Here is a 70,719-nt window from a genome sequence, read left to right as displayed (position 1 = left end):
AGGGCCATGTGAAATCAAGAATGATAATGACAGGGATATCTTAATTGATACAATAAGTATTCAATAGCAATAATAAACTAATTAGGCTAAAATTAAGGGATCTTAATTATGAGGTCTTCTATTTATGCTGAGGACTCAACTACTAATATAATATTTTGTGTGCATTCATTTTACCTATCAATAACTATATTATATCAATCCACAATGACATATTTTTTCTTCAATATTTTAGGTTTTAGTGATTTAATATATTGTTTATGAGACGTCTATTTGTGGGTTGGTAGGGTGCGAATCCATCCTTAATATCCAATGCACAATAGAATATTAGGGGAAAAAAATAGTTCGATACACATAACATTCTGCAAAAATGTGTAATATAGATTGTCTACTCTAATACAAGTATTAATGATTATTTATACGGCTTGAACCTGTGACGTTATAAATAAGTATAATGTGGAAAAATGTGATATAAACCGTTTATCCTAATACACATATTAATGATTGTTTTCACAGCTCAAGCCGGTAACCTGTAAATCTCAAAAACATAACTATATTGGAAAAAAGTGTTTGGACCACAATTTGCTTGTTACTATAATTAATTTGTTTAGTGGTGTGGGCATTGTTTCAGATGTGAATTACTACCAACCATCCTCAAAACCAGACTTAATTAACTAATATCTACTTTTGACTACTATTAATATTTTTAGTATATGGACATCAAGCTTTTCTTTTTTGTTCTTAAACTTTCCTTAAATTAAATGGATTTAGATCCACCTCTAGGCTCTAGCCTACTACCTAGTTTGATCTTCGATCAACATGTGAACTTTATAAGTTCGACTTTTATAAATTTAAATACTAAAATATATGTGTTTAAAGTGATTAAATAGAGTTGTTCTTCTTTACGATCAACTCAAAACATCGAAGAGTTGCCTGATAATTTTGACGATCAAATACATCACAAGAATATTCAAACCATCCACGTTCAAGAAATACTCTATTAACAATACTCAAATCAGTAAAAAAAATTAACAAAAAAGAATATGGTATTTTATATTTTTTATTTAGAAAAGAATAAACATAATTAGGGGGGAAAAGGCTATTTCTACTTCTTTTTCTTGTGGATGGATGGAATAATACCACGTCATAGAAGATTACCCATGGCCACGAGGAACAATAAGTCTAAAGATTCTTATAATAAAATTAAAAATCATCTACTTATTTTGAACCACTCCTTTTTATTATATTGCGCATCTATTATATGATTTAATTTAATTTAACCAACATTTATTAATTTCTCACATGTTGCAACAAAAATTCCTTTCTCGTGATCAAGAAAATGTTGTCATTTTGTTTACCTATTCTTTAATTATCTTTAATTTTTTGTTTCCATATTATTTGGATATAATAATTCCTTTTTATTTTATTTTATTTTAAGAAAAGAATAAAAAGAAATTGGAAATTTCTCGAAAAATACACCGCCTCTACCTTTTGAGTGTGCACTGGATAAACCCATTCATGTGCCGACTAAGAAAAGGACCAAGTGAAGGCAATAACGATCCAAGATTTTTAATATGGGTTGGGTTCGAAAAATAAAAATGTAGTGTTTTGAATTTGGAATTTAAGGTGAATTTTGAACCTCCTCATTCACTAACCATACATCTAATTTTATGTTCAGGAGGTTCAAAATTTATACATTCACATACAAAATTCAAAAAATATCTTACATATACCATGTATTTTTTATTGAGAATCCTCTAGATCCGCCCCGATCCTTTTTGGAATACCACATTCGCTTGCCAATCAAATTCAGTTGCTTCTGTATAATAGCTCACAAAATTACATAAGAGATATAAACCTCACAAGACAAATCAATGTCTAATCATATAAATAATTATCTTTTACATTGTCAAATATATATGAGTTGTGTGAGATTTTTTTTTATTTTGTTTTTCAACAAAATTTAAATCCACAAAACAAAAATAAATCTCACATAATTCATGTTGCACCATACTGAAAATAGCTGGAGAGCACTTTATAAGAATTAAAATGTGAAGAGACATTTATAACCTTTCGTGTTATGAGAAGTTATTGGTGAAACTCAATTAACTTTTATATAGTATGACAAGATTGATGATCATCAACCTTACTCTATTTCTAAAAATAGAAAAATATATCATGCATTAGCTAATTCTAATTTATCACTAAAAAATAAACGATTTGAATTGTTTGGCTACAATTAAATCAAAGACTAAAAACTTATGGTGGAGATTAAATTTCTAAAGATAACAATGTAGATAGTAGTTATTGATATGTTTTCGTCTAAAAACAATTAAATGTTAGTTATATGAATCTTTATCATTCGTCAGGATAGAGACGAAAGATAAGCTAGAGTCGGTTAAAGGTGGATTTAAAATTTTAAAATTTGAAATTTTAACAAATTTCTGAACTCCATAATTAATCGGTTTATTTGTACATCTTTTGAATTTTATTAGCGTTTTATAGAGTTGTTCTGTATTTTAGTTAGTTGTATTTTTATCCAAAACATTTTGTGTGTCAAAAAATAGTTAAATATTAATAACTTTTGAAATAGTATGACTAATAATATTTAATATGATGTGTTAGAAGTGATTATATAACCACCCTTTGGTTATTGGTTCTAAAAGGAGAAGTACTCCATTGAGTTTCAATTTATTTATTGTGAATAATTAAATGAATGTCGGGTGTGATTTAATTTTGGAATTTAGCTCAACTAGTAAGGATATATTGATCAAGTTATATAAAGAGTCCAAAGATCTTATTAATTTTCGATGTGGGATTCCATTTATAATCTCAACACGCCTAGATTTTGTCCGATGTTGAATGCGTAGACAATGTTATTTGGGATATAATATTGGGGCTTAACTTTGATATAATCTTATACTAAATGCGTGAATAATTCATTTGATAATTGACTCTGGCATTATAATAAATGGATCTTGGATTAAAATCATCTTAAAATAACTCAAAAGATATAAATTGTTCAAGTCATATAAAGAGCCCAAGAATCTTATTATTTGATGTTCAGTGCCTACAATTTAGGACACTGATTAATTTAGATATTTGTTTGGTAAAAATCATTAAAGAAAATACAAATAATAACAGAAATAGAAAAATAAAAACTATAATAGAGTAATAGTATCTACTAGTTTAGAAGGATAAGCGTTAGTCGTGACCACACTTAACTACCTATTAACTAACCACCTTAATTAATTTGTATCTTCTATAACCTTATATCTATATTTATATCCTCAATAAATAGAAACTGTGTTTTATCTTGCCTAATCACCTCTCTTCAGTACTTCTTCGACGTACTTCTATCTTTTTTGGAACTATCCAAAACCAACCTTTTACATTTTCACTATAAAACATATGTGCATTTCCTGTTTAAATGTTAAATCATCTCATGAATTTCACTTTTTCATTAATATCACTTTCATTTTATCTCGAACATCCTTTCCACACAAAGAAAGATCTTATATATCGAACGATAATTGAGGTGTGATTTACCAAATAATTGAATTGTAGTTAATGCATCAAAAAAGGACATAGTGGAGAATCAATAGACTCCATAGGAGATGTGTCCAATAAGCTAAATGCAAAGTAGGCTTTACCCATACAGGCAACTGGCCCTACCTTTAAATACATTTTTAACATAACCGACAATAGGATAAAATCAAAAAGTTTTTCATCGAATCATCAGAGTTTATATCGATGTTTGATTAAATTTAAATTTTTATTAAAAAAAATTATATTAGAAATGCAATATCAAATCATAAGACTAGCTATTCTTAGATTGTTATCCTACGTTGAGTATGAGACACTTCATTTTATATTGTTTGTTTATATTATTAAAAATATATTTTTCCAGGGCTAAAAGACCTCGTAAGTTGCTGACTGAAAGTTGTGGTTTGGTACCAACTTACTATAAAAGCCCTAAACTTGAAAAGTAATGCAAAGAAAAGTATGTTCCACAAACAGAAAGAAGGAAACTTAATTAACTAAGTGACCACGATTAGATTCACGAAAAGGTCAAAAATATTTTAAAACCATATATTATACTATTGATGTAAAATATCCCTTCGTTGTTAGTATCCTTCATCATGGCAAAACCACTCACTTGGCCTAACAGAGCATGTCGCGTAATTACAATGCTTCATATTAATTGCTTTTTAAGAAGAAAAGAAATCAAAGCAAAAAATGTGCATATATATTATCTCTTTTCAATATATTATTTCTCTCTGCACAACGATTTAAAAAAATGTAGCAAAAGATATATTAAGCTCTTGTTATGTATATGAGGTTTGAGAAAAGATCGAATCACAAGATTCTATTGTACACAATTCTTTTCACAGCTTTAACTAGTGACATTCTAATCACATGACATCAACCTTATCAATTATGATAAAGACAAATCGATAAATATGAATAAGGAGTAAAGAGGAAGAAAAGAAAAAAAAAGGGAAAGATAATTTCACATAATGCACTAATTAGCTCTCACTATGTGCGGGGTTTCAACTAGGATCAAACCATAAGACTTTATTGTCTAAGACTATTTTCACATCTCGAACTAGTGACATCTTTGGGTCACACTAAAGTAACTATACCAGTTACGTCAAGGGCAAATTGGTCAATTGAAAAGAAAAGGGAGAGAGAATTCCATATCTCACATATAAGAGATGAAGCGCGTGGAAAGATATGAATTTTATAATAACTTAAATATCAGCCTCTCCCAAAGTACTCCTATTTAGAAGTTGACGCCCATTTTTCTAACTTATCTTTTTTTTTTTCTATACTATTTTTCTCAGTGTCTTCTCACCAATTGCCATTGACACGACAAAGCTTTCAAATCCCCAAAAATGTTCCTAATTAAATATTCCAAACTCTTTACGCGTTTATCTTCTCCTTCTCCATAAACCCTAGCTTTAATTTTCTCTCTCCGCGTTAAATTCACTCTGTAACTATGGATGAAAACGATAAGCAGGTTGATAATGATCCATTACCTAGTGGTACTACTGGTGGTGCTGCTGCAGCGGTGTTCACCGGCGCCGCTTCTGAATCAAGCTGGTCACTCGGTGGTGGTGATGATGAATCGGACAATGTTTACTTCTTCGGTACTAGTAGTACTGATAGAGAGAGCAGTATATTAACTGAATTCGGCTGGAATTTTCAGCCGGACGGAAATAGAGATGTTCGCGTCGGTGGTGACGGTAGTCGATTTCATCGGATCGATGAGGATTTGGCGGGAAATAGTACTACTACTGCTTCTGTTACTGAACCGACGGTGACGGAGAAAATCACCGATGAACCTGTTTCATCTAGCTGTTCTGATGATCCGCCGGAGAAATCTACAGCTTCCGGTAGCTCCTCCGCCTCTCGACCGCCATCCGATACAGCGTGAGTCATGTGTTTATCATCGAACTTCTCTGTGTGTCTAAATTCATAATTAACTGCGATTTCAATGGTAAATAAGGAGTAAAAACGCCATTAACGTGTCCGTACGTAGGCGTAGAAAAAATGTCACACGCAAGTTGAGGGAAGAGAAAGAGAGGTATTATCGTAATTTTAATCATCAAACATGGGCTTTTCGGTATTTGCTCACTTTTCTGTGGCTTCAAAACAGCCGTTGTTGCGGCGGGAATGGCGTGGATGAATTTTTTCCTCTAAAATTAAATATCCTAATAATAATTAAAATTAACTGTTAAAGAAAAGTATTTTTTTTTTATATAAAAAAGTAACTTGCGATAACTCTTCCTAATCTCTTACAGAATTAGTTTCTTCTGCTTCATTATTTCGTGGTCCATTGCTTCGTACATTAGTATTTAAAGAAAGAAAAAGGAATGGTACAATCTGGAAACTTTTAATTGATGAAGCAATAATAAAGTTATTTTCGTGTGATATGTGTGTTAAAATTGTAAAATTAATCATCAATATAGCCTTTAGTCAGTTTCTATGTGAATACAAAATACTTCATGAATTTTTGGTTTGTGTGAACTCTCAAGGTCCATTGCATGCATTTCTCTATGTTATGGTCTACATTATACTTGTAGTGCAACCTAATTATACAAGCCCAAGTGAAGTTTTGTTTTTTGTTTTAAAAAAATTATTCTTTCGTTAATAATAAATTGAACTATAAGGTAGAGTTACTTAAAGCAAACAAACATGAAGAGAATTTGGATACGTTTTTATAAGTAGTAGTAATAAGTATTAGTAAGTGGTATTACTATTTTGATGTTGTTTAGTAGTATTACGCTGCCCGGGTTTCTAACTTTAAATTCGTGTGTTACATGTTTGTCATTGATACAATAAGTCAACCACTAATACATATAAATTTCAACTAAGTTGGAGTCAACTAGATAAACTTAACTTGTTACTTATCAATATATAAAAAGAATATAACACTGGGTGATTTCTTCCTATCTGTTAAAGTTTTGGTGGTCAAAGTTACTTGGTACCTGTTGTTGATGGGAGGTGATAAATATCGTGTGAAATTAATCGAAGTGTTTGATACCCCAAAATATAAAACCAATTTAGGTGACAAATATTCGTCATGTCTACAACTTCATTAAAAGAATGAGTACCCATTCTTTTTCAATTGAAAGATATTTTGTTTATTACAATGATTTACTAATTGGAAACTAGATTGGTTCATATTAAATGATGCATTGAGTTTCTTAGTTATAAAGAAAATGCAAGTGTACTTGGAATTATATATAATTCTTTTTAATATTTTCTAGTACTATAGTATATATTATGTAATATATGATGAAGGAATCACACTCCTAATGTTACTTTAGGTTGAATATTCCACAGAAGCAAGGTTAAAAAGAAGGGTCAGAAACGAATCAGGCAGCCCCGCTTTGCATTTATGACCAAAAGTGAAGTTGATCATCTTGAAGATGGCTATAGATGGAGGAAATATGGCCAAAAAGCTGTTAAAAATAGTCCATTTCCAAGGTACGTTGAGACGAATTTAAATTTTATGAGTTTTTAATGATTATTTGAAGTATACTTACTAGGTTCAAGATTTAATATTGAGAAAATTGTTTAATAAAACTAACCATAAGATGTACATGTACTTGACTATTTTACTTCTACTCCTACCTTATATACACGAGTAATCATTTGTTATATGCCTTTTTGGAATAGTATGGAGGTTGTTTTCAAGAAAAAAGATTATCTTCTTGGGGTTTTTTGAAGTGACTGATTAAATATTTGGACCAAACTTGTTTGACTAAAGTGATAGTATAAGTAATAAAAAGGACAGACAGTAGTATTTTAAGTATTACATTTTGTTGGAAGGTATTATATCTAATCCTAATTCATGTCCTTATATCCTAATGGAATCATATACATGTATCTTAACGAGTGATCATTTATTTATAATTGTGGTGTTCCGGTGAGGTATGCATATCTTGATTGGTTTTATAGAGTAATACTTTGTTACAATCACTAACATATAGGTATCAGATAACTATATTCGTAAAGATTTGAATAGATAAAATCATATATTCCTTTCATTTCAATTTATATGATGTAGGTTGACTCGAACACATTGCATACTTACTTTTGATGAAGTCAGAATTTTGGAGTTTATAAATAATTACTCATGATGAATATGTATGACTTGTCAGGAGTTACTATCGTTGTACAAATACAAAGTGTACAGTAAAGAAAAGAGTGGAGAGATCCTCTCAAGATTCCTCAATTGTAATCACAACATATGAAGGACAACATTGTCACCATACAGTTGGATTTCCTAGAGGTGGACTTATCAATCACGAAGCATTTACATCTCAATTAACACCTTTACCCTCACAATTCTTTCATCCATCCGGTGTTCAATACCCTCATGAATTAGTTCCTATGAGTAGTCCTGCTGCACCAGAATCACATACAATGCCTGGTGAAACCGGACCCGAACCTATTAGACTGCCAGAAACAAGTCAACCAGATGCTACACAACAACCAACTGATGAAGGATTGCTTGGAGATATTGTACCTCCTGGGATGCGAAGCAGATAATATAAAGGGTAATATAATCCCTTTCCTAATTTTCATTAGTTTATCATATATTTTTTTAAATTTCATCAATGACATATATACTATTTGGGGGATCGTTACACGAGTGCGCCTACACACGTGTAAGAGTATGTGTTTTTTTTATAAGAAATTTCTGTCAAGCCTTTGTTTGTGATTCACACTCAATGTTTGCTGCTTATTAAAGGGGAAAATGCTCTCTATCTGAATTTTTCCACTTCTGAAGTTCATATTTAGGACCTTTTAGTTAAGAGAGAAGAATTCTAACTAAGCCACATTATCATTTATTTAAGGGTTCTATATATATATATTGTTGAATTGTTTGACCATTCTAAGAGTTTAAACTTTAAAGAACATACTTTTAATTATTTTTATGGGTAAAAATTGCATGCAGACTTTTTGTTTTTGCTTTTTGGAAAGCTTTTAATATGATCTCTTACTTTACTTTGTTAAATCGTATATAATTGTTTAAAGTTTCGCATGAGGTAAGTGATTATACAATTCAATACATATTAACAATCGATTACTAAAGATTCCAAGTAGTTTATAAATCTAATCTATAAATATAAATTAAATTAGGTGATGTTTTCTTATCTGTCTAACTCTGATATTAGATAGAGTTATCCAATATTTGTTGTAGGTGGGAGATGATAGATAGAAAATGAGGATGAATTCAGATCAATCTATAAGTTAATTCTATATAGATATCTTTTACTATTTCATTAAACTTAAGTAATAATAGGACATAGGAGTTGTCAATAATTTTATGTCCGGTCAAATCGAACAAGATCCCAAGCGATGGAAATCTAAAGTTGATAAAGTTTAAAACATATAAAAGTCTCTTTCCCATAGATTGCTTTCCCACCGCAACCTTTTTTCTGTGCTCGTTGCTTTGTCTCTTTAAAAAGTACTAATATATCTTTCAATATAATATAGTAATAATATTGCATTGTTTGGTCCCCCACTGGTTTTAAGCAACAATCTATGGTCTTGATGCATGAACTAGCTAGAAGTAATTGATGATTGATGCTTTTCATCCACATTGTTTTTTGTTAAAGAATGACAAAGGTCCCACATCGGTGGTTAATGAGATGGGTGGACTCCTTATAAGGCTTGGACAATCCTCCTCCCTTTGAGCTAGCTTTTGGGGTGTGAGTTAGGCCCAAAATCTAAGTTAACATGGTATCAGAGCAGGACCCGTCTCACCCGATGTTGGGGCCCCCAAAATTAAAATTGCCCACGCATCAGATGCTAAGCACTGGGCGTGAGGTGGGGTGTTAAAGAATAACAAAAGTCCCACATCGATGGTTAGTAAGATGAGTGGACTCCTTATAAGGCTTGGACAATCTTCTTTCCTTTGAGCTAAGCTTTTGGGGTGTGAGGGCTAAGACCCAATTTAACATTTTTACTATTTACAAAGGCTTGTTACTATTGAATTACTTTGATTATAATGTGATTGAAAGTTACCTTGTGATAGATTTTGGGATCTGTGATAAAATGGCTAAACTAGTAATAGTAGATAGGAAGGGGCCCTATAGCTAGCAAGTAGCTACTGTCCAAACGGATGACATATATATATCAAAGATTAAGAGGGGGGCCGTTTTAAAAAAAAGAGACATATAATTATTATATGTATAAGTTATCTAGGATGTGACATAATAGTTAATGAAATGGACGAGAACCATGAAGTATCAGGTTCAAATTCTAGTGTGATCTCATCATATGATCAAGTTTTGGTGTACGGAATTTCTTGATACATTTGCTTGTGAGAGATTACAAGTTGATAAAGAAATAAAACTTGAGTCTAACCCGATCCCAAAAGCTAGCTTATGAGGAGAGGATTGCCCAAGATCCTATAGATGCATGTTCCCATCCATTTGCCTATGTGTGACACCCACCCACCCACCCCCACACACATATCCAAGACTGAATAGCATAGACAATATAAGACGAGGGGGCCAACATTAGAAACAATGAATTAGGATGTGTCTAACTCTAAAATCATGATAAAAATATAGACATTGATCATGAGAAAATGATTGACTAGGATCATATAAGAAGTCCATGTTCTCGTGTTTTAGTCGATATGGAACACCAACACAAGTACCATGAGAGAGACTATCTTCCTATCTAATTTCTCCCTTAATGACATTTTTCTTGTAATTAACAACAAAAATCATGGCACAAAATTCTTAGTTAAATATCTTCACATAAAATGAAACAGAGAAAGGGACTTTCCTTTTGTTAGTGGGGTTTAGGTTTGACAAGAACCGAATTTGTGATTGTTATAGTACATCAATTTGGCCATAGGGCTTTAAGAATCAGAAACCAAAGAAGGTGGCAATGGCGCTCCCTTAGCAGGTAGCTAGCCAGCATGCCAAATAATTAAAGGGAAATATTGCTTTGGTTGATGTTACACATCTCATGCAAAGCATGCACAAGTAATAGAATAAGTCACGCTTGTCTGAGTAAATGGAAGCATATTTTTAAGATGTGTGGTCCTACATGATCATGCTTTTAATTGTTTTTGAGATATTATGCAAATATTCTTTCAGATTTTTGTATCTATATAACATGTGATCATACAGTTTTCTTATGCTTCAAATATTCTCATTTTTGTTTGTTTGAACTCTTCAAAAATATTAGCGAAATGCGTGCTGGATCTTTCAAAAAACAATGTGTTGTTTGGAAAATCTGACACGAGTATGTGGTAATGTTTTTGGAGAGTTTTGAACGACAAAGGTTAGTTTAATATACTCTCTCCGTTTCAATCTGTTTGTCATGTTTTGACTCTGTACAAAATTTAAGAAAGTAAGAAGACTTATTGGATTTCGGATGATGAATAAATATCGATAAATGTGAAAAGGTCCTAGACAAATGTATGCTCTTTCGTCGAAGTGATACAAGATTTATATTTGATGAGTTCAACTTTTATTTACTGAAAATATTGTATATTTTATAATTATGGGTTTGAATCTAATATTTTTCACATTTTTGATGATTTTCCCCCTAAAAAAAACACTTTTCCAGGTATATATTATAAAGCATGGATGTCATTCTTGAATGTAGCTGGAATCAACCCTCTATTTTAAATGAAGTTAGCTATAGCTAACTTTTATATTTTTTGCTGATCATGATATAGGAATCATGACTTATTAATGGAGAACCCTTGGATATATATAGCAGCTCTAGATATATAATTGTAGAGTTTCCCCTTTTTTCAACTTTCTGTTGTTTGGGATTGGTCATTTGGGGGGAGGGGGGGGGGGGTGAAAAATTTGACCTAATTAACGTTGTAATTACATTGCCATTGTGACAGTAATAGCTCAATTTGCTATATTTCTGTTTTAATTTGTGTAATGTATTAATTAACACTACTAAAAAAAATATCAAAGAAAAAGAATTGTAGTGAGTCATTTATTCTCAAAGCTGGTTGGGAATTGATAAGAAATTAAACGGGCATTCAAGCTTGGACTCAATTTGTATGGGATAAAGCCATTCCTACAATAATTAGCATTTCCATGATATCGTTATGATCAATTAATTGGACTTGGCTAGAAAGTGTTCTTGCCTCTATCATTAGCTCGGATAATCCCCGAGGATCAAGATCGATAGACGGCTTTAACTTTTACCTAAAGCAAAAATTGATGATTTTGATTATGTTGGAAATGAGGGATCGATTTTAAAAAAAACTGACAGACTATATAATTTTTGTCCTTCGAATTTTCATAAACATAAATTAAGAAAATATAGTAATTTGAAATTGAACCCAAATATTTGCTATGGCATCGAACAATTTTACCTCCCTAATCAAGACTACATAACAAAATTATATATATCAAACCTACAGGCAACAATTATCTAAAAGGCTTCTACATGTTAATGATTCACCAAAAATGACATTTCATGTGCTTTAGTGTTTGGTTCCATTTTTAAGATTCTTAGCGTTAAACTCTCTGTTTATTCATTTAGTTTCATATTTATTGGTTGTTATAATTTTAGTAATTTCAACACATTAATATTGGACTGAGCTTGACCCAATAACATCAAGCTACATTATTACAATATTCTATTTTTATTCTAACAACTTAAAAGAAAATATATCACGTAAATTAAACGGAGATATTTTTTTGGTTTTACTATAGTAGTTTACTTTTTTTTTGTCGTAGATTTTACTTTTTAGGGTATATTTTGGGCGGCATTGTGTAATTGCGTGGATTTCTAAGTTGCTCTATTGTCAGTTGACGTTTACCTTTTACCATATCCCTTTTTCTTCTTTTTCATAATATAAAAACTTTATATTATAATTCACCTTTTCCTTGTAACCTACGTTATCTTATTATTGTCGTTTTCACACAATTTCTGTACATATATATCTCTCACCACTTTCCACATTCATGCGTGAAGTACACACACATTATTGTTTGTTACTCCTTTCAAATTTTTTTATTTGGTGTTCGATATTTTATTTTGAGGTAAAGCGTTAACCGTTCAAGGGAGACTCAATACCTTTAGAAATAAGGTATCCGCCTTAGACCCCCAAATTTACATAAGCACTTTTTAACAATTTTTTTTGTATATTATGTCTTTTTTTTACTTCGTTTTGAAATATTGAAAAATGTTTCGTTCTTTTTTGTCAACTTTTAAATTTAACTTCCACGTGATATGTTTAAAACCACAAGATTAAAAAATATTTTGGTACATTATATATATATATATAAGACCATAGATAAAGTTTTTTATTAAAAAAAAATTGCATCTCAAAAATAATTAAAAGTTAGGTCTTCCATTTATTTTTAGCTTGATCAGTAACCACTAATGGAGATTTCATGTCTAGCACTTGAGTTTGAATTCAAGATATTTGGTTAAGAGTGAAGGACTATTTATCATTCACTATAAAAAGAATAGATAAACAATCGAGGGTCAAAAAATTGACGGACCGTTCGATACTTTTTGATAAAACCAACAGACTCGACAATGTTGAAATATGTTGGTTTGATTTAAGATAACCGACGGACCTCTTGATTTTATAAATCAACTTTTTAAAAAAGCACAAAGATAAAATTTACACCAAAAGAATCAAACTAAATCAGAATAAGTGATAAAGAATGATGTGTTTATTTTATAGTTCGCGACTTCGCATATCGAGTGTTTTTCAGTTTTAACTGATGAAAGATGAAAAAATTGTCCTAATATCTAAATGTATGTTCAAACGGATGGAGTTCACGCCTCATGTTAGAAGTTTGGCCATTTCTCCAAAACAAGATTATGTTTAAATTCAAAAGTTGTGTAAGTCTAAAATTTAAAATTTAAAACTAATACCAAATTATGACAATAATTAACCTAAAAGGGAAGCTTCTAAATACAAGACCACAAAATTAGCTACCTAATAAAGTTATAATGTCTTTGATTGACATATGCATAATTGAGGATAATATAATTAGTTCACTATCGAAAATAGGGAAATAATCTCTTACTTGCTTTTATCATCATGTCAAAAATATATAACTCTTAAAGTTGTGCCAAAATGAAAAATTATTTGTCTTGTCATATTTTCTACTAAATTATGCATCTAATGTTTTGTTTTGTTTTTCTCCTTCAAGTATGTGCATCCACTCATCAAGGAGCTCATCTATCTCTATTAATAAAGGAAATAGGTTTTTTTTTCAAATCGTATTAAATTTCATACGAATCAGAGAAGCAATGAACCAAACATCTCTCAATAACAATATATCACTAATTAACTTCATTATTATATAATCCTAGTACTATAATTTCGGTACTACAGTTTTAAGATAACTTGTTTTCCAATCAAACAACCTCATGAGACTCAAACTTGTGACTCTTCATTGGGCCATTGGTTGATCCATCAGACAAACAACAAAGAACTTAGTGGGCTCTTTTTTCCGTTTTGGTACAAAAGGCCCAACTGATTTTGCAGAACAAAGGAACTAAGAAATAATTTGGTTGCTGGTTAGAATTATGTGGATACTAGTTACATAGAGATTAATTGTTTTATTTTTTATTTTATATAAAATAATATAAAAATTAACTCATAACTTCTGTGTATTCTATTTATATAGGATTGTAAAACTATAATCAAACACCATTCTTGGTGAGTTGAATTTTATACAAAGCATCTAAATAATTACCAAACTTAATGCAGTCACGCAAAACTCCTAACTTTGCGCGACTGCATATAAATAAAAATAATTAGCTTATTTTTAGGCTAATATTTGAAGCTCTTCTTAACTTTTGATGAGATCTACTAAAATTCCAGGAAAAATTAGTGGACAATCACAAAGTATGCATTTACCTCCATTTCCTACTTTTGTGCTCCTTAAATCTTTCTCAACCAATAATTTTTTTTTACTAGAAAGAGAATAGGTACACTGATGAGTTACATGTCATAATCTGATGTCAGAAATTTGACGAGTTAAAAATGGATTTGTTACTTTAGTCTAAGTTATGTAAAATTCTCAAATAGTAAAGGGGGTGTCCCAAAAATTAAGATGTTAAACAACAAAAGTAGTAGAATTTTACTAAGTCTTATGTTATAGTAGTTGACTATTATTTTTACTTGTTTCCACTTCAAACTAAAAACAATCATAAATCTTGTGTTAGTGTGGTTGAACATTGCTACTTGCACCTGCTATAAGTGAAGTCGGTGTAACAGCAACAACAACGTAACCAGTATAATCCCACAAGTGTTGAAGGAGGGATGAAACACAAGAACTTTCTAGGGGTCGTGCATCCTAGTACTACTCTTATCTAAGCTTGCTTAACTTCGGAGTTCTGATGGATATCTGGTGTATTAACGTTGATATATAGCATCTTAAGTGAAGATAGTGATTTCCTTCAATTTGGTGAACTTTGTAACTTTGGGAATGACAATTTATTCAAGAAGTACACAATATAGATAAGCTTCTTCAAAGGGCAAAACCAAAGATATCACTAGGCATTTCGAATAAGCTAATTAACAAGAAAAGACAGATATAATTTGAATGTCTCAAAGCTAAAGAAATGAATATTTTTAACCAGCTAAAATTTAAGCATATGCTTTGGATATGCCAAAAATCAGACTGAAATGTGAGGTTCTTTCAACTAATCAGCAAGAATGAAAACTACTATCTCTATGGTATCAAAATAATGAAGCAATTCTGCCTGCCAAGTTGCCTATACATTCTAGCATTGTCTCTGCCAATCTGGAAACGAGCTCGTTGCCAAATACTCAAGCATCTTGTAACCTTGTTTATCACCAACTACCAAGACACAAGGTGTGCATGCTCATCATCGTCATCATCAAGAGGAGCAGGGAGATTAAGATCAAGTAAATCATCGACTTTCTTGACTGCTGAAGATCGATTCATGTTCTGTTCAGTTCCAACAATAAAATGAGATCTTTTGTGGCCACCTAAAGCTTGACCAGACTTGAAAACACGGTCACAAAATGGGCATTCATGCCTTTGGGATTTCTTAGGCTTAATCGTTTTCTCAGGATTGTAAGACTGGTCTTTAGCAGTAGAAGCTGGTTTTCTACTGCTAAATGTTTCTCTATTCTTGTCATCACAATTAGCATCGACACTACTTTCACCAGTTCCATTTATTGACTCGAGATAGGCGTTGGCCTTTTTATGACATGGTCTATGTCCACCAAGAGCCTGATAAGAGTTAAAACTCTTCTTGCAGTTCAAACACTCATACTTCTTTTGAATAGTATTGCATCCTTCAGAACTTTTAGGACCGATCTTTATCTTCTTAACGGACTTATTCCCTAATTCTGGATGATAAGAACTATCCTTCATTCTCTTTCTTGGTTCACATTTTTCCATATATGAAGCTATCGCGTAATCATCATATTCACATTCCGCGGTTAAATCCTTCCTTGACTCTGTTGGATATTTCTTGGTTCTGTTTAACCCCTTCCCCTTATCAGCCCCAGACTCATCACACCAAACAGCATGGCTGATTTGAGAAGTGCTCCATTTACTATTCCCATTTCTATGGAATCCATCGACAGATATATCCGATTCAACTATAGTATTGTCATCTAAAAAGTATCCAGAATCAGAACTCTCAGATTCAGCTTGATCAACATCTAAACCACTAAGTTTCTTAGTTCCCGGTGTTTCATTTTGATTATAAACACATTTCAGCCTATCCTTTCTACCAAATTTCATGTCAGTAGAGGATGATTTTGTCTCCAAAACAACAGAATTGTTATCAGAAGACTCAACAACTGAATTAACACCATTCCAATTCCCTGAATCCCTAGACAACATCATCAAACACTTTGCTACAACTTCCTCTTGATCTAGTTCATCAATCTCAGAAACAGATGATGAACCATAATTGACAACACTATTATTATTATTCACTAAACAGTAATTAGAAGGCTTAACTACAAGTCTCTTGTACCTCTTAGTCTTTAATGATCTGGTCTTCATCTTTGTCTCCTCCTCCTCCTCCTCCTCATCATCATCATCAGTTTCAGTATCTGAATGACTATCCATCACTAACTTCTCTGAATGACAAGCCATATGACCACACAAAGCTTTCATTGACTGAAACACTTTACCACATTGCTGACAAACTCTTTCTTGAGGAGGCAAAGGTGAAAAAGTTGAATCAACAGCTCTCCAAGTTTTCTTGGGATTTTCTCTAAGTCCATAACCAGAATGACCACCAACATCAAATTTTGATTGATGGGGATTTTCTCTACTACCCCAAGATTCAAACTTCTCAGCATTTCCTTCACCATTTTCCTCAACTACATGAGATCTCATATGACCCCCTAATGACTTCCCACAAAGGAATTTTTTGTCACACAACTTACATACAAACTTCAAATCTTGATCGTCTTCCATTTCAGTTAAAATTTCAGCAAAGTAAACAATCCTGATAGCTCAAATCATATATACCCACAATGACACGTTTCAACAAACACCCAAAAATCCAAAACCCCAGATCAAATAAAAAACAAAACTTGGAAAAAGCTCAAAACTTGGCCTTACTAGGGTTGGGACACAGATTAGCAATTATTAAAACTAGTCAGATGTGGGTACTCTTTTTGGGAAGTAAAAAAACAGACCCACAGCAAAAAGAATGAATCTTTGAATACCATATCTATGTAATCTGAGTCTGTCACACAGAAAAACACTCAAAACACATCGAAAGAAGAACACCCTTTTGCTCAAATGTTCATTTTTTCAAGAATCCCATATGAAAAAACTAAAAAAAGATCAAAAAAATCAAATCTTTGAACAGAAATTGCCATAGAACAAGCCAAAGACTCTTTCTTTTTCTCTTTTTCTTTCACTTTATTTGTGTGCTATTATATAGTTGAAGGAGAATTCCATGCATAAAAGCAAAAATTGTGAGAAATAAGCCAAAAAAAACACAAAAAAAGGGTAAACGTGTAATCTTTAGAGGATTATTCGTTCTTTAACAAAATTAAACGGTCAAGATCCATTTGATTTATTGATATTTAATAAAGAAAGACTTTAAAAAAAAAAAAACTATTTTAGAATTTAATTCTTCCTATTAGAAACTTATAATGACATCATAATATAAATGAGTTAATGACATCATAATGTGTTTGTTTTAGTTTTAACTGAGTGTGTTTGGATGAACTTATTATACTAACTTATAAGAGTAATAACTCAAAAATTATAAATTGAAAATTTTAATTTATGATTTTTGACTAATTTGTGTTATTTTAACTTAAAAATAAGAGTTTAAAAGTTTTTTTATTTATTTATCCAAACTCTATAAAATTATTTGTACATTTTTGCAAATTAAGTGAGTTTGTTTATTTTTTTTCTTATACTACTTTTTAGTATTAAACTATATAAAATAATAATAATCAAATTATTAGTAAAGTTAATTTAATAAAATATATCACTATTATCAAGTCAACATGAATTAAGTAGTATAAAACAGAATTAGAATATGTTTTATTACTTAGTCAACTCTTTGTTTAATGCTATTATTCATTTTGATAAATGGTTGTATATAGAATATCTTTTATTTATTTTCCAAAAATCTGCATTTAATAACTTATTTTTTTTGTGATATTGGGATTTGAAGTGTCCTATGTTAACTTGGAGATCTTATAGCCCCACTAGCCCCCAACAAGCACGCAATTTGATTCTGTCACTGCCCACCAATTCTTCCGCTTTTAAATTCTTGTCAAGTTTTATTTTATAAATTTCTTAAAAAATACGTAATAACTAGAGATAGCGGTGTATAAAAATCGAACCAACCGATAAATTGAACCAAAAAAATGTTATTGATTTATTGTTATTGGATTATTGGGTTAATGATTTTATATTTAAAAAAATTATTGGAGTATTGATTCGGTATTGATTTTTTATATTGGTTTATTGGGTAAAGTGATAACCCATTACGATTATAGTAATTTACTATTTTTTACTTATACATAAATATTAAATATTAATCTCAATGTCTTACTACTTCTAACTTTGTCATTTGCCTTCAATTCATACTTCACTGTGACTTTGAATTCACGACTTCACATTATTCAAACCGTTAAAACATAAAGTAAAAATTGTATTCCTCTTAATTTCTCTTTGTGTTACATTTGTATAGTTCTTTTCATGTTTCTTATTATTGTTTTACTTTATGAGCATTTGCAAAGTTACATTATTATCTTGTCGCGTCAAATTTATTAGAAAAGTTATTGATTTGGCTATTGATTTGGCATATTCAAAAACCGATAAACCGAATCGATAATACATAAAACCGAACCGAACCAAACCAATGCACACCCAGAGAGTAATTTGGTTGAATTATTTTTATTATTATTATTCCTTTTGTTGATTTTTATTTATTAGTGTATTAAAAAATCATTTAATTTTACTTATTCAGTTTAGAAAATCAAAAGATAGTTTATCATTTTGTTTCTACTTTATGTTTATTATTAAATATTTTTCATTTTCTAATATTTAGATTACTTATAATTATAGGGGTTATTTAGTTAAGGAATATGTCAAGTCAAATATGAACAAGTAAAAATCAGGGTAAAACTCTGCTCCTATGCAATAGCTCGCAAACCACATTGGAAAGGTAACCCGCACTAGACAAGCCTGATGCGACGAGCTCAACCCAGAAGGCAAACCCCTTGTTTTCGTTGACAAGGGGTTTTGAACTCGAGACCTCCAACATGGAAATCCCAAGCCCAAACCACTGGACCACCCTGGAGAGTCTCTTTTGCATAATATTAATGTCTCTAATATTTGAGTTGTCATGTTTTATTCTGGAGAGTCAATTATGTGAACTTTGATCAACATTTAAAAGTATTTAATTAAATTGTCACGAGACAATTATAAGTAAGTTCTTTTTCCCTTCTTATTAATCAAATTAACTTTTGAAAAACAAAAACATAACAATTAATTTGAGCCAACGACAATATATAAGACAATAAGTAGGTTCTTTTTCCCTTCTTATTCAAGACCCAAAATAATTGAGTTCACAAATATTGATATGCAACAAAAATAAGGTTATCTTTATAGATAGAAAGGGAAATTTTATTAATGATTGACTAAGAATGTACCATGGTAATTGTGCACCCTTTTTTTGTTATTATTGACATGACAACGCCACCTTGAACTATTTTTGACAAGGTGATTTGAACTATATATAAATTTAATTTTTTTTATGTGTTGAACTAAACGGGTCGAAATATACTGAATGAGTAGTTATGTAGGTCAGTCAATTACATGTCCAAGTTCGTTACATGAGTAATTCTTATGATCCATTGATCGAATGAGACGAACTCGAAGATAGATCCTATCAAGTAATTATAATGCATACATGACCACCATGATTAGAATCGAAATCCACAATCAAGTAGTTTCTACTGGCTTATGATCGATTGATCAAATAAGACGAACTCGGAGATAAATCCTATCAGGTAATTATAATGCATACATGACCACTCTGATTAGAATCGAAATCATGATAGTTCCTATAATCAAGAATGCATAACTTGATTGTGGATTTGGATTACCAACCCGGAGGTAGATCCTATCAATTGATGCATGCATGACCACCATGATCATTCCTTTTGCAAAATGAATGCCAAGGCTAGATAGGCATTTTACAAAATGTTGTCATGTGTAAGATTTTCAAATAAAAAGTTTCAACAAAACTTGCTCTTACGATATTTTTTAGCTGAGTTGTATAATATGCTCCAATTTTTGAGTTGCAAATTGTTCTCAACTTTTGAAATTGTCATTCTTAATCATAGTATTGAGTTCGAATCTTCTTGAATACGGAGTCCGGTGAGAAATAGTGAAAGGAGGGGCCTCTATGCCATAAGTCAAAAGAAGTTGGGTATATTTCATATAAATTCTAGAGTACTAATTTGTTAATTAAGAATTAGTAAAAGGGTAAAATCGTCTTTATACTTATTGCCAGCCTTCCTAAAAGCCTCCTTTCTTCTCCACCGTCACTACAAAATTTTTCTATACTCCAATTGGCTCTTTCAATCACACACCATGGCCACGCGCCACCTTCTCAACCTCACGCGCCGCCGCTCTCGAATCACTCCCTTCACCGTTCTCCCACCATGTATTACCTTCTCTTCCCGATCCTCCACCTCCATAACCAAGCCCTCCCAATCATCCTCCCTACCCTCCCCACCTCCCCCAGACGCCATGATCTACGATCGCTTAGCTGAACAAGTCAAATCGAAGATCAAACGCCTCGAAGACCCGAACCAGAGATTCCTCAGGTACAATTCCCCCGATCCTACTGTAGCAGATCACACCTCAATCCTATCAGCACCGGAGACGAAAGTCACTACTCTTCCTAATGGTCTTCGTATTGCTACGGAATCGAATCTGTCTTCACAGACAGCTACTGTTGGAGTTTGGATCGATGCTGGATCGCGATTCGAAACTGAGGAGAATAATGGGGTTGCTCATTTCCTTGAGCATATGATTTTTAAAGGAACTGAAAAGAGGCCAATTAGGGCATTGGAAGAGGAAATTGAGAATATGGGAGGGCATTTGAATGCATATACTTCTAGGGAGCAAACTACATATTTTGCGAAAGTTTTGGGATGTGATGTACCTAAGGCAGTTGATATTCTTGGGGATATTTTGCAGAATTCTCTATTGGAGGAAGATAAGATTATTCGAGAGCGTAGTGTGATTCGTCGCGAAATGGAAGAGGTATAAGGAAAGAAAGAAATGATTTTTATTGATTCATAATGTATAGTAGAAGTATCTAATTTCAATTTGGACATTACTTGATTAGAAACTAGTACTACAAATCACAATCTTTTAGAATTAAGGTATTTAGGAAGTGTGTGAGAAAAATGTAGTTAACGGAAAAACTGGTTGAATTCCCTAATATTAACAATGTATGTAAAATGGAACAGAGGGAGTATCAATTATTCTTAAGATATACCAAAAAGGTATTCTTGTCTTTAAGAAAGTATGATTGAAATGATTAAAATGCAACTGTTCTTAAGAGGCTTAGGTGATTCAGATGGAAGAAGGAAGTTGCTACTTGTAGGAGCTCTATGAATTGGTTATCCATTTGAAGTTAATGATCTAGAGTAATTTTTTATTTAGTTAAGAAGCTCGTTACTTAAGTAGGATACGTAACCAGAAGTTTGTGTCCTGTTCCACCAATGTGGTTTAGAATATAGTGAGCCTACTTTATGCTCGTAAGTGCAGCTCATAGAGGGATCAAATGGTATATAGTTCATTTGTTGGTAGCTTGAAGAAAGGAAAAGCTCATACTCAAGTCATCGAGTGACATATAAAACAAGGAGACATCTTTATGCCTGCGCAAAAATCTATTCCAAACATATATGCCATGGTTCCTTACTTCGACAGGGTACAAATATCTAAATTGCTTCAGCGGCTGCAATAGTATAACAAAAATTGAGAAAATGTCTCCTTTTAATTGACAATTCTCTCTTTTTAGCTTTCAGAGCCAGTAGTTTAAAGATGACATTTACAATGATTTTGTCAAAGTGAATGTCTTCAACCTCAGAGAAAGCTGTCACTTTTATCTAAAGAATCCTTGAAAAGTATTTTGAGACCATTTACGGTGAGATAAAAATGTGCTATGATGATTACAACAAATTTTATGGTGTAGAGCTAGATTAAGCAGCAGGTGCATAGTTTCTAATTTATTTGGCATGATATATTACTAATTGTTCCTTTATTCGATTCTTGACTGGTTGGAAAGATGGTATTTCATCTTTAACTTTAGCCTGTGCAGAAATAGGCTATATTTGATGCTTTTCATAATACCTCCGTTCATTTCTCTGCTGTCTGTAATTGATTGCCTAGTATGTTTACTTATATTGAGATATCTGATTTTGCACACTGGAGAGACTAGGTGAGACTGAAAGGCTGTAGCGAACAACCATCTGGTAGAGGAATTTGCAAATTTACAATTAATCAAAAGAATAAATAAATGGATAGAAAATTGACACTAATAAATTCTTAGCTAATGAAATGGTTAAATTGATTAAAAAGAAAGGGAATTTTTGACAGTGTAGATGTCTTCATCTATTTTAGTGCCAGTAACTTGGTCAATATTTTTTCTTTCTTGGATTTGATATTATTGCTATCTTCATTCCTGTACCCAGTGTTAAAGTGGTCCTGGGCTGTCCGCTCAGAGGCTATCTTGCTTGCAAATCATTCTGGCTCTATATGAGGACAATGGTCAGTAACTGCAATGATTTCAAATGGTATGCCTAGTTTGTCTCTAGTCAGACTAAACAATAACCTCTTTAGCTTCTCCAATGATGGGTGACCCTAGTTGGCCATGTAATCTTTCATGGATTTCCTTGTAGATCTGTTCAACAGGTGTATTTGTTCATGTGGAGTCAGGTAGGTTTTCGTTATGTTACACTGTTAATTCATCTGTTGTAGAATTATATTTTTGTTGAGGAGTTTGTATCTGTACTTGCAAATTTTTCATTGAAACTCAATCTTTGTGAGTCTTCATGTTGGACAATCTTCTTGTAGGTGGAAAAACAACCTGAGGAAGTCATCTTTGACCAGTTACATACTACTGCATTCCAATACACTCCATTGGGTAGAACTATTCTTGGACCTGCTCAGAACATTGAGAAAATGACAAGAGCTCATATTCAAGATTACATTTCAACCCACTATGGTGCTCATAGAATGGTACGGAACCTGTCATAGCTGATGCATTATCTGTTGGCGACTTCCTTGCTTACTAGCTTCTTCTGTTAAAAAAGAAACTACTGGGATTCACACTCTATTTCGAATTGAATTTTATTGATTCCATCTGGGGTCATGTCAAAATGATTTCTACTTTTTACCTTCTCTATAGGAGCAAACATTAAAGTGATCCCGCTTTTACTCTTCCTTGATCCAAATGAATGACAATCAATCGTTTTCCAGTGTGGTATCATATGACCTTCCATTCCAAGCCTAGTCATGTATATCTCAAATGCATAAAAAAAATCCCGTGTGCACGAAAAAAAGGAAACTAATGTTTTGTTAGTTTTTGTTTTTGATCAAACTTTTACCAGACTAAAAGCGTCATTTAAGTCTTTGCTGTAGGTAATTTCTGCTGCTGGAGCTGTGAAGCATGAAGAAGTTGTTGAGCTAGTGAAGAAACATTTTACAAAACTATCATCTAATCCTATTACCACTTCCCAATTGGTGTCAGAAGAGCCAGCAATATTTACAGGTTCAGAGGTGTGGATGAACTACTTAGTTATTAACTCTTCTAGTTTATGTATTTTATATGAACCTTTTTACTGATTTTGTTCTTCGTCTACATAAATAGATACGTATCATTGATGATGATCTGCCTCTCGCTCAATTTGCTGTTGCATTTAGTGGAGCGTCATGGACTGACCCTGATTCCATAGCTTTGATGGTCATGCAACAAATGCTAGGATCATGGAACAAAAGTTCAGGAGGAGGAAAGCACATGGGGTTGGTCCTTCTCATTTGCTTAAATCAAACAAAAGTTAATTTTTTTTTATGAATCAAGAGAAGTTACTACCCAGCAGCCAAAGAGTGTCCCTTAAAAAAAAGAAGACAATAGGAGTATTATTTGTTGATTCTTAATGCTTCATCTATTAGTTCCATGTAAAGGCATATCTGGGTATTGTTTGGAGATTTTAGTTGAGTTCTTTTCTCCACAAAATAGGAAGTTACTGAATTTGCTATCTTTCATGGGTATATGATCTTTGAACAGTTCAGAGCTTGTCCAGAGGGTGGCCATTAATGAGCTAGCTGAAAGTGTGATGGCTTTTAACACCAACTATAAAGATACAGGGCTGTTTGGTGTCTATGCTGAAGCTAAGGTTAGAAGGAAATTTCCACGACCTTTGTTTAATCAAATCTCAACTATTTCTGTTTCATTAACTTAGTATTATGATGTGATTTGCTGTATAAGGTCTTATGGTCACTAAACTTTTGTTATCATGTTCATTTGTTCTCTTGTGAATTGACAACTAGGTTAGGCCATTCCTGAAATATACTAAAGCAAATTGAAATGTAATTCCAACTTTTGCCGTATTAAAGAAAAATAACAATTTGAAATGTAAAGTGATGAAATCATATTCGGTAAGTGATTTATGCATTTCTGTAATCAATGTAAGCAATCTCTGCATTAGGACTCTGGCTTTACTCATCCTTGTTTTCTACTTGTTACAGCCTGATTGCTTGAGTGACTTAGCTTATGTCATCATGAATGGTATATGCAAGTTAAGTTACAAAGTGTCTGATGCTGATGTGGTTCGCGCACGTAATCAGGTATTTGTTCACTCCCCAGCTATTCTTTTTCAAATGGAATAGCTGAGTGTTATTGCCTCCATTTAATTCTAGGGACTTTTACTGTTGACTGCATGTCCTTTTAGCTGTATCAAGAACTTATATTTTCTGTACTTAATCTTCTGCAGCTGAAATCTTCTTTGATGCTCCACATTGATGGATCAGGCCCTACTGCTGAAGACATTGGACGGCAGGTAAAATTACATAGAATATATTTATAACCAAAAACAATTTCAGGAGCAAGTGTTTGGCTCCCTTAGATCTGGGATATTTTAAGTCTCCTTGTTCCTAACTTCGTCAAACAAGGCTCTGCTAACATCATAAAAATAAAGTAAGATAAAATAAAGGCTCTGCTATAGAAGGAAAAAGAGGGAATATACGTCCCTCAAATGCCAACCAATAAGTAAAGAAGAAGAATCTTAGCGGAGGCAAAAGAAGCTAGGTAATTTCTTTTCATCTACCTAAACTTTGGTAGGAAGAGTTATCCGGTACCTGTCCTAGTGGGAGGTAATAGGTATTTGGTAAAATAGTCAAGGTGCTCAAGTTTGTCCATGTCACTTTTCCTTTAAATAAATGGAACCTAGATGACTAGGTGGTAGGAGCATTGCATATAGTTGATACATTTCCTCTCTTCAGTAAAGCAGATCGTGTTCTGTTTGCTGGATGCTTTGCAGTCAAATGGATTGCCGTGATTGCATTCTAGTCACTTAACACCTCCCTTTAAAATCACTAAATTTACTTACAGCTGTAAGTTTCTTTTTTGTTGCAGTTAATCACATATGGCCGCAGAATTCCATATGCTGAGTTATTTTCCAGAATTGATAGTGTCGATGCTGGAACAATCAAGCGAGTTGCAAATCGTTTTATTTTCGACAGGGTAAGTCCCTGAGGCCTACTGTACATCTAGTTTCAGTCAATAACTATTTATATAGGCTATAAGTTGGTATTTTTATTAACACGCGATATTAACTATATGAATTGCATCTTATATTTCCTGAACCACTACAAATGCAAGAGGGTTAAACCATCTTTTTTATATGATTTTCCCTATGTAGGATGTTGCAATATCAGCAAGGGGACCAATTCAAGATTTGCCTGATTACAACTGGTTCAGACGCAGGACATACTGGCTGCGGTACTAGATTGCTAATTCTTTCCTGATGACTTAAATTCATCTTCTTTTCCCAGTCGTAAGCGTGACATTGAGCATTATACCACACATAGTCTACAAAACACTTTTGTCAATAAAATGAGTGACAAATTTTGTTGATCACTTTTGTTTTTGTACATGGTGTTCATGTCAAGGAGAAAACATTACTTGCTTCTGCCTTTGGCTGTCGATTCAGTCAGCATACAGTGGCTTCTCTTTATTGTGCAATATATTTTGAAAATTGCATCAACTATTTTCCCTGTATTAGAATTCTTTGGGTAAAATATGCCATTTGTGGTACTTGCTTGTTATTTATACATATACTTATACATCTCTATCTCTCCCTCCACCTTAATTTTAAACTGCGTTGGTTAAATTGCTTGATTTGATAGAAAATGGTAAGTGGAACTTATCGAACTCTAGTTCTGTTATTCAAGTTTCACTGGTTTGGTGTCTTCAACCAGCTTGTTCCGATTAACTTACATCATCCTCGACTATTCCATTAGCTACCTATCACCAGTCAAACCTGCAGTTAACTCTACTTTGACAGATGTGAAGAACTCTGCTTAGGCAGATGCGAAGAAATCACTTAACATTAGTTGGGACAAGCATTCACTGTGATGAAATTCATGATTGTTTTTTTTTTTCTTTCTGAAACAATCATTTAACTTGGTACATATCATGGACAACTGACCATTTTCTGTGAACTACTTTGATATCTTTGAGGTTAGTTACTGATTTATACCAAAAGGAATCTAGCCATATCCCAACTGACCCTTGTTGATGTATCTATTGATATCAAGGACAGTTCTATATACAAAGCATCTTCCTTTAAAAAGGTCCAAGGAAGAGCCACATTCCAAGGGGTGTGATGTATCTATCAATAATCATCTGAGGGAACATATAAATCTGTTGAGAACAATGTTTTAAGAGGCGGGGATGCAAGGTGAGGTGTTATACCTAGCACGAGACGAGAGGTAAGTTTCATGGATCTTCAATTTTATAATAAGAAAAAGTAAGAAAAATAACAATATGTCAATTATAATTTTTTCTCATTTTATTACTAAGAAAAAGTAAAATTTTCAATAATTCTGCAAATAAATTTAAACAAAACAGTATAATATAGAAAAAAAATATTATAATTTATTATTTGAGAAAGATAACAACACAAAGATGATAATATCTGAGATAATATTTAAAATGAAATTATCATTTACATCATCATCGACTTCCAAAAATGGGTGGGGTAATTCTTTAAAGTAAGGTAAATTTTTTGAATTTAAAACATTAATTTTAGGTTTGTTTTAATTCAGTAAATATGAATATGTGAACGAAAAGAGGAAATGTTTTTTTTTGTTAGACAATAAAAAATATGTGTTAGCTTTAAATAAATTTATGGTGAAGATTTTTTCCTTCTGAGAAATGCTAGACTTTTTTGGTCTTTCCTTTTTTGCTTCACAATTTCATAAAGGTTTTATTTTTATGACAAGAGGGAGTTTCGAACACAAGAGGAAGTTGTTTGCGTGGTAAACGCCGTTCCCTTCGTACATCAATGTTAGTTCGATTCACCAACTTGATAAGAAAGTGGGAGCTCCTAGGGAAAAAGTTAAAAAGAAAAAAAGGTTTCTTCGGAGCTCTCTATGAGCTCCCACTTCCCTTCCAAGTTGGTGTCTCGAACACACAACATTGAGGTTGAAAGTGAAGGGCGTTTATCATCCGAGCAATTAAATTTAGTCTCTGAAAATACCTTTATGGAGTTGTGATGGGGAAGAGCAAAAAAAGTGTACATTCTCCAAAAGGAAACAATCTCAACTTTATTCTTGTCTTCTAATTGTAATTAAAGTAACTTATCCTTTTCATCTTTTATATATTATTATAATTATACTTTAACCAAATTAAGTTTAATTCCAGATTAAACTTGTCTCACTACAATTATACAAGTGCAATAAAGGATCTATAGTTTTGAGGATATAAAACTTTATGTTGATAGTTTAAAAAAGAAAAGAAGAAGAGATTAATGTCATGGGGAAAATGTTTTTCCTTGTTGGAAATGCAAACTTTTTTGCTCTTTTCCTTTTTTCACTCACAACTTGACAACAAGAGCGGATTGCTCAGATGGTAAGCATTCTTAATTTCCAAGCTTAAAGTTGCGGGTTCGAGTCATCAAGGGAGCAAAAAGGTGGAAGTTCCTAGATAGGAGTTTAGTCCGAATAGACCCTAGAGTAGTGCTCTAACAATGATGGTTGTGAACGATTATGAAGTTGTGAAGAAAAAGAGCAAATAACTCCATAATCGTTTATCGCTCTCATTCTTAGAGCCCTCTATGGTTTCTTTGAACTAACTCCATCATGAGAGCTTCCATCTATTTGTTTCCTTGGTCATTCAAATCCGCAAACTTGAGGTTGGTGCTCTAAGAGCTCTCATCCTTAGAGCCCTCTAACGTTTTTAAGTAGTAGTGGAGTTGGTCCAAAGAAATCTTTTTTGACCCCGACCCTTCCTAAAAGCTTCCACCGTATTTGCTCCTTTGATGACTCGAACCCGTAATCTTGAGGGTGCTTATTATTTGCGCAACCTTCTCTTATTTCCGCAGAAACCTTTACCGAGTTGTGAAGGAAAAGAGCAAAAAAATCTGCACTTTTTAAAAGAAAAAAAAAACTTCTCATTAAGTTTTTTTCTGATATATAGCTCAAGTATCAACTTTATTCTTGACTTTTGATAGTAATTAAGGTAACTGATTTAATTACAAGGGATTTAAAGAGGAAAAAAAAAGGAAGGATTATAATTTTAAGATTTTTTTAATTCAATAAATATGAATTTGTTAATGAAAAGACTAAATATACTCTTTTTGTTAGACAATGAAGGTACATATGTGTGACTTTTTTGACAATAAGATATCAATTCTAAATCGTAAAATTGAACGGCCTTTTGAAAATTCGCATTAGAGGAATATAAATAAATAACATAAAGAAAATAACTTTATGTTGAAGATTTTTTCCTTGTGAGAACTGCAGATAGATATTTATGCTCTTTTCCTTTTATCCTTCACAATTTCACAAAGGGTTTTTCTTTTAAGATGGGGGAGTTTCGAACACATGAGGCGGTTGTTCAGATGGAAAACACCTTCATCTCTAAGCTCAAAGTTGTGGGTTCGAGTCGCCAACTCGGTATGGAAGTGAGAGCTCCTAGGGAATGAGTTAAAAAAATGGTTTCTAAAGAGCTCCCACTTCTACACTAAGTTGGTGACTCGAGCATGCAACCTTGATCTCAGAGGTGGACAATGTTTACCATCTGAGCAACCAAATCTTCGTGTCTGAAAATACCTCTATGGAGTAGTGAAGGGAAAGAGCAAAGATGTGTGCATTTTCCAAAAGGAAAAAAATCTTCCCCATGAAGTTTTTTTCATTAATAATTATTTCAAGTTTCAACTTTCTTCTGGTCTTAGGATAATGATTTAAGGTTTGGAGGAGTAAAAAATGCACAAGGTAATATTTTAAAGTCACGTGATATTTGTGGAATTAAGAAAAATTTTCGGTGAAGATTTTTCCCTTTGAGAAATGCTTTTTTTTTTCCTTTTTTCCTTCACAATTCCATAGAGGGTTTATATTAAGACGGGGGAGTTTCTAACACAAGAAAGGAGTGTTCAGATGGTAAACACCCTTCATCTCTAAGCTCAAGATTGCAGGTTTGAGTCATCAACTCTGTAGGGAAGTGGGAGTGAGTACCTAGGAAATGAGTTTTTAAAAAAAGGTTCTTGAGTGCTCCCACTTCTCTACTCAGTTGTTGACTCGAACATGCAATCTTGAGCTTAGAGATGAACATAATCCATTCTTTTCCAAAAAAGTCATTTATTTCTTTTAACTATATAGGTTTTAAACTTTCAGTCTATTACCTCAAAGTCACTAAGATCATGACGTTTGAGGTTGATCTTAAGGCCGTTCTTCATGGCTATAGTGAAAGAGAGTTTTGACGTAACTTGATAGCCAAGAACATGAGATAACTCGTAACGAAGTAATATAGCTGAAGCTATAGACTTCATTTCAAGATAAGTTAAGTATTTAGCTATGCATATTCTTGATCCACCATCAACTGTCGCAAATTTATATCCATCTTCATGCCTTTCAATTGTTTTAGCCATCTTTCTAGTTTAAATTCTAAACAATCTTCTCCCCATACACACTTCATCCTTCCCACTGAGTATAACAATAAAATGATATCCGAACCAGCTGGTACATACGTTCCATCCCGAAGGATATCATCACATGTCACATACCTCACAAATTTTGAACTGCACGATATAAACGTAGTGTTTCTAGTAATGTTGCATGAAGATAAACCAAACTGTTGGTTTCTTCATATAACAATGGATCTTCCATACATTCTTATCTCTTTTCCACAGGAAGGCTCAATAGAATGTGTGACCTAAAACCAAATTATACAATCATGATATACTAAAAAGACAGAACCCGGTGCATTGGTTCAAAACACATAAATACAATATTATACTTTAACCAAATTAAGTTTAATTCCGAATTAAACTTGTCTCACTACAATTATACAAGTGCAATAAAGGATCTATAGTTTTGAGGATATAAAACTTTATGTTGATAGTTAAAAGAAGAAGAAATTAATGTCATGGGGAAAATGTTTTTCCTTGTGGGAAATGCAAACATTTTTGCTCTTTCCTTTTTTCATTCTCAACTCGACAACAAGAGGGGCTTGCTCAGATGGTAAGCACTTTTCATCTCTAACCTTAAAGTTGCGGGTTCAAGTCATCAAGGTAGCAAAAAGGTGGGAGTTCCTAGATAGGAGTTTAGTACGAATAGACCCTAGAGTAGTGCTCTAAGGATGATGGGTGTTAAACAATTATGAAGTTGTGAAGAAAAAGAGCAAAGATGTGTGCATTTTCCAAAAGGAAGTGGGAGCTCCTAAGGAATGAGTTAAAAAATGGTTTCTAAAGAGCTCCCACTGCTACACTAAGTTGGTGACTCGAGAGTGCAACCTTGATGTTAGAGGTGGACGATGTTTACCATCTGAGCAATCAAATCTTCGTGTCCGAAAATACCTTTATGGAGTAGTGAAGAAAAAGAGCAAAGATGTGTGCATTTTCCAAAAGGAAAAGATCTTCCCCATGAAGTTTTTTTCATTAAAAATTATTTCAAGTTCAAATTTCTTCTCATCTTAGGATAATGATTAAGGTTTGGAGGAGTAAAAAATGGACAAGGTAATATTTTAAAGTCACGTGATATTTTTGGAATTTAGGAAATCTTTGAGTACATATGCATATGTTATCGAAAAGAATAAATGTGCTTTTTTTATTAGACAATGATATATATATATATATATATATAAGTATATCAATTCTAAATCGCGAAAAGTATATTGGCACTTTTTCCTTAAAAAAAAGGATTTATTTGCATGATATTTGAAAGGCCATAAAAGTTACTTTTAAAATCCCTACACTACAACTGCATCAGAGGAATATAAACAAATGCCATAAAGAAAATAATTTTATGGCGAAGATTTTTCCCTTTGAGAAATACTGTTTTTTTTTTTTTTTGCTTTGTTCCTTCACAATTCCATAGAGGGTTTATATTAAGATGGGGGAGTTTCGAACACATGAAGGGGTTGTTCAGATGGTAAACACCCTTCATCTCTAAGCTCAAGATTGCGGGTTCGAGTCATCAACTCTGTAGGGAAGTGGGAGCGAGTACCTAGGAAATGAGTTTAAAAAAAAAGGTTCTAGAGTGCTCCCACTTCTCCGCTCAGTTGGTGACTCGAACCTGTAATCTTGAACTTAGAGATGAATAATATTTTTAATTATATCATAAATATAATCCATTCTTTTCCAAAAAAAGACGTTTATTTTCTTTTAACTACGTAGTTTTAAAACTTTCAGTTTATTACATCAAAGTCACTAAGATCACGACGTTTGAGGTTGACCTTAAGGCCGTTCTTCATGGATATAGTGAAGGAAAGTTTTGACGTAACTTGATGATCAAAAACATGAGATAACTCATAACGAAGTAATATAGCTGAAGCTACAGATTTCATTTCAAGATAAGTTAAGTATTTAGCTATGCATATTCTTGATCCACCATTAAATGCTGCAAATTTATATCCATCTTCATGCCTTTCAATTCTTTTTTCATCAGTAGATAGCCATCTTTCCGGTTTAAATTTTAAACAATCTTCTCCCCACATGGACTTCATCCTTCCCACTGAGTATAACGATAAAATGATGTCCGAACCAGCTGGTACATAGGTTCCATCCGGAAGGATATCATCACATATCGCATACCTCACAATTTTTGGAACTGCAGGATATAAACGTAGTGTTTCTAGCAACGTTGCATGAAGATAGACCAAACTATTGACTTCTTCATATGTCAATGGATCTTTCATCCATTCTTGTGTCTCTTCTCCACAGGGCGACTCAATAGAATGTGTGACCTAAAACCAAATTATAAAGTCATGATATATTAAAAAAAAAAACAGAACCAAATGCATTGGTTCAAAACAATATTCTTACTTATTCATCTCAGACTAAAAAAATTGTTTTACCTTTGAGCCACCCATGTCTTCTCCTCGAGTCTTTTTTAAAATCGTTATGATTTCATGGACGATCTTTTCTTCAACACGAGGATTATTCATAACGAGCCAAAAAAACCAGCTAGCAGATGTAGCAACAGAGTCGCGACCTGCTAATAGAATATCAAGAATTGTGCCTATAATAGCAGAGCTAGGCAAAATGTGTCCATTAACTTGAACTTTCTTCATGAATGTCCACAATAAATCATCATCAAAAGTTTCATCTTTATGTCTATTGTTACGTTCTTCTTGTGCCTCAGTTATCGTATTATTCAAAATTTGAATACTCTTCTTTAGGCTTCCTTCAGATCCAATAGAGAAAAATTTCATAAATTTCCATAAGAAATTGGGATAGAAAAATCTTCTAAAAGCAAATTTAAAAATTGTATCCATTGCTAGTGCAATTGGATCCTCAGGATTTAATAAAGTTTTCAATTGTTTGCCTAGAGCAATTCCAAAAATAGTATCAGTAGCAAAACAAATCATCAATTTTTGTAAGTCAATTGAAATGTTGTGTTTTGAAGCCTTGTCTAAAATTGGCAATAAATCATTTTTGATTGATGGGTTCACCCAACGGTGTAATGATGGACCAAGCTTCAATTTTGTTAATTCTGGAACCACGATTTTCCTTAGCGATATCCACTCTTCACCCTTAGCACAAGATATACCTGTTAACACAAAAATTAGCGCTCTGATATCACTTGATAAGAATCACATATAAAGCTAAAAGGAAACAAAAATAGGGATAATCTTAGTATTCATTTGGTTGGCTGGCTACCAGTCGATTTCCCACCTTATGTCCATAACATTCAAAAGTCTTCTTTACTTTTTTAAATTGCGTGTCAAGACAAAATCAGATGTTATTACCTTGATTCCCTAGAACGTCGCCAAAGGTGTTTTGCCAAGTTGGACCTTTAGGATAATTATGAAACTTAGTATGAAGAATATGTTACTAAATTTTTTGGATGACATGTAACAGTGCAAAAGCTTCTTCTCCAATTCTGAAGAAAAGGGATGTAAACACCACAAGTTTGATATGTGCCTAATGTTGGACTAGCAAGAAGTTGATCTGTAGTCCATTCATGAATTCTTCTAATATTTAACAACATTTGTGGAATACTACCCACTAATGGCAATGTCTTTGGACCTTTTAATTTGCCTACTAGTAACCAAAACCAAACTAAATAAACACCTACTATAGTCATCAATAAGATGATTGAAACTAATTCCATTATATATATATGGTTTCTCTAATGATTTTGTAAAGAAAGAGTGAGTTTATATACATACAATGTATACATGGAGTTTGACAACTTAATTAGTCATGTCATTAAGGTCTAAGCTGTGCCAAACCATAGCTAAGGTGTGCCAAACCATACACACCAAATTTTAATAGAGTACTTCAATTATAGTTATTTAATGTCTTTTGAGATACCATAAGAGTCGTTTGATTTGTGGAATAAGGAAAATAATTAAGTTGCACAAATTGTATTGCATATTGATTGTATCCTCCCATCCTCTAACACATTACATCTACCCCACCTCACCCCCGTAGTCCCCATCAGTACCCCACATCCCTACCTCCACCCCATCGACAACAAGGATATATATATGTGCCATTTTTTTAACGAAGAATCTATTAACTCTAAATCACAAAATTACGAGATATGTTTGACTATTTTTCCTAAAAATAAGGATTTATTTACATGATATTTTAAAAGGCATAAAAATCACCTTTCAAAATTATTGCACTCATTCACATTTTATTATAGGGGAATAATGACTGCTTTGCAGGTTTACCTTCCTACTAATTAGGAAGTTTTAAAGTTTGATTAATTCATGATCATGTGAAAATTTTCTATTAATTAGGAAGTTTGAAAGCTCGCATCAATTTAGTTTTATTATATCAGAGGAATATAATTAAACATAAATAAATTAAAGTCATGAGGAAGATGTTTTTCCTTGTGGGAAATATAGATTTTTTTGGTTTTTCCCTTTTTCTTTCATAACTCGACAACAACAAGGGATTGCTCAGATGGTAAGCACAGTTCATCTTCAACTTCAAAGTTGCGGGTTCGAGTCATCAAAGGAGCAAAAAAGGTGGGAGCGCTCCTAGGTGGGGTTAGTCTGAGTATACCCTAGAGGGCTCTAAGGGTGACACTTGTGAATGATTATGGAGTTGTGAAGAAAAGGGGCCAATCATTCTTAGCTCCTTTCCGATATATAGTATATATATACAACAACATAATCATTAGTAGCTCTCATTCTTAAAGCCCTCTAAGGTTTGTTTGGACTAAGTATGCTCCCTTGGGAACTCGATCCCATAAATTTGAGGTTGGAGGTCAGCGCTTACTATATGCGCAACCCATTTTTGTCTTCACAACAAAAACCTTTAAAAAGTTGTTAAGGTTAGTACAAATTGTGCAAATTGAGAAACTAACGTTAACAAAATAAAAACGATATTACTTAGGACAAATTACTTAACTACACTCCTTTACTTACCTTAATATCCATTTATCCCTACTTATTTCAAATATCCCTTATTTTACCTATGTATCCCGCATGTATCCCGTGCACAACGCTATGTATCCCGCTATGTGGAATGTATCAAACGCTATGTATCTTGTGCACAACGCTATGTATCCCGCTATGTGGAATATAACAAACCTAATGTATCCCGTGCACAACGCTATGTATCCCGCAAACATCATTTTTAAGGGATTTTTGATAAATAGAAAACTAGAAGTGATAGGATGTTATTCAGTACTTATAATATGTGGTTCCTATAATTTATACTATTACTTATGATACTGGATCTCGGCCTTGAATGCTTCTTATTATAAATAATGGGCCACTTCATTCTCAAGCTAAAAAAAGCCCATCATGGCCCTTCACGTTTGGCCCAATAATATAGAGCCCGTTTATGCATTTTCACTTTTCAGACTTCTATTGGAAATTTTTTTGACTGAAGAGGCTGAGCATGGAGGATTCCGACGAAGAACCGCCGCTCGCCGTCGAAATCAACGACGCCGCTAACTCTAATCAACTTACGAAAAGCTCAGAGCTTCCTCCGGTCGGCATCACCGTCATCACCGGCTATCTCGGTTCCGGAAAATCCACCGTAATTTCTATTTCTCCTCCCCTTATTCAGTTAATAAGTTAGGTTAGCTTGTTTGGGATTGACACGTAGTATTTGATTTTGTTGTTGTTGTTATTGTTAGTTGATCAATTATATATTGAAAGCGCAACATGGGAAGAAAATAGCAGTGATACTGAATGAGTTTGGTGAGGAATTAGGAGTTGAGAGAGCAATGATAAATGAAGGGGAAGAAGGTAATCTTGTGGAGGAATGGGTAGAGCTTGCAAATGGATGTATTTGCTGTACTGTGAAGCATAGTTTGGTTCAAGCATTGGAGCAGCTTGTTCAGAGAAAAGAGAGGTTAGAGGATCTTGCTTCTCCATGTTTTATGATAATTATTACTCACTCCGTTTCAATTTGTTTATTCTGCTTTACTTTTTTAGTTCGTTTAAAAAAGAATGTTTTGTTCCTTTTCTTACAAGTATTTAGTTTCAACTTTATGCATGACATGATTAAGACCACATTTTGATATATTTGACATATCTTTTAGTTTTTAGTTTAAGACCACAAGATTTAAACTCTGTGTCAAGTCAAAACCTATGGTATATTGTATTGTCCTTTTAAATACAATGTTTGTCTTGATTATTATTTAAACTTTATGTATCGTATTGTTAAATCTGTCGTATGTGACGATGAAAAGTGTCATTTTGTGTAACTACCGATTTAGTTTGATCACCTTATCTTTTTTTCCTTCATCTTGCACTTTCGTATTATTTAATAATCTTAGTGCAAGTCTGTTTTTACAAGGGTGTTCTTTGAATAATCATTCCTTACATGTTAAGTTTGGAGTAAGGCAACAAAATTCTGTAATTATTTGCTTAAGTATTTCACCTTATTCAAATGTAATGATGAGCAGTTATTTTGTTTGTTTGCAGACTTGATCATATATTGCTAGAGACTACTGGTTTGGCAAACCCTGCACCTCTTGCATCTGTGCTTTGGTTGGATGATCAGCTGGAATCAGATGTTAGGCTTGACTCCATTATCACTGTGAGTTTTGTGTTTTCAGAATTTTCCTTATTTTCTTTTACTATTCTGTGCATGGAGAAAATAATTTTATCTGCGAAGTGAAGCCGCCTAGAATTTGTTGTTCTATGGTTTTACTCTTAGATATTGCGATTAAAAATTATTTTGCTGGATAGATGTGTATCTTAGGAATTGCTTATTATCTTCATTTGCATACTTATTCTGTTCTCTTATATGATTAACTTCATCTGCAACAGGTTGTTCTCATTGTTGCACTTCTTAAATCCTTGCCATTTTATTTTCCAGTTTTGCATGATTTTGGGTTTTAATTAATTTTGCTTCTGTTACAGGTTGTTGATGCAAAGAACCTTCGGTATCAGCTAAAACCAAATCCTGACTCCTCTTCATTTCCTGAAGCTTATTTACAAATAGCTTTTGCGGTAATTGATATGTTAGTTTCTCCATTCAATCATCTCAGGTTTCTAATTAGGCTTTCAATCTTCTTTTCATCTTTCTAGTGGTTGTATTCCCATTCTTACAGGTGCTAACTAGGACTTTACTTCATACAGTAGGTCTGGATTATGGATGAAATCATGTCTAACTTTAATTTGTGAACTGTTGTGTGTAGGATGTTATCATTCTTAACAAGGTTGATCTAATTTCTCAACATGACTCGGGAGCGGTACTAGAGGAACTGGAGAAGGAAATACGTGATGTTAATTCCCTTGCTAATATTATTCATTCTGTGCGTTGCCAAGTTGATTTGTCAAAGATATTAAACTGTCAGGCATATGATCCTACAGTAAGCAATGATCCTTATACATGAAATTCAGCTATTGTTACTTAGCAGACGGAAAGCTAAATAATCTTCCATTTTCCTGATTTTTTAAAGCATGCTGCTCATCTTGAAGCGTTGTTAAAGGAGAACAAATCTCTAACTACTAAAGGCCTTCATGACAGTGAAGTCAGAACATTGTGCATCTGTGACGCACAGCAGATTGATCTTGATAAGGTAACTTTTTGAAAGGGGTGCTGGTATGTACTTACAGGGCTATGATTTTTGCTAGCTACTTCCGAGTTTTTTGATTCTTTCCTTGTAAAGCAAACCGGGGCTTGCCAATGGTGTCTGATATCTTTTTCCTCCCTAAAAACTTGTCCTTTGGGGGACCTGTACATGCTAAAAGTTTTATGAATATCAATGCACCTCAAAGCCATTTATTGTATCCCATACAAATTATTATCCTTTTTATGCTCCAGTTGTGGTTTTACCATAATTTCATACACAAAGGTTGACTGTTCACTATCTTGGATCACTAAAGTCCTCATTTTCCCTTGTTGGCAATAGGTTCGGATATGGCTTGAGGAGCTCCTTTGGGATAAGAAGTATGGCATGGATGTTTACCGTTGCAAGGGAATTTTAAGAGTCAGAAACTCAGATGAACTCCACACTTTACAGGTAAGAAATCCTATGATAAAGATAACTTTCATCTCCACAAGCTGTAATCTTATAATAATATTTCACCTAACAAATTTGCAGTGCGGTAGTAAAGATTCACTGTCTCTTCGTTATTCTTTCAGAAATAACACCACCTGCAAAAATTAAAAAAAAAAAAAAAAAACCTCTTTGCAAATTTTCCTGCGTAAACGGTAAAACAAGCCTCATACCAAAGCAAACAACTTTACTTGGAGTCTTGGACTTCCAAATCATTTTCCATGGCCAGTCACTGTCATCTCTGCTCATTTTCTTCATCAACAGATTATACCACGGTTTAACAGAAAATATCACATCGTCCTTTCCCATCCAGTAAATCGAATCTTTCTGTAAGTTATCTAGTATAATATCTTCTCCAACTGATAATAGTAATCTGACTCTTTCAATTTCCCAACCGTAAAAGTTCTCCTGAACTGAAAATTTCCAGCTTCTACCATCACAACAATCAGCAATCTTACAGTTTCTATTAATAGCCAGGAATCAGGATGTACAAATACGAGAATGTTTCTGCTAAAGTGCATTCTTGATTCCACTTGTCTTCCCCGTTCCCTGTGTCTGCTATGCAGATGTGTGTCTATATCTTTAGTATTGCAACTTTACCAGTTATGTGAAGTAGCACCAAAAGCTATTCAGTGAAGCACAATGTCATTGTGTCTATGCTCTCTGGGTGTCTATACTTTGTGTTTTCGTTGTCTTAACATGTTTACTACTGCATCTTGCAGGGCGTGAGAGAAATATATGAAATTGTTCCAAGTCGTAAATGGAGAAACGAAGAGATTCAGATGAACAAAATAGTATTTATAGGTAAGCACATTTCAAACGATGATGTTGATTTACAGCTGATTCTTCCTTTAATCTTGCCTTTTTTTTTCAGGTCGCTTTCTGAATGAAGAGATCCTTTTGCAGTCATTACATACTTGTATTGTTGGAACTAATTGACTCGATAGAATTTGATTAGATCCTATTTTCTATCGTTAAGATGGAAAACTAAACCAAGAATTCTCTATCTTCATCATCAATCGTTATTTGTTTCATCTCAATGATTAACTTAGTTTACAAGAAATTCTCTATTTTCATCATCCTTGTCCATGACAAAAATTTCAATTGTATGCGCTTTACGAGAGTCAATTTGACCACATATTCTTTGATAATATTTCAATAAAAGATGTAATTGTTTGAGAAAGTCAATTATTTCTTTTGGGTAAAGATAACTAAAACATCAATTAACTAGTTCGAATGACATCCCGATTATATCTCCTGTAGAAGCCATGTGTGAATGTCATTCAAAGCGAGACTCTTGATTGAAAGCTATATTGGCTGAACCAGCTAAGAGGTAAGAAATGTGGCAATTGTATGACCGTTAAACTAAACTTTAAATCTTGATTCTGATTATTATGTCTTACCATACCTCATAGAGGAAAGTTTCAAAGTATACTTTAATACAAAAAACAAGAACTTTATGTGGACCCTAAAGTTAGATTGTCTTGTCGAGAATTGCATGTTCAATAAAAAAGAAAGAGTAATATTAGACTTAAAAAAAATTGGTGTATGTTGGAGCAATTTTGGTTGCACAAAATTAAAGTACACTTGACACTATATATGGTATAGTATTTACGATATATATATTTACCTATCATAATCAAAACTTTAAAATATATATCAAATTAAGAACTTGTACCCAAAGACACTTGTATGGCATAAGAAAACAACGTACACCTAAGAAAGCCATGTGTATTGACTATTGTGTCCCTTAAAAAAAACCATACTTGCTCAAATTTAGGTTCGTACAAATTTATTTTATCAAACTTTAAAAAAACACACATATCATAAAAAAACGATTCTTTTAGAGTATCACAACTTGATTTTTCTCTTTCAACTCTTCTAAAATATCATATGCATCTCATCTTCAGAAACTTATCAGCTAAAACATACGTGTCAGACCTACTTGACCCGAATTGATCAACCCGTACACTTTAAAAGCCTCACAATTTTACCCTTGTTTCACAATAAATGTCATTTAATATATAAAGCAATGAAAAAGAAGAAGGGTAGAGTAGGTGTTGTTTGTTATGGTGTCATAGTAAATTGTCTTTATCAATGAGTTGGCTATTTCTCCCGACAGTCCACAACAGCGCTCTGAGCTAATATCATAATACTACACTAATAGGAGTTGGGCCATATAAAGGATATATAGTAGGAGATTTTGCTTCCGTTTCAATTTGATTGTCTGATTTTATTTTAATTATATGCTCATAAATTTAAAATATGTTAACTGTATCAAAATATCTTTTAATTTTTAATCGTATGGTCTTGAATGTATCATATGTGTGGAAAGTTAGAATTGAAAAATAATTCATATATTTTGATCATTAAGTTTTTCCTTTTATATAGGTTATCTATCAGTTTAAAAAGTGAGCTTAACACAACCTATAATTGCTTTTCTTTTTTATTGAGTTTTCGTACGAATTTAAATGTTAGCTTAAATTTAAATCAAAATTATTGGATTCAGTTGAACCTAATGGACTTCTCAAGTCGCGGATAGCGAACCGTCTATGTAACCAAACATTTTACCTAATTATTCAATTAGGAAGTGTGTAACCAAAATTGGAGTATGATAAGAATAATTAACAAGTTAAAATAGATTAAGAAGAATTTGATTAGGACTTTATCATGATTAATTAGATTCTCTTTTTTTTGTTACACTTTTTTATTTTTTTTTAATAAAATAAAATATAATCCTTTCCTGTCATTCCATTTCCACCTAAATATTCTTCCACACTCATAGATGCATGTGCTATGGAATCAAACTTACAATTAAATATCATATTATATTTATTTATAAAATTAATTTCAACACTTAAAAAATACTTATCAACACATACTGTTTATCAATTTCTTATCAATTACATTAACCATTGGAATTTTAAACTTAAAGTGGGATAAGGATAAGTATTAATCCGAACTTTAATTAACCTAGGATTCTCTTTTTCTTTTTCTTTTTTCCCCTTAAAAGAGCCTTTTTTTCTTTCTTTTATGGCCCTATTTTTAATAGTATAGAATGTTATTTTGGAAATACAAAAAACATTTTTCTTATCAAAGATTCATATTGTCATAATTAAAATAATTAATTAACAAAATATTAATATTTATAAGTTAATTTACTTTGAAATATTAAAAAAAATTATGTTACTAGTATATATAACTTAAATTCATGACGTCATAATAAAAAAAACACTTATTAATTATTTATTGGTCCTAATATACTGAAATTAATATGCTATACATAATACCAGCAAGAAAAAGAATTATTCCCAATTATTGTCATTTTACTTTCATTGCACATTATCATTATAGTTATAATTTTTTTTTAAAAATACATTTTAAAATATTATAGTGGAGTGTCTTGTAAGACTTGTTAGTGATAAATAAAGTGATCAATTATTATCATGGAAATTATTACCCAATATTTGCATTAAAAAACCAACAAAAAAAAAACATGACATTGTGTCTGTTAGTCAAATTTTACCAATTAAATAACAATGATTAATATATTACTATATATATATATAATTATGATAAATTAAGTTGGTTGATGTAAATACTGAACTTGAATAAATAGTTACGATTTATGTAGCATAGACATATTAAGAAAGGTAAAGGTAAAGTTAAAGTACAATTTCTAGAAGCTAATTATAGGTAAGTTGTTATTTATATCTGGTGGTTACCACTAATCATGTAGATTTATTAAAGTTAATAGTAAAAAACATATATAAACTAATCAGGTAAATTTGTTAGAGTCAATAGTAAAAAAAAAATATATAAACTAATCGAGTAAATTGTTAGAGGTAATAGTAAAAAACATATATAAACTAGTTTTATATCTCAACTATCTATTGGCTCCTTACCTATCTAAATTATCACTTCATTTATATTAAAAACATACCTCGAGGCTAAATCTGGCCACAACCTCTAGGTAACAACCATTCAAACCAACAAACCAACAAACCGTTAATTATTTTTCATATTCTTACCATCAATATTAGTATATTACCTATCTTCTCATACTTTATTTATCGCCACATTAAGTTATCTGTTTAATTCTAAGTCTGCCCCCAACGTCTAGGTAACAACCATCTAAACCAAAAATTGTTAATTATTTTTTATATTCTTGCCATCAATATTAGTATATTAGCATTTAACATATCGTCTCATGCTTTGTTTATCGCCAAATTAGTAATTAAGTTCTCCATTCAATTCTATAGTAAAAAAAACAACTTCCACAAGACAACTTCTATTTCTATCTCAAATTATCTACTGTATTTATTTGCTCGTCGTAAAAAATATACTCTAATATCTAAGATTTTTTTTACTATTTTACCCTCCTTTATGTTTTGATTTTTTTTTAAAAAAATAAAATTAAAGGAAAAGCAAAGTAGGCCCCACTAATAATCCTAGTCACAAAGGGCAAAATGTAAAAAAAATAAATTAAAAACTTTAACAAAAAAAAAGTAAAAAAGAAAAAGATATTCAACACAATTATTCTCCTGCAATTATTAGATTATGTGAGTTTTCATTTCTCAATGCAAACAGGGAGATTTTGAATACAGAAAACTCACGCTTTGATAGGACTCTCTGCATTTTCTCCAACAAAAAAAAAGAAAAAAAAAAGGAAAAAAAGAAAGCTGATGTTGCCTTCTCTTTCCTAAAAACTCTTTCTTTTCCATTTTCTGTTTCTTTCTTTATATGTCAATACCAATCCCAATCCCAACTCTGCATTGCTTTCTGCAACTGTCACATTATATATAATATTGAGAAAATAGAGAGACATTCCTACATTTTATGTCCACCCCATTTATCAAGACTCAATCTTTAGGTACAATAAACAAAAAGCCTAAGCTTTTATGCATTATTGATTGTAATTTGTGGTAAAGATTGAATCTTTTTGGTTAAAGATGTGATTTTTTGGTTTAAATGGCATTTTGGATGTGGATCTGATCTGGGTTTTTGATTTTTTTTGTGTTTGATGATTGGAGTGGTTGAGAATTTTGAATCTTGATTTGTGATTGGTAATTTTCATTTGGTGTCTTTTTGCAGGGTGATCTGAGGATTTGGATTGCTTGGTTTATAAGGGAATAGGGAGAGTTGTTTCAGAATTGGCATTGTGTTGGATTGGTTGTGTGTTGTATGAGAGAATTGTGAGTCCTTGATAGTTGATGTGTCATAATATTTTAGGAGGGGCTTTTCACTGATCTGCCATTGCTTGTTTTCTTGGTGATTGTGAAGACTTGTGGTATTGGAATTTTGCCTGATTTGTTATCTTGTTTAGTTTGGTATGATTGGAGAATTTCTTTATGTTGAGCTTAGGTAGTGGTTTAAACAGATGCCAGTTGAAATTGTTTGGATTTTGGGTGATATATATGGGAGATGGTCTCTGATGATATATTACATTTTTCATAGTTGTTGGAGGTTCAGGTTGAAGTAATAGCTACCATCTCATGGTCTAATTCAACTCGATTTTCGAAGGGGTTCTTGAAACTTGGCCATGAGAGGCCCTTTGGTCAATAAACTATCATTAATTTTCGGCCCTAGACCGCCACTCAACTGTATACTCTTGTGTCTGGTCAGTGTCTGTGTGCTAATAGTATTGTTATCACCATTTTCTTCTACTACCTTTGACTCGGTGACTTCCTATGCAAAGCCTGATGTCTATACAAATTATAGAAAGCTAAAGGAGCAAGCAAGAAATGATTATTTAGAGCTAAAGAGCATTTCTCTGGGAGCTAACCTGATAAAGGATATTGGTCTTTGTGGGAAGGAAAGAGAGAATTATGTGCCTTGCTATAATGTATCTGCAAACCTGTTAGCCGGGCTTAAAGATGGGGAAGAATTTGATAGGCACTGTGAGTTATCGCAAGAACACCAAAATTGTTTGGTTCGTCCTCCAAAGGAGTACAAGATTCCACTGACTTGGCCAGCAGGTAGGGATGTCATATGGAGTGGAAATGTGAAGCTAACCAAAGATCAGTTCCTTTCTTCTGGAAGTATGACAAAAAGGTATAGTTGGTCAAATTCAGGTCATCTTCAAATTGTGCATTTACATGATAGAGCATGTGTTTTAAGTCTTTACCTCCTCTGGATTGGTTTGTATTAAGTAATATATTCTAAAGGGCCATTTTTATGCCTTCTTTAAAGTTGGTCATCGGTTTACTTTCTTTCCAGGCTAATGTTATTGGAAGAGAACCAAATTGCTTTCCATTCAGAGGACGGAATGATTGTTGATGGTGTCAAAGATTACTCTCACCTTATTGCGGATATGATTGGGCTGGGAAGTGATACAGAGTTTCTTCAAGCTGGTGTAAGTTCAACGGTTGTTCTGCATTAAATAGACATATCCTTATTTGTCACTTGTTTGTATGTTTTTTTTAAAAATCAATTATTTTGGTCTGTGAATGATGTACTGGCTTCATTCCTACATCTAAATGCAGAACAGATTTCACTCTTAGATATATTGTCTTTCTCTTCTGAATAACAGGTGCGGTCCGTGCTGGATATTGGTTGTGGATTTGGTAGCTTTGGTGCCCATCTACTTTCACTGAGGTTGATGGCTCTTTGTGTGGCACCATATGAGCCATCTGGTAGCCAAGTTCAGTTAGCACTCGAGAGAGGACTTCCAGCTGTCATTGGCAATTTCATTTCAAAACAGCTTCCATTTCCATCATTGTCCTATGACATGGTTCACTGTGCTCAATGTGGAATCATTTGGGATAGCAAAGGTATTGTCGCAGTTGTGCTTTGAGGAAGTACTGGTTTCATCAGGCATTTATGAGTGACTAATCTTATTATATTTGTAATTTCCATGTATTAACTATGATATGTACTTCGTTTGCATGTTTATTTCATGATGTCGATTGTCAAATCCACCCCTAAACGTTACACGTATTCCTTTCCATCTGTTATATGATTAACCCCTTACATTGGCTAACATAGTTTCCAAATAGAATAATGTTGCTTGATATTGCCTATTTAGCTAGATTTTACTAGTGTCCCGCTGATTAATTTTCTTTTTAAATTCAAAATCCTGCTCGGTCTCACCTGAGCTGGACCGCCGCTGAAAGTTGCCTGAAAGCTTAGACCATCTTGTGTGTCGGATGATTGATCTTTAGCTGGGGCTAAATAGTAATTATCATTTAGAAACCAGCACCATATTCATATTTACAGATGCATTCTAGTCTATAGTTGATTTTGTTCTTTCACATTTCCTGTAGAGAAAATCAAAAGCACGCTCTTTTCATCTGTCAGCTATCATGATGAAACAATTTCAGATCTCATATCGCTTTCTAAACATTTAAATATCCATTCAAGTCCTGTTGAAATTTGAAAATAAATTTAATAGCATGGAACTGGCAATGATTTGACAAAACAGATGGGCTATTTCTTATTGAAATTGACCGTTTACTCAAGCCCGGTGGTTACTTTGTCTTAACCTCACCTACAACCCAGCAGCAGGATGGTACTACCAGTACAAAGAAGGGAATCACATCTAGTTCACTGGAAGGATTCACTAAGAAGCTCTGTTGGCCTCTTTTGGCACAGCAAGAAGAGACGTTTATTTGGCAGAAGACAGCTGATTCTCAGTGTTATACATCCAGGTAAGGCTACTAAGAAAGGCAATGCGTGTAGCTAATTTACTCCCAAACCCCACACGCACACACACACATCCAAACATTTTTAATGGATCATGGATAGGTTTGAAACTGTTGTCATTTGTGCACTTGTTTATAAATTATTCTATGCCTATGCCCCCAATTACCCTATATCATTTACAAAACTGGAAAAGTTGCTGTTTATGCTCTGGTGTTAATATTCGTGTGTTTTGATCTGTTTTCAAGTGGTAGTTTTGCCTTTTTTTTCAAGTTGTAGTTTTGCCTTTTTAGTTTTCTTTCTTTTCCACTTAACTTCCATGATAAGAATTTTTGTTTAATTGTAGCAGTCAGGATGAGATACCAGTTTGTAAAGGAAATGATATGCAAATGTACTATCAACCACTTGCACGCTGTATATCTGGGACAACGAGTCACCGGTGGGTTCCAATCCATAGCAAATCTGATGATCTGAACTCAACTGAGCTTGAAATTCACGGCAAGTGTTTTTTCTGTTTTTCCAAAACTAGATTGGTTATTGCAACGTTTTCAGTTTTATATTTGTTCTCCAATTCCGGTTATTTTGACCCTCTATTTTTAGCAGTCATTTTTTTACCAATCGTTTGCTTTGTGACAGGGCTCCATCCTGATGATTTCTTCGAGGATTCAAACTTCTGGAAATTAGCTCTGAGAAATTATTGGTCTTTGCTCTCACCCTTGATTTTCTCTGACCATCCGAAAAGGCCAGGTGATGATGATCCATTACCTCCATATAATATGGTGCGTAATGTCATGGACATGAATGCTCATTATGGCGGTCTTAGTGCTGCATTGATGGAGGCAAGAAAAGCCGTATGGGTGATGAATGTGGTTCCTCTTGGGGCGCGTAATACACTTCCTCTCATACATGATCGAGGTTTTGCCGGTGTTCTGCATAACTGGTGAGACATTGTTATAAATGTTCTAAAGACTTGCAAAGACATGTGCTTGGATGTGTTAACATGCTAAAGTTGGAAAGAATGCTCTCATGTTTCTTGATAGTAAAATTTTATTATATATTTTCCGTCTCTTATTAGTTAGCGGAAGCAATTACATCTTTCTGGAATGATCCGGTTGTTTTCCATGCGTAATTTAATGTTGGCTGTCAGCCTGAATAGGTTTTGGTTGTGATTGTAATCTTCTCCGTCACCAGAATTAATATCTTCCACTTAGCCATGTCATTATATAGTCAGTGAGAATGAATTTAAGATCATAAGAAGCTTGACCATATCATCACCTGGACATATTCTTGAAATTTTTGTCCTTTCAGTTGAATTCTCATAAAGCAATTGGAGTTGAACTGTTTTTATTGCTAGATGCTCGAAATATTCTGGTTATTGATTCCGAGTGTTGTTCTAACATTGGTCCAGGTGTGAACCCTTCCCTACATATCCCCGAACATATGATTTGCTCCATGCAAATGGGCTCCTTTCCCACATTGCTTCACAAAAATGCAGCATGTTTGAACTACTTCTAGAGATGGATCGTATTTTAAGGCCTGAGGTAATATTCCATTTGCTCTCTATATTTCTTTAATGATCTTTTGATTTACTTTTTCTTCGAAGGTTAGCTTGTTTCCCTCATTGTAAGAATATACTTGTTGCAGGGATGGATTATTCTTTCTGATACATTGGGTACAATAGAAAAAGCACGCACGTTAGCTGCCCAAATCCGCTGGGAAGCCAGGGTGATCGACCTCCAGAATGGAAGTGACCAGCGACTACTTGTATGCCAAAAACCATTTGTGAGGAAGTGATATTCTGCAAATGCATAACTTCACCAATCCAATGATAGTCCAGTCCTTTTTAACACTGGTAAGTTCTTAACTTCTCGTGTAAACGAGGAATAAGTATGAAAACGCAGAAGTTCAATTGAAAATCTGTAAATCCGCGCTTCCTGTCATATATTTTCTTTCATGAAGTGGACTACAATTTGATATTTCATGGCCACAAGCTGCGCGTTGACGTCTGAATCTCTTGGTCCTCGCATAATATGGTGCTCACAAAGCTGAAACTATAATTTTTGGAGGCTGATGAATATAGAGAGTGCTTTTGTTTCATTAAGTAGTTAACAGTACACAAAAGAAGATTTTTGGCCTTTTTCTATTTTTATTTTTTTTCAATATTTATGTAACAATTCTTTCATCTCATTTTTTTTTTCAATTTTGAAATTCATTCTGAATTATGTTTTGTACTGAGGAACTAGCCTTTACTGAAGAGCAAAAGTTCTATATTGGATCAAGCATAAATATAACACTTGACCAAATTCTTCAAGAATTGGCCTTCCATCATTTGTCTTGTGGGGTTGAGTCATACTTAGTTGCTTGGACTCGAGTATGGTATCCGATACGAGTGTGGATTTAGAGGTGGTATTCGAGTATGTTATCTGATACAATATATATACACTTAACGATACAAATTCAGGTATAGTACAAATTTGGGTGCCGTTTAAAAATAATTCAAATATCTAAGATAGCTCGTAGTGTGCACTAACTCATTTTTTAATTGTCATGTTGCAGTAAAGCTCAAATATTTCTAACAAACAAACAATGATGTGGGGTGCATGGTGGATATTTTGTGGACTAGTTATTGGTTTATCGGTTAATGATCGTTATCGGTTAAATCGTGAAGATTTGAAAAAGAAATCATTGAAATCACTTTGTAAATGTGACAAACCAGATGAACTATGCACATGAGTTGACAGACTGCATTTTGCTCAAAAGCAAACATGCTCACATTGTAGAATAATCGAGAGTTTGAGATAGTAAAAAATAAAAGTATGAAACTAAACTCTATGTTAAGGACTTTATATATCAAATAGTATTAATATAATTATTTAATTTTCCATCGGGCATTGGTTAACCTATTAAGAAAATAACTCAAACCATTAAGAATCAATAGCCTGATAATAGTAAAAATATTTAAACCGTTACCGAAATCGCTAAACCAATAACTCATCATCGATAAACAAATGTATTTTTTTTCAGTTTGATTCAATTTTGAACAATGCTAATATACATTAAAGATATTGATGCCCGACACTATCAAATCTTGAATCTGCCTCTGCGCTTTATATAGTGCAAATGTTTCATCTAATTAGGATCCAAATTTAATTTGACAACCATGTTTGGGCCTTCTAGTTTCTAATGGACCCAATTTCATCAAATTTGTTTTAATTGGGCCTCAATTGTATTTTCCTCAAGTTTTCATCTTCCTCGCCGTGAACCATTTTCCCACTCCACCGGCGGCCACCTTCCTCCACCGGGAAAACCTGAGTAAAAATTGCGCTTTTTGTTTCAGTTAGGTTCGAATATCGACTAGATTCCATAGCTGAGACTTTTTGCTATTTTGGGAACAAATTTATATAGTTTGGAGCTTAAGCTTTGGAGAGAAATCTCGGTACACCTCAAATCTACTCCATTTACTGCTTGCAGCTTGTTTGGATGCTTCTATATTTTTGTTTTGATTATTACTTTAATTTAATTTTGTTCTATCCTATCATTAATCAGTGTGATAGCGTAGTTACCTTGTTTTTTCTTCTCATTTTGTCTTTGTTTATCATCTAATAATCCTATTTTATCATTTGTCATATCTTTTTGCAAAGGTTTGTCTTTCAAATTGCTAATGTGTGACGATATGATGCATTATGAAACTATATGTAACAACCATCCAAACAAAGTGTTTGACTATTAATGTGTTGTGATTCAATTTTTTAATATGTGCCCAATCTTAGGCTGTCACAAATTTTTTGATTCTCTATTTGTTAGAGAGAGGGAGAGAGAGAGGTATTTGAGTCTATGGAGTCTATCTTATCAATTGATTTTGGCTCTCAGGTTTATTTCTGGCTTTCATAAATTACAGTTAGTTCATAGGCTTGTTTGATTATTTTATTAGCTTGCAGTGCACTTTTATACTGGTAGTATTTTTATATCAGTTTTCCTTAGTCCTCCTTAGATTTCACTTCTTTTGAGCTGAGGGTCTATCGAAACCGCCTCTCTAGAGAGGTAGGGGTAAGGACTGCGTACATCCTACCGTGTCCAGACAGTATGTTGTTGTTGTTTCCCTTAGTCATGTTCCTGTAGCTTGGTCTGAACTGGGATAATGCATTTCATGGTGTCATCTTTATTACCAAAAAAAATAAAATCTAGGTATCATCAGGACATATCCCTGAGCAAAAGAATGAAAGAGAGTAAACTAGCCATCACTGAGTATAGGTAAGGCTCACCAAAGCTGCTGAAAAAGTACCCAAATCTCAAGCAAGTGAATTTGTAATAAAAACTAACCGTGATTGATCTTTTTAATGATTTGTTTAACATAAAGGAGCAATAAACTAGGAACGGTGTGAAAAAAAGCTAACATCTGATATCAAATGATGTTGATTAAAATGCAATAACTAGGAAATCAAACAAATAAATAAGAAACAGATCGAACACATGGATAGAAGTAGAAATTAGATTGGGGAGGACAGAACTTAGAAGAAAGAATGGATAAAACTAACAATTATATCATTAGAATTTATCCTTGGAAGAAGGAAATGAACTCATACAAGGAAGAAACCAAAAGAGGTTCAATAGGGAGATACAAGGATAATCCCTAACTACTCACCAGAAGGAGTATACTCCTTTTATCATCCAAAAGCTAACCCCCTAAAAGGGAAAAGGAAGAGACTATTTTCAGGTTCTAATTAAGGTTTCAATACCCATTCCCTCAGATAAGGCCTTAAAAATTGAATGGGCCGAAACTGCAACATATCCAAAATTAAAAAGATTTTTCCGGTTTCCTTGACTTGATTTTTTGGTTTCCACATCCTCTTAAAGCACTTATAACTCGATGTCAAGTTGAAAGCCTTCCATGTCACGGTGCTTCCGGCGCATACATCATTTTTTGAGTAAAAAAAATAAAATACTAAGCTTTGCTTTTAAAGACCTTTATTTCATCAGAAGTCTTCAGCAGTAAAGCAACAGAATAGTGCTGGACTATTAATTGGAGTGAAATATCTTCTTCTTAAAGATAATAGAGGATGTGGATCTCCAAAAAAAATGACAATCTTGGATGTGTTGATTACAGGGTTGCTTCCAGTTTCGCGGAAGATGTCACTTTTCAGGCTCTCTAGAAGAGTCAATCCTTTACTTTCTTTAAACAGGACTCATCATTATCCACTTTCCACATCCAGGTGATTAATTAGCTATTTTGCTTTTCTCTTAGTTCATTTTCCCTTCTGGCATATCTGCATTGCCATGAGGTAATGGTAGTTGAGTGTGTCCCATATTGCTCAACCTATTCTTCATTGATTCAGGGAATATCTTGAAATTGTAGCGTCAAAAGATATAAATCTTGGGGCAATCAACAATAAATATGGACAAATCTTTGGTTTTGGATATCGAGGTTTCACATCAAGATGTGAGCTTAACAAATCTACTCTTCACAACTGCAAAGGGCCCTCCTTTTTGAGATGGCAGAGTACAGTTAGGTCTTGGCCAGTGTTGAATCTTCGTCATCATTATGCAACTCAGGCTACTGCAACAGAGAATAAATCAAGGAAGATGCTCTTTTATTTGGTGGGTTTAGTTTTTGCTATGGTAGGGGCTAGCTATGCTGCAGTTCCTCTGTACAGGAGATTCTGCCAAGCCACGGGATATGGAGGTACAATTCAACGTCGGGAGGTCAGTTTTTCTTCATTGATCTGGTTATAGATAGGCTTTCAGAGTCCTCTGAAATTAATGAAATTTACCACCTTACAGAGTGTTGAAGAAAAGATTGCCCGACATGAGAAAGATGGAAGAGTTACTTCTAGGTACTTCATATGTTGCTCGCTTGAAGATCTTTTTTATTGTAACTTGCAACTATATTTTGTTTACGGGTACATTTAAAAGTTTTTTGTTCACTCATGTTATTAAAAATCATTGCTTCGTCACTTAAAGAGATGAAGTCATGCAAAACTAGGAGACATCTCTGCATGGGTGGAGGCATGCGCTCTATAGAAGTGTGCTCTCCAAACTATGAAGCCATACTGATACAAAGAAGAACGGGTCAATTCTTTAAATCTCAATGTTAAGGAGTTGCATTAATATTGGCATTATGTCTTATTAGATGCTGAAATAAGCAATTTTTATTGCAATTTGATGTAGTACTAAATGCAATGGGATTTTTCTTGTGAATGGTGCACTTCACTTCAAAAAAGAACGAGCTTTACTTCTCACTTTTGTTTCAAGCTTCCTGGACCTTGTCGTTTTTTTTGTGCTTTTCGCTTATAAGAAACATTGTTTCTCTTTAGTTCTTTCTGTCTACTTTCCTAAAAGATAGTGAATAAGAAATACAGTGGTGTTTCTTGAAGCAAATAATACAGATAACTTGTATAAATCCACCTAATTTCTAACTGTTCCACTGGCCCTTGGAGATTTCTCAATTATCAAAAGAAAAACATTATTTCTGGAAACAATTTCTAATATGGTATGTTTTTAAGGGAAGCCTTTTTCACAATTTATTTATGTAACTCTTCTATATTGCATTAGGGAGATTGCAGTACAATTCAATGCTGATGTAGCAGACGGGATGCCTTGGAAGTTTACTCCAACACAGCGTGAGGTGCCTTTTCCGTTATAGGCATGTGTTATGTTCATTAATAGTTAGTCAACGTACTAATGGTTTAGCATGCTTCCTATGTTCCACTTGATGTATTCTCCTTATCTTGTGATTCAGGTAAGAGTAAAACCAGGAGAGAGCGCTCTTGCGTTTTACACTGCTGAAAATCGAAGTTCGACTCCTATTACAGGTGTATCAACATACAATGTGACCCCCATGAAGGTATTTGCTTATAAAATTAGGTGTAAGTGTAGTTTGTCCACCTCCCCTTGTTGTTCTCGATCATCCAATACAACCTTTAGGCAGCTTATGTGACTTGAAGACAGAACTCCCTAGTCCCTCCACCTATTGTCATATTTCAATGTTTTCCTCTATTGAACATCTCAAAACTGTAGATACTCCTCATAATTGTGATGTTATTTCTATTAGACAAGTCTTCTATTTCTGAGTCTATTCCAAACATATTATAGGTCATAAATAAAGGAATCTTTTCTTTTAAAAATAAAGTTAACTTTCATTGATGTTGGCACCAATATGGTGCCACACCCTCTGTTCAAGAGCGTCACCGACATGAGGGTTTCAACTATGCGATATATAACTTAACCATTCTCTCTTAAAAAAAAAGGAAGTGAAGGATGAGACCTCATGTCACTATGCTCTTTGAGAATGTGCATAGATCATGTATCTACTACTGAGGGTTATATATTTTGTAGTCCAGTCGTTTGCTCAAAATATATTGTTCTGAACAGATTAGTATAATTGACAACCATAATGGTGATGTGCCTTCAATTTCATAGCATAGTCACCCTAGTAGACCCATACTTAGTTGTCAAATTCACACATTTCAAAAACAGTCATAACTATGTGCAACTTGCACCCTCTAGCGAATTTGGTTATTTTTCATCTTTTATATTCTGATCGAACATCCATCTTAATTCATGGCATAAGCATTTCTGCGCCATTTAACTTGTGGTTGTGTTGGACATTAGTGGCATAATGTTCACTCTCATATAACACTGCTAGTCTTATAGTTGTTCCATAAAACTTACCTTTTCGTTTAGTAGGAATCATACTATCATATAAAACCTTGATAACCCTTTTCCATTTCAACCATAGCATTTTCGAAGAGCATCTCACCTAGATATCTGTAAACAGTACTCAAGCACCACAACCCCGTCTAATCTCACATCAATTTCACTCTTCTTATTTTGACTAAGCTCGTAGTGCATTCGGTCTTTTGCTTTTCTTAAATCCCTTTCATTGTAGAATGATTCTCCACAGTTCCATCTTTTGGTTGACATCCTCATTGATTTGGTCGATTAACACAATATGACCTCTATTTTGTATTGTGTTAGTTATCTCATTAATAATTAGGGTAAACAACTTCGGGCTTAATGCTGATCCTTCATGTTTGTCTTATCAGGCTGCTGTGTATTTCAATAAAATACAATGTTTTTGCTTTGAGGAACAGCGATTGCTTCCCGGGGAGCAGATTGACATGCCTGTAAGTAGCTCCTCAACTTTCTTTGCCTGAAGATTATTGCATCTATCCCTCCTTTCATTCCAATGACACATCAATCAACTTGCATTTGTAGGTTTTCTTTTACATTGATCCCGAGTTTGAAACCGACCCCAAAATGGATGGCATAAACAATTTGATCCTATCATACACATTCTTTAAGGTCTCGGACAAATAAAGAAGCTGCATTGCTCCCGCACCTGGGTGTGGTCACCACCAGATATGTAATTTACTGCAGCAATAACTTGATTTTTGTGGCTGACAAGGGAATGAGCAGTGAAAACATTGTTTCACCTGTAGTTTGTGTTATTACTGGACCAAAAAAATCATTTATCATCCTACTACAATAATTTAAAAGAGAACATAAAAATATGAATGGCTACAACAATTGAAGCCTTTTCTTTAGCCATATTTTGTCTTTCTGTTGTGTTGGTTGATAGATGTTAAACACTTCCATTGTTATGTATTGTATACTTGTATGAAATCTAAGATGTCGACAACAACATATTCAGTGTAATTTCATAAGTGGGATTTGAAGAAGGTAAAGTGTACGACCTACTACTTCTTAAAGAGATAGAGCGGTTGTTTCTGATAAATCCTCAATAGTTACAATAAACTAAAGATCAACATAGAACTTAATTTTAAACACTTCTTAGAAAGGTCCTTCAGGTATGCATCGCGTGAGAAGATTGTAGGACAGATTCATACTATCATATAAAACCTTCAATTCAAGTTGACTTAGTAACACACACGAAAACTAAGAAAATTCTGAATTTTAATTTCAGTCCTTCAATATTTAAAAGGGTGATGTGGATCCTCTAAAGGCGATGGATATGGTTTACTAGGTCATTACGGAGGATTCTAAAAAAATATTGACCAATTGAAGCCGGTAATATTCCCAAAAGTTTATGGCTTACACACAAAAAATTGAAAAACATAATCAGAATTCATATTTCATGGACCTCTAAATGCTATAAGAAATGGTGTGAATCATGTAGAAGCTACGAGTATGGTTCACCAGGTCATTACGGATGATCCTAAAAAAAATTCAGTCCAAATGAGCCAGTTAATAATATTTTCAAAAATTCATGAACTAATACAAACGAAAAACTGAGAAAATCCCGAATTCCTATTTTGTGACCCCTAAGCCCTAAATGCTATAAAAAGTGGTACGGATTATGTAGGGCTATGAGTATGGTTCATCAGGTCATTACGAATGATCCTAAAAAAATTGGATCAAATAGAGTCAACCAGTCATATGTTCAAAAATTCATGAACTAACACACGCGTGAAAAATTGAGAAAATCTAGAATTCATGTTTCGTGACCCCAAAATGTTAAAACAAGTGGCGTGGATCCTCTAGAGGCTATGTGTATGGTTCAAAGGCTATTACAGATGATTCTGAAAATATTTCGACCAAAAAAAGCGGGTCAATAATAGTTCCAAAAGTATTCATGGACTAATACAGAGAAACCGAGCAATAAAGCTTTCATTTCACAAATGGAAAAAATCTTCCTCACGAAGTTATTTACTTTAATTATGTTACTTATATTCCTCTAATAAAACAAAATTTATGCAAAACTTTAAACTTTGACTCTTTACTACGGTTACATTCATAAATTTCTACAACTCATATTTGATCCTTCCAGCTTACAGATCTATTTGATCTAAGTGTCCTCCGACGAGCTCGTTCTGATCTTAATTATACATAGTAACTGGGAATCCACGTAATCCATCATTACCTTGGAATGCGAATGAAGTTTTCTCAAAAAGGTATGAAATCGAGGTCCTTGAAATATACATCTTGTGAGAAGATTGTAAGAGAGAATCAACATTTCAAGAATTATAAGAGAAGCGAGTTGTTTTGGTATCTCTCCTTCAAGCAACTTGACTGATCAAGTGGCGTAGATTCATGTTTTATGACACTAAATGCTATAAAAAGTTGTGTATATTATGTAGAGGTTATGAGTATGCTTCATCAGGTCATTACGAATGATCCTAAAAAAGAATGGATAAAACTGAGCCAGCTAGTAATATATTCAAAAATTCATGAACACGAAAAATTGAGAAAATCTAGAATTCTTGTTTTGTGACTCTTAAATGCTAAAACAAGTGGCGTGAATCCTCTAGAGGCTATGAGTATATGGTTCACCCGGTTATTACAGATGATTCTGAAAATATTTTCACCAAAAAGAGCTGGTCAATAATATTTCGAGAAGTTCATGGACTAATTAACACACGAAAAACTGAGAAAATCCTGAATTTCTGTTTTGGGACTCCTAAATGCTATAAAAGGTGGCGTGGATCATGTAGAAGTTCTTGTTCACTAGGTCATTACGGATGATCCTAAAAAAATGGATCAAACAAAGCCATCTAGTAATATGTTGAAAAATTCATGGACTAATACACATAAAAAATTGAGAAAATCTAGAAATCCTGTTTCGTGACACCTAAATGCTAAAACAAGTGGCGTGGATCCTCTAGAGGATATGAGTATGGTTCACCAGGCTATTACAGGTGGTTCTGAAAATATTTGCACCAAAAAGAGCCGGTCAATAATTTTTCGAAAAGTTCATGGACTAAATTAACACACGAAAAATTGAGAAAATCGTGAATTTATGTTTTGTGACTCCTAAATGCTATAAAAGGTGGCGTGGATCATGTAGAAGTTCTTGTTCACTAGGTCATTACGAATGATCCGGGAAAAAAACGGGTCATACAGAGTCGATTAGTAATATTTTGAAAAATTTATGGACTAAAGCACATAAAGAAAAAGAGAAAATCTTAAATTCCTGTTTCGTGATCCTAAATGCTAAAAAAAAAGTGTTGTGAATCCTCTAGAGACGTTGGTTTATGATTCACTAGATTATTACGGATTATTCAAAAAAAATTATTGCACTTGTATAATTGTATAAAGAAAAAAGCAAAACAGAATGTTTGCATAATATATTATATATTGCACTTGAAAAATTGTATTTAGTCTAATCGAATTGGAAATTAAACTTAATTTGGTTCAAGTGTAATATAAAACTTGAACTAATTACCAGAAAAGACTTCATGGAGAATATTTTTTCCTTTTGGAAAATGCCCATTTTTTTGTTCTTTTCCTTCACAACTCCATAAAGGTTTCTTCGGAGCTGACAAAAGAGGTTGCTTAGATGATAATAATCTTTCAACTCCAACCTCAAAATTATAGGCTCGAGTCACCAATAGAGCAAAAAAGGGGAGCTTTCACTTTTTTGCTCCCTTAACGATTCGAACCAGAGATCTCGAGAACAAATGTGGAGGATGCTTACCATCTGAGCAACTCCCTCTTTGTTACCGTAAAAGCCTTTATAAAGTTATGAAGGAAAAAAGAAAACGAGCAACAAAGTTTGCATTTCACAAATGGAAAAAATCTTCCTCATGAAGTTATTTACTTTAATTATGTTACTTATATTCCTCTAATAAAACAAAATTGATGCAAACCTTTAAACTTTGACTCTTCACTAAGGTTACATTCATAAATTTCTACAACTCATATTTGATCCTTCCAGCTAACAGATCTATTTGATCTTACTTTCCTCCGACAAGCTCGTTCTGACACTACATAAAAAAATGATCTTTAGCAACGATTAATTAACGACAGTAGTTTAACTGCCGCTAAAAACATATTTTTACTGTTAAAAGCTGTTTTTGTTGTAATGTGATCTTAACTATACGTAGTATATTGAAATCCTAAAGCACTACCACGATCCTTCAATACATACTTTTTTTGTTTCATATTACTTGATCCTTGTATCAAATAAATGTTTCATTTTACTGAAACATTTCCTTTTTAGAATGACAAAGGAGCTATGGATATGATATGAAAAGAAACTAAACATTTATAGTTGATAATTGGATAATTATACTTCGTATTTTAGCAAACTTTGTTTTAGTGATATGTAGATATAATATGAAAAGAAATTAAACATTTATAGTTGATAATTATACTTCGTATTTTAGTAAACTTTGTTTTAGTGATATATAGATATAATATGAAAAGAAATTAAAGAAATAATGGAGCTACTAGATATTGAAGCAATGTAGGCAAAAGAAAATGTAGTTGTATATATTCCTAAAACCCTAACACAATGATGATGATTGATGAAGATCATACTATAGGGTTCGAGTCTGAGTATGGAGAAAATTATGTTGGGAGTGTCACTCCCGAATGGACCCTGTAGTGCATGGTATGAATTTAGTTGAAGCCCCAAATATATTTTGTATTTGCCAAACGAGATATTAAACAATGGGAAGAACTGACATATGATAACAAATTCCTCTCTATCGATCGATGAACAACTTGTGTGTTATTATCAATACAACTACATCATTACTCAAAATCAAATTTAGTAAGTACTATATTTTATAATATGAGTATTTTATTTGTGAGATTGTGACTTGATCAGAAAGTAGTAAAACATGTAACATTATTTTGCAAATATGTATGTACATTAGTATTTTAAAATAAAATTAAAATTTTAAAGATTACTATAAAATTATATCTTTTAAAAAAAGAAAGACTCAACGCAATCCGCAGTCCACATAGTAATAGGTTGAGTTTGTGTTTGTTGTTTTAAGGCCCAACCTAGCCCGCTCTTATGGACTGAATCAGCCCATATTGACAGCTCTAATATTAAAACTATCACTATAAAAGGAAAAGAAAACCCTAATATCAAGAAGAAACTAGGGCTCTTCTAACTCTATCTACTCCCTTCTCTCTCAATTTTTGAAAGAGTAGCCCCCATCATTTTCAAAAGATTTTTGTTTCTCCTTAGATGTGTAGGCTATATTAGCCAAAACAAAGTTTTAATTTGGTGATTTGGGCTCTTTGGAGAAGTTAGCCAACCTCAAAAGGTAAGAATTTTTCTATACATGCTAGATATCATGATTTAGGGTTTTATTTCAAGATTTAGAAAACATGACTACTTTTATTGGGTTGAATGTGTTATGTGTTTCTATTTGTTTAGTGAGAATTGATTTTGTAAGTCACTTCCATATTTTTAGTTTTATGCATTAAAAGATCTTCATTTTTACACATACGACAAGATCTGAAAAAACCATTTTTTTCTATTCAATTTATAACTTGCATAGATTCATTTTCTCACTTGTTAGGTGTAGGCATGAGATGATTTTTTTTAGAAATACTAGAAGGTCAAAGTATTGGTCGGAGTAAATCCTAATCTAAGTTGCTCGGACTTAGATGTGGATATCCGACATAGATATAGATTAGGGTTAAATTTTAAAAAAAATCTAAATTTTAAGATTCGTGGTAAGGATCAAGTTAGTTACACGGGAGATAAGTGTTTCTATTTGTTTGGTGGGTGCATGATATGGAAAAAAATTGAAAGACTAGTAGAAGTTTTGAGGAATTAAGATCACTTTCCCTTTTACAAAATTAATAAAAGAAAATGATCTTTTCAGACATGCATATGTATTTGTACTAAATCTATGTTTGTGTATATAAGATTTATACTCTCTTTATCTTAGATTTTCAGAATTTTACATGCATGAGATTGATTTACTTTGTGTATTGTCAATTTCAGGGTTTCTTTCATCCGGGTATTTGTACTTGACATCCATTTTACAACTGCTAAAGATCAAGAGTTCTCTTCGGCAATCATTTTAGTTCGAACTTAGGAAGTGATTGCTCGTCGATATTGTTGTCGTGGGCTCGTGTCAATTGGCCCATGAAATAATGTGTTGTACTATATCAATATTCTTGTTCTAGTTGTTGTGCACATCAAAACTTTTTTTGAAGAGTAGTAGTTATTAGTTCGCTATACCAGTTGTTAGCTGGATATACTTTTAGAAGACATGTCATAGAGGAGCCTACCTGATCTTAATCCTATAATCTATGTTCATTGTCCTATTGTTCAAGCTCTGATTGAGATTTATGGCAAGTATGACTGTGAATTTGATTGGTGGATTAAGAAAAGGTAGGTTACCTCTATGCTAGGTCTTCTAAACGCATATCAAGGCCACAACTAGGTGCATAATTGTTACCTAGATATACCTTTGAAAGACCTGTCACAGAGGAGTTTACTTTTTCCTAATCCTATTACTTAAGTTCATTGTCCTAATACTTGTCAAGCTTTGGTTGAGATTTATGGCAAGTAGGACTGTTGATTTGATTGGTGGGATTAGAAAAAGGTATGTTTCCTCTATGGTTAGTCTTCTAAAAGCATATCATGGTAGCAATTGGTGTATAAAGTGTGGTGGCATTGATTTTCAACCACAAATTACTCTAGAAAAGTGTTGAGGTGCATAATTGTTACCTAGATATACCTTCGGAAGACCTGTCACAGAGGAGCTTACTTTTTCCTAATCCTATTATTTAAGTTCATTGTCCTATTTGTCAAGCTCTGGTTGAGATTTATGGCAAGTAGAACGGTTGATTTGATTGGTGGGATTAGAAAAAGGTATGTTTCCTCTATGGTTGGTCTTCTAAAAGCATATCATGGTAGCAAAAGTGTGGTGACATTAATTTTCAACCACAACCTACTCTAGAAAAGTGTTGAGGTGCATAATTGTTACCTAAATATACCTTCAGAAGATCTGTCATAGAGGAGCTTACTTTTTCCTAATCCTATTATTTAAGTTCATTGTCCTACTTGTCAAGCTTTGGTTGAGATTTATGACAAGTAGGACTGAATTTTATTGGTGGGATTAGAAAAAGGTATGTTTCCTCTATGGCTGGTCTTCTAAAAGCATATCAAGGTAGCAACTGGTGTATAAAGTGTGGTGGCATTGATTTTCAACCACAAACTACTCCAAAAAAGTGTTGAGGTGCATAATTGTTACCTAGATATACCTTCGGACGATCAGTTACAGAGGAGCTTACTTTTTCCTAATCCTATTATTTAAGTTCATTGTCCTACTTGTCAAGCTTTGGTTGAGATTTATGACAAGTAGGAGTGGATTTTATTGGTGGGATTAGAAAAAGGTATGTTTCCTCTATGGTTGGTCTTCTAAAAGCATATCAAGGTAGCAACTGGTGTATAAAGTGTGGTGGCATTGATTTTCAACCACAAACTACTCCAAAAAAGTGTTGAGGTGCATAATTGTTACCTAGATATACCTTCGGACGATCAGTTACAGAGGAGCTTACTTTTTCCTAATCCTATTATTTATGTTCATTGTCCTACTTGTCAAGCTCTGGTTGAGATCTATGGCAAGTAGGATTGTGGATTTGATTGGTGGGATTAGAAAAAGGTATGCTTCCTCTGTGGAAGGTCTTCTAAAAGCATATCAAGGTAGCAACTGGGGTGGCGGTATTGATGTGCAACCACAAACTATACTCTCCAGGAAAGCGTTGATGTGCATACTAATCAGAACAAGAATATTGATGTTCATATCGTTCCATGAGCATGTCAGCTGGGGCAAACAAACTATACGTTTTGGAAGCTCAAGAATAAAGAAAGAACTTTGCTGCAAAAGTAGTTTTTTTTTCTTGATTTTCCATCTGGTGTTTGATGTAGCAAAAGAAGTAGTTACAGCATAGAAAGAACTTGTCATCTCATATGTTCCAATTTTGAAATTGAATCACGTTTTGTATTTAAGAGCTACTGCCATTATTCAATATTCAATATCTTCATCATTTATAAACTTCACATAATAAATATTTTTTTTTGGAAACGGCTGAAAAGGCGATGGCAAGGAAAATCGATTGTTGGCATTCCACCACCCACTCTACCGATTTAGCCTCCCTTACGGGTTAATTTCACATCACTCTTGTACCTAGCTTTTAATTAATTACAGAAATACTTGTAGGATAATCATTTGTGCTGTTGGAATTTCGAGATTCAAACTTCTAAATTTTGACTGTGAATTCAGATATAAAAAACTTTAAAGATATCAAACTTTTGTTCCAACTTTAAACAATAAATATTATCGCCCTCATATTTTGAGTGACTTTTTTAAATACCTACTTAGTCCTCTCAAATCTCAATAATTAATCTTCATCGTTTTTTTAGTGTTTTTTCTTTATAGAACAACTAAATACAAGCCTAATAATATAACAAGAAAAAGAGTGAAATAATAATTAGGCATACAAGTTAACAACGTTACATCTAGCTACCAAAATTTTGTTAACGTCTGATGGATATTAAAAAACACTCCCTTTTGATAATTTTGGTGGTGTTTATATGATCATTTTGTATGTTGGAGTGTTTGATCAACTAACATAGTGGAGACGGGGACGTCACAAATAAATTTTGGTGGTGTTTATATGATCATTTTGTAAGTTGAAGTGTTCAACTAATACAATGGAAACGTGTTAACTTGCCAATTGAGGTTAAGTTTAAGTATATATTGTTTATATATGATGCCTCTTTTTTTAAAATGAAACACATCATCAATGCTTATTAGCACTTTAAGCAATTTTATCTAAACATGTATAACTACTCATTTATAAAATTAATTTCAGCACATATAGCTTATCAGTTATTTACAATCAGCTAATAATAAGTTTGTTACCTATTTTCATGCTATTATACAAATATTAACATGAATGGTATATGTACTAAAAATTATCCAAAGATGGAGATTTAGTCAAATCCTCCCACAATTCTCTCATTCATCCACTTTCCCTTTTCTCACGCCTTTCCTTTCCTTCTTTAACTCCTTCAAAACATCTATCTCATTTGTAAACTATATTTTAATTTTGACATTTGAACATCTCACCTATTTTATCTTGTTTGTTTACTACAATTTGCATTGATGATGGCTTCTCAAAAGGAAAGAGAAACCCATGTTTACATGGCCAAGCTCGCCGAGCAAGCTGAGCGTTACGATGGTTAGTTTCATTTATTTTCCCTTCTTTTGTACAGTCAAACCTCTTTATAACAATGTCGTTTGTCATATAACGAAATGATGTTATATAGAGCATATTATATAATATGAAAAATTGGTTCCAAATGAAATCTTGATCGTTATTATAGAGAGGTATGATAGTACCTTAGACGGATTCTTGATATGGAGGTAGTAGGTATTCGTATTAATTTTTTACATTTTAAAGATTTTTTAAAAAGCTTCTTTTATTACATTTATGTAGTCCAAGATTGTTTATGTATGATAGATTCGTTTGCATCTTTGTATTAGTAATTTCTATGTACAAGATTTGAGAAATGGAGCATATGAGTACAATGTGAATGTGCAATAATGAAAAATTAGTTAATTACTCGCGATATGCGTCAAATTAAAGTAATAAATGCATGACATGTGTCTTTTACATAAAGTTTTTTCCCGGGTGATATTTATGATCTAGTGTGATGTATGGAATATATGACGAAGGTTGATCTATTGATTACTAGTCATGGCATATAGGCCAAATTTGGACATGCAATTGCTTCGATTTGAATGATCAAGTGATGACTCGGACAAAAAGAAGAAAAATCAACTCGAAGATATAATAACTATTAGTTGAGCGACCATCTGAAAAATTGACTCGAAGATAATTTTTTGTTGATTGATAACTAAATAGTTAAAAGTTGAATCTTGGTTTATGAATATTGTATACTTCTTAAATGGAATGTATAAATCTTAATTTTACAGAGATGGTTGAGAGTATGAAGAATGTTGCAAAACTTGATGTGGAATTGACAGTGGAGGAAAGGAACTTGCTTTCTGTTGGCTACAAGAACGTCATTGGAGCTCGAAGAGCTTCATGGCGTATTATGTCTTCCATTGAACAGAAAGAAGAGTCGAAAGGGAACGAGCAAAATGTCAAGCTGATAAAAGGCTATCGTCAAAAGGTCGAGGAAGAGCTCTCCAAGATTTGCTCTGATATTCTTGAAATTATTGATAAACATCTCATTCCATCTGCTGGCACTGGTGAAGCTACTGTCTTCTATTACAAAATGTAAGTCCATCGAGTTTTCTTTTTAAACCGTGCGTCCTAGTATCATCCCTATGTTCACTGTTATACCAACATTTGCTCTGTTATGATCAATGGGCGAGGAAATGATATTGAAGTGTAACTCTTCATGAGGGTGTTAAAAGTACAATGAAATGTCTTAAAGTTGAATATGGTTTGCGGCCAAGAGTGTAGCCTAGTCATCAATGAAAAGGGGGAGAATAATGAGGTCTCTCAAGTTCAAATCAGAGGCAAAAGACACTAGGTGTGATTTCCTATCATTTGTCCAAGTCTTGGTGGATAGAGTTAACTGGTACATATGTTGGTGCGAGGTAGCAAATACCTCATGGAATTAGTCGATGTGGACACAAGTTGTCTAGGGCACTACAATTTGAAAAAAAGAAATGAAAAAGAAGTTGAATATGGTTCGTGAAGATCTGGCTCACCTATAATCTCCCAATCTCCTATACCGAGGGAGAGCGCAAGGAGATTTGTTGTTAATATGATGATTGAAATGAAAATGATAAGCACGACCGTGATCCTTGTGGTCTGATAATGAAACCATCAACACTAACACAAGCATGAGACTTTTTAGTAGCGCCAGTGAATCAGATGTTCCAAAATCGAACTCTTTCAGTTTTCGATTTATTTCTAATAGATTTACCTTCTTATCTTTGTCATTCTGGTTCAGGAAAGGTGACTATTTTCGTTACCTCGCTGAGTTCAAGAATGATTTAGAAAGGAAAGAGGCTTCTGAACAATCATGGAAGGGCTATGAGGCAAGTTACTTCTTCTTCCATCTTAACTGAAAATGCACGATCAGTCGATTAATCGATGCACATTACTTGGGATGCCACTTGATTTTGCATCTTTTTGCTCCTTTTAGGTTGCTACTGCCACTGCAAACACTGATCTCTCTTCAACTCATCCGATTCGGCTTGGTCTTGCTTTGAACTTCTCTGTTTTCTACTATGAGATCAAGAACTCTCCTGAAAGGTAACATTTTTAACCAATCTTGATTAATACAACAGCAACGTACCGAGTGTAATCCTGCAAGTGAACCAATGTTGATTAATCTTGTAAATATTTGATAAGATACGATTATTAAATATTAATGACTCAATTTGCAGGGCATGCTACTTGGCTAAACAAGCTTTTGATGAGGCAATTGCAGAGTTAGACACTTTAAGTGAGGAATCATACAAGGACAGTACCTTAATTATGCAGCTCTTGAGAGACAACCTCACTCTATGGACTTCTGATTTGCCTGAAGATGGAGGTAATTATCCTAAACAACTAATATAAAATGGATGAAGGCTATCCATGATGTAACTGGTAAAATTGTTACCATGTGACCTAAAGGTCACGGGATCATCTGTGGAAACAGCCTCTCAAATGTAGGGTAAGGCTTCATATAAGGTCCGACCCCTCCTCAGACTACGCGCATAGTAGAAATGTTTCTATCTTAGCAATGATATACACATACTATTTCTACTTTTGCTACTTTAACCACTGAAGTATAAAAATGTGGTAAAGATTTAAAATTTATATGCACAGACAGTGTAAACACACCCCTCATCCCTATTTGTACAAATAGAATTGCTTATTTATAGAAAATTGTAAAGAGGCTTCTACGATATCATCGACCATAGAGAAAATAGAAATGAAGTGTTGTTACCTTACCAACTTGACCTTGTTTCTCCTGGCAACAAACATGCATGAACCATTTCACAAAGTATGGGTCCTAATAGTCCAAAATCTCGATAGTTAGCTCTCAGACCTCCAGTCAAAAAACAACGTCGATGAAGGCATGTAGGTGCTCTATTCCATTAAGGGGATTGTAACTTTCCATAATTTTTTGTCACTCAACGACCTTTGCTTATTTCTTTTTTTGAGGATTGACGTATCAAATAATTTTCCTTTTCCAATTTTTTATTTTTCTTCTCCCTCTGAACCAAACTTTTCATATAATAGGTCAGGTACCATATATACCATAGTCATCAAGTTACAAATTAATGCTTATCGAGAGATTTAGTCGCAACCACCTTATAAATGACTTGATTGTGTCAAAAAAAAGTAACTCGTTAGTGCATAGAACTTAAACTCATGCAAGAAAGAAATCTTTTCGAAGCAATAGTACTGAAGATAAAGTTTTTGTACAGGTGAAGAGAATGTGAAGACTGATGAACCAAAAGCTGTTGAACCAAAATCTGCTGATGCAAAATCTGCTGAAGCAAAATCTACTGAGGCAAAATCTGTTGAACCTGAAGTAAGTTACATAACTTAACATACTTACATTTTTTGAAGTTTACAGCTTATTGACTCTTCTAACATCATTTTTTTATTTTCATGGCATCATCATAGGAGGCATCAAAAGATAAACAATAGTCGATATGCGCAACAAATTACTAGAGGATTTATATTTTGTTTTCTCAGTTTTACAAGACACAACTGCAGAAGCAATTTATTGAATGATCATCTGATAGTTTACTAGTTTGAGACTTATTCATTGATTTTTTTGTCTTTAATTTACTCATGTTGTTTATTGTGGAAGAGTTATCATCTAAACAACAGGAACATTTTGTATTACTTAATAGTATCTTCTTTCTTTTCTTATGTTCAATCATTTATAGTCATGCGTTGTCTTGTTGTTCGTTCATATTAGTCGTAGTAGTATTACTCTTGTAGTTTTCTTGTTCTTTGATTTATGTTGCTATCTGTCGATTCCTTGTACTTCGACTATTGTATTGTTTTGTTGTAGTTTTGCTACTATATGTTGTTTTTGTTATTATATGTTGTTACCTTCTTCCAAATATTTTTCACTTTTTTTAAAATTTATGGAATTTGAGTTGAAGATGAAATTGTGTTTGATTAATTTTTTTGCAAAAAATGGAATAATGTCCATATTTTAATATACTCAAATACAACTTCAAAAGCGAAAAGTGAGTTGGAAAACAACTTATTCAAGTTGAATTTGGAATTTTCATGATCAAACATTGATTTTCAAATAAGGTAAAAGATGATTTTCTTAAAAAGACATACTTTTCATGGCCAAACAGATATTCGAGATCAACCATTTGTATGAAATAAAGCTTAAACAAATGAGAAATATGCATGCATATACCTCCATCAACCAAAGAGGCTTGGACAAAAGAGGAAGATGCACCTAGTTGTCATCTGGAATTCAAACCTCGGTATTGGAAACATCCTTAGTTCCTTGATTCATTCCGTAGCGCGAAATCCATCGTAATCATTTACGATGGGTGGATAAGCAAGAAGGAATCCCCTATGGTTAGACTAACTGACAAAGAAGGTTAGCTGCTATAGTGAAGTGAAAGATCTTTTGGTTTCTTGTAACTCTATGCTCATTGACCGCTAAGTCATCCCTTTGGGGAATTTGTAAATTTGTGTCACATGAAAGAAATATACCATGAAGCTATTTAATTAACCATGTTAGATAAAAGGATAATGGCAGAACAACCACAGCATTTAGTTTAAATAAACTCTAGCCATTGTACATTTTGCATTATACAACAAAGTGACTAAATTAAAAAGAGCAGTCCGATGCACAAAACATCTTGCATTCACACAAAGTCTGGGGAAGGACTATACCCAAAGAGCGTGATGTAAACAACATCTCTAAGCACAAGGGATGTTGATACTTCACAATGGATCCAAATACAGAAAGAGGTGGGGGGGTGGGGTGGGGTGGGGAGGAGGATTCTCTATGAAAGTTCAATATCCATATCGATTCCAAACTAGCTCAAGGCTCCTCCATCAAGAAATAACTGTGCGGTAGGCAAAACACTTCTTCCTTATTAAAGATTTTAGCATCCCCGTCATCTGGTTTCTGAAATTAGTTAAAAGAACACCACAGTAAGAACACTCATCCCACGTAAATCCAAAAAAAAAATCCCCGTAAATCCAAAATTCTAGTTTATGAAACAGAACAGCTAAAAGCATAAGTTGAAGATTCTATGAAAAATAAAATGCCAAATATAGTGATTCTGATAAGCATGGAACAGGAAGAATGGCTTTAGATATGTAAATTCCTCTGATCAAACAAGCAGCCTTTCAAAGTCAAATACCGAATAATGGAAAAGTTGTGAAGATTGAAGTTAAATAAAAGGTAAACCAATAAGACATACCACCATATTTATGTCGTAGAAGCGATCCAGCAGCTTCAAAACATCATCAGGAGTAAATTGCCTTCTCAAGCTGTGACAATAAATTATCAGTGGTGAGTGAAACATAAACGATAAAATCACATTAAGTTCTAACCAAATGCCTCGGATTTCTTATTTCTTCTCTGAGAGTGTGGTAGGAGCTAAGCTCATTCACAAAATGAAGAGTTAATAAACGAAAAGGACAAGTAGTCTAATAACCTTCTACGCAGATACTCTGTTAAGCCGAAAAGGACAAAATGACGATGGATGCCTGCAATAAGAATCACGATGAACATGTTAAATGCATCTCACTCCCACAGCAGAAAGCAAAATTAAAGTTTATGCAAGCTAATCTGCGCTTTTCATTTCTTTTGCCTTGAGAAAAAAAAAAATTACTCATCAAGAGTTATTGTTTTTTCCTCGATCACAACGTACATTCTACAACTCTTCAACTTAGCTATGCAAGGTACCCCTCTACGCTAGATAGCATGAAAGCGACTAATTCTATTACAGCCTAGGTATAAGGCAGTAATGCTTTATGACAAGGGAACATGCAACTGCTACACTTTGAGTGCGCATAGAATAAACCACGTGCCTTGTGCAATATCTCGCAAACCTTACATCATTATTTGTTGCATAAACAATCCCTACATTATAATTCATGCATAACTAATACATGAATGAGCCAACTCCTTACAGTTGCACGCCGTCCATTAAATAGAAAGGTAACGTGTGCGCTAAGGTGTGCACTGTATTAAATTCTTCAAACCCTACTAATCAAAGCACTTGTATTTACCACTAAATTTCAACAAGTTCCAGATTACACCACGAGTTTCTATCCGCCACATTTTACTGTGAATTTCTACCTATGAACTAGACAAACTATGATAAAGTTACCACCTTTTCAGCTTTAATAACAAAAACCACAACAAAACTTAAAGAGGAAACATATAAAATGAATAATGACACACAAAACTTATACAAATTCTACCTCTCAATTTGGCAAGGGGGTAGATTTCAAGAGCCTCCAACAATCTTATCTCCAATTCGACCTGCGATTGTTCCTCCTATAGAAGAAAAGAAACAAAAGAATCAATAAATTCTATAATCAGTATCAAAGCCACAACTTTTATAGAGGGAATTCAACATCTTCTTTTTTTTTCATAACCATGGTGTCCTGATCTACTTTCGTGCACCTTGACTAATTCAACATGATACCTACCATCTCCCACCAGCAACATGTACCATCAAGTAACTCAATTCACTATTTATATAAAAGGGAACATCTACTATATATATATATATACCTAAATATTTAATTCTGATAGTATAATTTTTCGACGAAGGAGATTTGTTCTGCTATGATGAAAACACATATATATGAATCAATGATAGAAAAGGGTAACCTAAATTTTTTCTTAATTAAGAAAAAAAAATGGTACCTTATGAGAAGAGGCAGGATTACAAGGAGAATGAACAGAAAATCCATCTTGTTCATCATGTTCTGCTACCTTCTTTTCTTTGCCTTTTGCACTAGTGTTCTTCCCCATTTGCTTTTTGGTTCTTGAAAGGTGGCTTTGATTCAATTTATTGATAAAAACTAGGTTTTTTTGTTTGATCTAAAAATCAAGTTTCTTGTGGGCTGGTTTCTAGGGGGTTTTAAATTGGATTATTTTTGGGTTTTAAAATTTAATATCAAATATTTTTAAGTTAATCATATTTGATAAAGTATAAGAGGATATAAATGGATATTTCATAAATATGAGTATAATTTTCATTTAAATGCCTTTTATAGTTTTTCTAATTACACTTCATACCTATTGTTAGCTCAAATTCGATGTATCAACGCATATAGTCATGCTGCATATAGTAAAGATAGATTTGTATGTGTTCGATCAATTTCGTTGTATCACTCAACAGTCTGTATCTACGGATACAATCATAAGGATATCCAAAAATTGCGGAATAATACTGAAGAATGTGAAGGCTGATGAACCAAAATTTGCTGAGGCAAAATCTGTTGAACCTGAAATGAGTTATTTTCTTGGTATCAAAATCTAAACAATAGTCGATACGCACAACAAATTGATTCAGGAAAAAGAAATAATCTCAGGTTTACTAGACAAAACTGCTTTTGCAATTGCCTCATCAGAAGAACATGCAATTCATTATCTGATTTTTTTTACTAGTTTGAGACTTGTTCATTGATTTTTTGTTTTTGAGTTACTCATGTTGTTAATTGTGGAAGAGTTATCATCTAAACAACAGGCTCATTTTGTATTACTTAATAGCATCTTCTTTCCTTTTTTTATGTTCAATCATTTATAGTTATGCATTGCCTTGCCATTAGCTCATATTAGTAGTCGTAGTATTGCTCCTCTTGTAGTTTCTTATTCTTCGATTTATGTTACTATCTGTTGATTCCTTGTACCTCGACTATTGTATTGTTTTGTTACTATGTGTTGTTTTTGTTATTAGCTGTTGTTACATTCTTCCAAATATTTATCACTTTTTTTAAAATTTATGGAATTGGAGTTGAAGATGAAATTGTGTTTGATTAATAATTTTTTTGTAAAAAATGGAATAATGTCCATATTTGAATATACTCAAATACAACTTCAAAAGCGAAAAGTGAGTTGGAAAACAACTTATTCAAGTTGGATTTGGAATTTTTA

General features: G+C 33.2%; 9 protein-coding genes across 10 annotated transcripts; 6 read left to right on the top strand and 3 right to left on the bottom strand.

Moving 5' to 3' along the window:
• The first annotated feature begins 4,794 nt into the window (after positions 1-4,794).
• Positions 4,795-8,200, top strand: LOC125829819 (probable WRKY transcription factor 57). Its single transcript, XM_049509018.1, has 3 exons — positions 4,795-5,433; positions 6,850-6,993; positions 7,671-8,200. The coding sequence occupies exons 1-3, from the start codon at positions 5,000-5,002 to the stop codon at positions 8,059-8,061; spliced, it is 969 nt and encodes a 322-aa protein (XP_049364975.1). The 5' UTR covers positions 4,795-4,999; the 3' UTR covers positions 8,062-8,200.
• A 7,046-nt stretch (positions 8,201-15,246) lies between these two features.
• On the bottom strand, positions 15,247-16,958 carry LOC125829733 (uncharacterized). Its single transcript, XM_049508924.1, has one exon. It carries the CDS (start codon positions 16,941-16,943, stop codon positions 15,339-15,341), a length of 1,605 nt encoding a protein of 534 aa, XP_049364881.1. The 5' UTR covers positions 16,944-16,958; the 3' UTR covers positions 15,247-15,338.
• A 3,593-nt stretch (positions 16,959-20,551) lies between these two features.
• On the top strand, positions 20,552-26,284 carry LOC125829687 (probable mitochondrial-processing peptidase subunit beta, mitochondrial). Its single transcript, XM_049508872.1, has 9 exons — positions 20,552-21,275; positions 23,094-23,258; positions 23,661-23,798; positions 23,890-24,041; positions 24,307-24,415; positions 24,768-24,866; positions 25,013-25,078; positions 25,654-25,761; positions 25,940-26,284. The coding sequence occupies exons 1-9, from the start codon at positions 20,598-20,600 to the stop codon at positions 26,024-26,026; spliced, it is 1,602 nt and encodes a 533-aa protein (XP_049364829.1). The 5' UTR covers positions 20,552-20,597; the 3' UTR covers positions 26,027-26,284.
• A 5,642-nt stretch (positions 26,285-31,926) lies between these two features.
• LOC125829674 (cytochrome P450 86A1-like) lies at positions 31,927-33,827 on the bottom strand. The gene is given in 4 exon segments (XM_049508862.1): positions 31,927-32,484; positions 32,596-33,290; positions 33,490-33,609; positions 33,647-33,827. Coding segments are annotated over 4 exon segments (1,554 nt in total).
• A 1,762-nt stretch (positions 33,828-35,589) lies between these two features.
• On the top strand, positions 35,590-39,238 carry LOC125829694 (uncharacterized). Its single transcript, XM_049508883.1, has 9 exons — positions 35,590-35,743; positions 35,844-36,061; positions 36,637-36,751; positions 37,078-37,167; positions 37,356-37,529; positions 37,620-37,739; positions 38,073-38,183; positions 38,942-39,023; positions 39,094-39,238. Exons 1-9 carry the CDS (start codon positions 35,603-35,605, stop codon positions 39,156-39,158), a joined length of 1,116 nt encoding a protein of 371 aa, XP_049364840.1. The 5' UTR covers positions 35,590-35,602; the 3' UTR covers positions 39,159-39,238.
• Positions 39,239-42,824: 3,586 nt separating this feature from the next.
• Positions 42,825-48,042, top strand: LOC125829705 (probable methyltransferase PMT5). Of its 2 annotated transcripts, none has more exons than XM_049508896.1 (9): positions 42,825-43,092; positions 43,314-44,273; positions 44,439-44,574; positions 44,752-44,992; positions 45,643-45,868; positions 46,210-46,358; positions 46,497-46,800; positions 47,269-47,401; positions 47,505-48,042. In XM_049508896.1, the coding sequence occupies exons 2-9, from the start codon at positions 43,762-43,764 to the stop codon at positions 47,652-47,654; spliced, it is 1,851 nt and encodes a 616-aa protein (XP_049364853.1). In that variant the 5' UTR covers positions 42,825-43,092; positions 43,314-43,761; the 3' UTR covers positions 47,655-48,042. The 2 variants fall into 2 exon arrangements, with proteins under 2 accessions (XP_049364853.1, XP_049364852.1); XM_049508895.1 differs by having other exon boundaries at positions 46,207-46,358.
• Positions 48,043-49,134: 1,092 nt separating this feature from the next.
• On the top strand, positions 49,135-54,374 carry LOC125829838 (cytochrome c oxidase assembly protein COX11, mitochondrial). The gene is made up of 8 exons (XM_049509040.1): positions 49,135-49,296; positions 50,965-51,070; positions 51,194-51,560; positions 51,639-51,691; positions 52,410-52,482; positions 52,597-52,701; positions 53,903-53,983; positions 54,075-54,374. The coding sequence occupies exons 2-8, from the start codon at positions 50,988-50,990 to the stop codon at positions 54,174-54,176; spliced, it is 864 nt and encodes a 287-aa protein (XP_049364997.1). The 5' UTR covers positions 49,135-49,296; positions 50,965-50,987; the 3' UTR covers positions 54,177-54,374.
• An 8,160-nt stretch (positions 54,375-62,534) lies between these two features.
• Positions 62,535-66,332, top strand: LOC125829745 (14-3-3-like protein GF14 iota). The gene is given in 8 exon segments (XM_049508936.1): positions 62,535-62,702; positions 62,705-62,819; positions 63,578-63,884; positions 64,570-64,657; positions 64,765-64,874; positions 65,009-65,157; positions 66,041-66,147; positions 66,243-66,332. Coding segments are annotated over 8 exon segments (1,068 nt in total). The 3' UTR covers positions 66,267-66,332.
• Positions 66,333-67,641: 1,309 nt separating this feature from the next.
• LOC125829743 (uncharacterized) lies at positions 67,642-69,613 on the bottom strand. Its single transcript, XM_049508934.1, has 5 exons — positions 69,487-69,613; positions 69,036-69,111; positions 68,264-68,315; positions 68,027-68,096; positions 67,642-67,728 (listed from the first exon to the last, which is right to left on the bottom strand). Exons 1-5 carry the CDS (start codon positions 69,592-69,594, stop codon positions 67,642-67,644), a joined length of 393 nt encoding a protein of 130 aa, XP_049364891.1. The 5' UTR covers positions 69,595-69,613.
• Between the last annotated feature and the right edge of the window lie 1,106 nt (positions 69,614-70,719).

Source organism: Solanum verrucosum, unplaced genomic scaffold, assembly GCF_900185275.1.
Source record: "Solanum verrucosum unplaced genomic scaffold, falcon-dt-bn FXZP01000008.1, whole genome shotgun sequence".
Classification (NCBI taxonomy): domain Eukaryota; kingdom Viridiplantae; phylum Streptophyta; class Magnoliopsida; order Solanales; family Solanaceae; genus Solanum; species Solanum verrucosum.
The sequence above is the reverse complement of the archived record's forward strand: the minus strand, read 5'-3'. Positions and strand labels throughout refer to the sequence as shown.

Excerpts from the sequence above, each read along its gene's own strand:
- LOC125829819 (XM_049509018.1), top strand. The coding sequence starts at position 5,000 with ATGGATGAAAACGATAAGCAGGTTGATAATGATCCATTACCTAGTGGT. Across the intron at positions 5,434-6,849 it reads CGACCGCCATCCGATACAGC|AAGCAAGGTTAAAAAGAAGG; the intron begins GTGAGTCATGTG and ends AATATTCCACAG. Across the intron at positions 6,994-7,670 it reads AAAAATAGTCCATTTCCAAG|GAGTTACTATCGTTGTACAA; the intron begins GTACGTTGAGAC and ends ATGACTTGTCAG.
- LOC125829733 (XM_049508924.1), bottom strand. The coding sequence starts at position 16,943 with ATGGAAGACGATCAAGATTTGAAGTTTGTATGTAAGTTGTGTGACAAA.
- LOC125829687 (XM_049508872.1), top strand. The coding sequence starts at position 20,598 with ATGGCCACGCGCCACCTTCTCAACCTCACGCGCCGCCGCTCTCGAATC. Across the intron at positions 24,042-24,306 it reads GGAGGAGGAAAGCACATGGG|TTCAGAGCTTGTCCAGAGGG; the intron begins GTTGGTCCTTCT and ends ATCTTTGAACAG. Across the intron at positions 25,079-25,653 it reads CTGAAGACATTGGACGGCAG|TTAATCACATATGGCCGCAG; the intron begins GTAAAATTACAT and ends TTTTTGTTGCAG.
- LOC125829694 (XM_049508883.1), top strand. The coding sequence starts at position 35,603 with ATGGAGGATTCCGACGAAGAACCGCCGCTCGCCGTCGAAATCAACGAC. Across the intron at positions 37,168-37,355 it reads ATTTACAAATAGCTTTTGCG|GATGTTATCATTCTTAACAA; the intron begins GTAATTGATATG and ends TGTTGTGTGTAG. Across the intron at positions 37,740-38,072 it reads AGCAGATTGATCTTGATAAG|GTTCGGATATGGCTTGAGGA; the intron begins GTAACTTTTTGA and ends TGTTGGCAATAG.
- LOC125829705 (XM_049508895.1), top strand. The coding sequence starts at position 43,762 with ATGAGAGGCCCTTTGGTCAATAAACTATCATTAATTTTCGGCCCTAGA. Across the intron at positions 44,575-44,751 it reads CAGAGTTTCTTCAAGCTGGT|GTGCGGTCCGTGCTGGATAT; the intron begins GTAAGTTCAACG and ends TCTGAATAACAG. Across the intron at positions 44,993-45,642 it reads AATCATTTGGGATAGCAAAG|ATGGGCTATTTCTTATTGAA; the intron begins GTATTGTCGCAG and ends TTGACAAAACAG.
- LOC125829838 (XM_049509040.1), top strand. The coding sequence starts at position 50,988 with ATGTCACTTTTCAGGCTCTCTAGAAGAGTCAATCCTTTACTTTCTTTA. Across the intron at positions 51,561-51,638 it reads GTACAATTCAACGTCGGGAG|AGTGTTGAAGAAAAGATTGC; the intron begins GTCAGTTTTTCT and ends ACCACCTTACAG. Across the intron at positions 52,483-52,596 it reads TTACTCCAACACAGCGTGAG|GTAAGAGTAAAACCAGGAGA; the intron begins GTGCCTTTTCCG and ends CTTGTGATTCAG.
- LOC125829743 (XM_049508934.1), bottom strand. The coding sequence starts at position 69,594 with ATGGGGAAGAACACTAGTGCAAAAGGCAAAGAAAAGAAGGTAGCAGAA. Across the intron at positions 69,112-69,486 it reads ATCCTGCCTCTTCTCATAAG|GAGGAACAATCGCAGGTCGA; the intron begins GTACCATTTTTT and ends TTTCTTCTATAG. Across the intron at positions 68,097-68,263 it reads ACAGAGTATCTGCGTAGAAG|CTTGAGAAGGCAATTTACTC; the intron begins GTTATTAGACTA and ends TTATTGTCACAG.